General features: G+C 38.8%; 1 protein-coding gene across 1 annotated transcript; it reads left to right on the plus strand.

The window, feature by feature from the left end:
* The first annotated feature begins 39,599 nt into the window (after positions 1-39,599).
* On the plus strand, positions 39,600-55,607 carry LOC149022407 (N2,N2-dimethylguanosine tRNA methyltransferase). The gene is given in 7 exon segments (XM_089150524.1): positions 39,600-39,641; positions 39,643-40,274; positions 53,241-53,441; positions 53,523-53,622; positions 53,899-54,129; positions 54,258-54,320; positions 55,270-55,607. Coding segments are annotated over 7 exon segments (1,374 nt in total). The 3' UTR covers positions 55,375-55,607.
* Positions 55,608-72,089: the final 16,482 nt, after the last annotated feature.

The raw sequence follows: 72,089 nt of genomic DNA on the forward strand, positions 1-72,089 counted from the left end.
TTTACTTTTCCGTACTGACTCGATTGGTCGACTGATTGGTCGATTGGACCACTAACCAAGCACTCGACCAAAGGAGGCAGTAGCTTTGTTTTTCGCCCGAATTGATTCGTTTGCTCTCTGATCTTTTAGGCATCTTTCCTAATGTTGTATCTATGATTGTTAGGAGTTTATTTGCTAAGTTTGGAGTTGCTCTCTTTGATCTTTGGATTATCTTCGGCGATAATCAATGTAAGGACAGTTATTTCATAATAACATAGATCGCATACTCTCTAGTTTCTACTTTATGAAACTATGAGTTTGCTTACTGTTCTTGTACTTTATACTTCTGATATACCATTGTAAGTACAACACTTGTTTATGTATTCTTTTCCATTATTCAAGTATATGAAATGTTTATTACTGCTAGATCGAATTATGCTTTTACATTCTTTTTTATATGATGAATTGTTGGTTGTGTATGTCATGACTGATCTGAGAATGTGTTTAATTAAGTATGGTTTGGGATTGGGAAGTGTCCTTTTGACGCTTCTGTCCTTGGACATCGGAGGGAATAGTATGGGATGTTCTCCAAAGATGCCCATCGACACTATCCCGAATCATTGGTTGTCATACCTAGGGCTGTCTAGCAATGTTTGGCTAGAATGTCCCCATTATATCAGACCCGAATCGGAAGGGTATTGAGACTGAATGACCCGTGGTAGCAATGTGATTCATGGGCGCTCAAGACCGGTAACCAACCCGTGAGAGGACGAGAATCATATTGTGGGGGCCATTTATTGGAGGGTTGCATATGGCTTGACTTGGGCTCATGGGCGCTCAAGACCGGTAACCAACCCGTGAGAGGACATGAGAGCTTCCTGTTTACCATATGTGGATAACCAATAGAGTTGATGAGTCCGTAGTCTGGGACTATTAGGACTCTAGTGCGAAGGATACCAGAAAGGATCGTCAGGGACGAGGAATGGACATATCTGAAACTGAGTTGATGTAACTGAGTAGATGACTTGCATTGGGCTAGGCTTAACTTTGACATGCGCTAGTACATAGACCAAACGGTGATGAGAGAGAGTGGTGACCAAATCCCCTACCATGGTTTGAGAGGACTTTACCCAATTACCCCCGCAGACCCAAGATGCCAGGATGGCTGAGGGGGAGTGACTGACGACCCAAAGATGTACGGTGCTATGACTTAAAGCATGTCTGCCAATAGAGACCAGCATATATAGAGTTTAGATGCATACATACATTATCTGTTTCATACTGCATTGCATCTTGTTATGATTTGCTGCATTTATTTATGTTGTTATGAGTTAACTTGCCTTACTGAGTTTCTTTCAAAACTCATTCCTTTTTGTACAATCTTTTGTTAGACTATTCTACATGTACTGACTACTATGAAGGACAGTACGATGAAGCGCAAGCCGATGAAGCGTACTACACGCAAGGTGTTGGCGACAATCAAGATTACACTAATGATCCCTCGAGCGATCAAGTTGTGTACTACGATTAGAGACAACGTGGAGTTGGAACATCTATGTTGGACTGATGAAGTCCACTATTTTGAAGATGTCATCTATAGGATAGAAAACTCTTAAGTTTAGTTGTCTTTCTTATTTTCTTTTGTTTCAGTTGTAATTCCTTTTAGACTTACATACTACGTTCCGCAGTATCTGTGGAGTGAGTTTCCGCCTCTCTCTACTCTATTTTGATATCTCCTGATATCTGGTATCATTTTTCTGCACTCTGATTATATTAATTATTCATTTCTTGATTTTAAATCTTTTGTTTATAATATCTAAACCTTGATTATTTCCTGTTTATGATTATGTTATTGTATATGTGGGAGGATGATTTTCTCGATACTTGATCTTTGGGGCTGTGGATCACACTCCCAGGTATGCCAATTAGGGTACCGGCCGGGGGGATGTGACAGACTTAGCCTTCGGAGGTGGACCCCCGACCCCATAGTCGGGCCACATCTGACGATTGTTTTGCAGGTCATTCTTCAGTGATCTAAGGGCTGAGCGGGTTTTGGACGCATCACATACATATCACATTATAGTCCAAATCACATTCACAACATTAAATCATCAATTCCAATATGTAAATAACATTATGAACATGCTACTGTAATTACAGAAGTATCATGATGTAAAGAAAACAAAACAATAGTAGCTTGATTATGCATTCATGTCATATCACAAAAAAGGCATGTAAATAGGCATATTGTGAGTTGGAATACTCACCTCGTATTTCGAATCTATAGCCTTCAAGTGAGAGATCAAAGAACAAATCCAAAATCACCTAAACAAGCTTAAACAAACATGTATTGAACATAAGGAACAAATCCAAAAGATTGGAGTCGAAACGGAGCAAAACAGAGCAAAATTGGAGTTATTGACTCTGTGGGTCGATTGGCTGGCAGCTTGGCCCAGTCGACCCAATGAATAGTACAGAACAACAAACCCTAAATTGGTCATAACTTCTTCGTTTGAAGTCCAATTACTCCGAAATTCGATGGGAAACTCCACAAAAACATGCTAAGACTATCTATAAAGGTTTAAACATATAATGAGATCAATAGAATAGAATTCTAACAAAACCCCTATTAGGCTAAAACCATGGATCAACATGGAAAGTCAAGAATGAATGGGGATTTATTCAAAGAGGTAGAAGACAATAAATCAACAATAGAAAACTAATGAGAAACAAGTCTAACACTGATTAGAATAGCAAACTATAGTAATAATAGACCCTGCTATTAAAATCATGAAGAATCACCATATGGCTTCAAGGAAAGCATAAAGTGAATGGGGTAGAATACCAACCTTGAATGAGAGGAATCAAAGTAGAAGCTCTTGGTTGAAAGCTTAGGGATCTTCCTTGGCTTGAGGAGGAGGCTCTAGGGTTATTCCACATTCTCCAGAGGCTTAGGAACATTATGGGGCTGATTACCACGAATTTCCAATAAAAAGAGCACCAAAAACCTAAAAATCCAGATTTGACACAAAAGCCCCTGCCTGTGGTTGATTACTGGGTCTATTGGCCCAATTGACCTACGCTGACAGCAAGCCCAAAAATAGGGATTTCAAGCTCTAAACCTCAAAAGTTTTGATGGGGCTTCTCCCAACTCAACAAGCAACTTACCTAGTATTGAGGGACTTTTTAAAACATGTCCAACTAGGCATCAAGTCCAACAGCCAAACTCTTCAACACTAAGATGCAGTTCAACTCCAAAACAAGTAAGGTTTCCAAGTAGGGAACTCCATCATCAATCTCCATGGGTTTTGATTCAAACACCATGTCTTCCACTGAGATGGCCCACAAGGAATTCTTCCTTCACTTTGGGTCTTCGGATCTACACTATGGGAGAGGTCTAACCTGACTTCCTAGGACCTTCCAAAGGTATCAACACTGTATTCAAGGTCCAAATTCAAGGTCAAACATCAAACAAACTCTTTTACATCCAAAACAATTAGGGTGTCCAGGCTAGGGGTGTAAATTTGGCCTTGGTGGCCCTGACCCGCCCTAAGCCCGCCCTGAGCCCGAATAGGGCTTGGGCTAAAGATTTTGGCCCTAAGGGCGAGTTAGGGCCAAAATATTCTGGCCCTAAACTAGGGCTAAGGGCGGGCCTGGGATTACTCTCTGGCCTGCCGGCCCATCCCGACTCGTCCCTAATTTTTGGCCCTGACCCAGACCCTGATTTTTGCCCTGATCTTGTGTGAAACCCGGCCCTGACCCTAATCCGGAAACTTTGTTAATTGTAGGTCCAGTGACCCGAAGTAAGGCAAGAAGTCATCTTTGGGCCATTTCTGTTGAAGACTTGATGGCTGGATTGGAATCCATGAGTGTTGATGCTAGTGTCCCAATGGTGGAAACTACACCCGGATGAAGATTGGATTAGTTGATGATCTTGGAGTGGTCTCTGTATTGATTCAAAGGCATTTCTAACTCCTAGGTATGTCACTCTAGGTGTGTGCAAAACCCCTTGATGTTTGGACTTGATCTGAGCCTTCAATTCCCTGTTTTGAAGTTGCTGTCTTGATTGGTCGACTCATTGGTCGATTGGACCAATCAACCAATCAATCGACCAATTGATTCTGTTTTTGAAATTTGAATCCTTTGTCTTCTATTTAAGTATAATCTCGGGAATACTCCGCCTCCTCTGCCTCCTAAGCCTCTGGAATGAGTTAGAACCCTAATCTAACCCATTCCCTTGCATTCTTTGGTGATTTCTCGCAAAGACTTGAAGAATTCTTCATCTTCCTACGACAAAGGTATGATTTCACTCACTCTCTCTTCTATCTCCGATTTCTTTCTTTTATTATGTTCTTCATTGAGATCGGAAAGATGATGAAGCATTCTTGTAATCATCATTCGCCCCTTCTTCCCCCCCCCCCCCCCCCGCCCCCCCGGCCCCCCCCCCCCCCCCCTTTTTCCTTTTTTTTCCCCCCCCCCCCCCCCCCCGGCCGGGGTACGTGAATGTATTTCACACATTTATTAAAAGTAGTATAGTATATTTATACAAAACTAACGAACTAACTAACTAACTACTACCTCAACACACCCCCTCAAGCGAAGCGGGAGATACCGTAGCTTGTCCCGAGAGCAAAAAGCGAAGTCGAGGCAATCCCTTGGTAAGCAGATCAGCAAGTTGATCAATAGTGGAAACATATCGAACAACAAATTGACGAGAGGCAACAAGATCACGAACAAAATGAAAGTCAATCTCAACATGCTTTGTCCTAGCATGAAAAATAGGATTTGAAGTCATATAGGTAGCACCAATGTTATCACACCATATCACAGGAGCAGTGGGAAGAAAGGCACCAATTTCTCCTAATAATGATCGAATCCATAGAAGTTCGGTGGCAACAGATGCAACAGCACGGTACTCAGCTTCCGTGGAAGAACGAGAAATAGTTCTCTGCTTGCGAGAACTCCAAGAAATAAGATGATTGCCAAGAAAAACACTAAAGCCAGTAGTAGAGCGGCGATCATCAGGACATCCGGCCCAGTCTGCATCAGAATAGCCGGTAAGAGTCATAGAAGATTGTCCGGAGAAGAAGATACCCATATCAATTGTGCCTCTTAAATAGCGCAAAATTCGCTGACCGCACTCCAATGAGTATCAGTAGGAGAATGCATGAACTGAGCAACACGACTAACTGCATAACCGATATCAGGACGTGTGTTGGCTAAATATTGTAATGCACCAACTACATGACGATATTCGGTTCCATCAGATAAAAGTATGCCATCCAAAAGAGAAAGTGGTGCACCAGAAGCAAAAGGAGTAGCAATTGGCTTAGCATTGCTCATCTTAGCATGATCTAATAGATCGGTGATGTACTTCTTTTGAGACAAAAAGATACCCTCATCAGAACGACTAGCTTCAATACCCAAGAAATAATGAAGATTTCCCAAATCTTTAATAGCAAAAGCAGTGGCAAGAGTTTTAATGAGAGCAGAAATAGCATCCAAGCTATTGCCAGTGATCAGAATATCATCCACATAGATCAACACATACAATGTGACGGAAGAATTTGTATAATAATACAAAGACGATCGGTGCGAGAACCAATAAAACCATGAGCCATGATAAAGGTGGTAAGCTTAGTGTACCAAGCTCTAGGTGCCTGTTTAATCCATATAAAGACTTTCGGAGATGACACACATGAGTAGGAAATGTAGGGTCGACAAAACCAGATGGTTGTTCCATAAAAACATTTTCCTCAAGATCTCCATGTAAGAAGGCATTGGAGACATCTAATTGTCTAATGGGCCAATTGTTGGAAAGAGCAATAGATAATATGATACGAATGGTAGTGTGTTTGACAACGGACTATAAGTATCACCAAAATCAAAACCAGGGCGTTGATGAAACCCTTTGGCTACCAAACGTGCCTTGTAACGCTCTATAGATCCATCAGGTTTCCTTTTAATGCGAAAGACCCATTTAGAGCCAATTACATTTTGATGTTGATGAGAGGGAACTAAGACCGGGTGCCATTCGAATTAAAGCATTAATTTCCTCTTGCATAGCTTTTCTCCAATGTTCAAAACGACAAGCTTGAGTATATGTAGTAGGTACACTTGTATCCTCACAAGAAGCTAGTAGATTTAATGGAAGACGGGATTTTAAGGAACCAGTTTTGGACCGCGTAACCATATGATGATTGTTGGTAACAGCGGAAATCCCGGTATTGTCAAGTAAGGGTGCAGGGATTCGAGTAGATGGAGAATCTCTAGAAGTATGATCCAATAAAGAATCCGGGACTAAAGGAAATGATGTATCCAAATGATTGTGATGAGGCAGCTCAAGACATGTTGTTGGAAATTTATCGATGAACGCCGTAGGAGAGGAAGTTCCACATGAGGTAGAGATGGTTTGAGGCAAAACTAATGAATCCGTGGTATCTCTTGTAGTAGAGGTCCATCCGGAAAGCCCAATTCAGGCCCATCAGCAATAGCTAGCGATCCAAGAGGGGATGGGGTACTTTCATTAAGTGGTGATGGAAAGCCCAATTCGAGCCCATCAGCAATAGCTAGCGATCCAAGAGGGGATGGGGTATTTTCATTAAGTGGGGATGAAGGCCCATTAGAGCCATTACAAGAATGCTTTACAACTGAATTTTCAGCTAAAACTACAGATGGAGTTTCCACAGAGAACCATTGTGTACAAGAAGTTAGTGAAGATGAATTAACAAGACCTTCAAACGGAAATTGAGATTCCGAGAAAATAACATGCCGTGAGATGTAAGATTTTCCGGTGAGAGGATCATAGCACAAGTAGCCTTTGTACGATGCGGGATAGCCAAGAAAGACACAAGGATGAGATCTGGATGAAGCTTGGATCTAGCATATGGCCGCAACCAAGGATAGCAAAGGCAACCAAAAACTCTTAGCAAATCAAATTCGGTGACATCGAAAAAGAACCTCAAAAGGTGATTTTGCACCAAAAGCAGCAAGAGGAACTCGATTCAACAAATAGACCGAGCCACAGCAGCAGTCCAAAATATTTGTGGTAAATGTGCTGAAACATCATTGCAAGAGCGACTCAAGTATGTGACGATGCTAGCCATTCATTTTGAGGTGGCGTATATGGACATGAAATTCTATGAGTAATACCACTATTTGCCAAAAACGATTTAATATGCTAAATTCTGACCTCCATCGTTGCAGCACACAAATCTTAGAAGAGAAATAAGATTCAACTAGACTTTTAAATCTCTTGAAAACATCAAACACATCGACCAACCCATGGATACACCCAGGTATATTTGGTAAATTGATCAACAAAAACCACATAGTAACGAAACCCATCAAAGACCCAAATGGAGCAGTCCCCACAAGTCGAATGAATTATATCCAAGGGTCCCCGGTGTGGTGGAAGAAACAAAGGAAGTCTATGACTTAGAACATTGACAGGCATTACACATAGAAACAAATAAAATCTTCAAACCAAAAGAATGCAAACATCCATAGTCCGAGATGCGGATGACCAAGCCTCTCCAATCAACTAAACACAAAGCAACAGAATCAGCTAAAGAAAACGGAGTCCGCTAATGAAGCCGAACCTTCAGATGAAGAAGAGGAGCACAAAAGATCAACAGAATACAATCCATTAAAATGCGTCCCTGACCAGACTGATGACTCGCCGATCCTTTATCGAAATTCATTGTCAAGAAACATGAAGTAAACATCATTGTCCTCAAGAAAACGAGAAGAAAGAAGATTACAACGAATCTTCGGAACACACAAACATTTGTTAAACGAAACAGAGAGGAATTGGCATGAACAATCAAAGAACCAACATGAGAAATTTATAGCAGATCCATTACCTATAACTAGACTCGTGTACCGTATAAGGCTCTTGCACACTAAGATGAGCCAAATCAGATAATATGACGTAGAACTGAATCAACACCCACATGTAGTAGTACAATACGAAGAGAGGACATAGCAGAACAACAAACCAACTTACCAACATAGGCATGGTTGAAGCGCCAGGACAGGCACACAAGTGTCCTCCCTCACAACCGACATCGAATACGAGGTTCATTAAGAAAAGAATTCGAACTAGTAGAATTCGATCCAAGAATTCGACCCAAGAATCGATCGAAGAATATCATCTTCGAGACCATGTTGATCGTGGAGACTCATGCACAAACCTAGAAACAACCACGACCATAATTACGACGATTCACGGTCGTCAAACCAAAATTGAAGACCGACGACGCCACGCAACCGATTCAATTAAACGGAGTTGCCGAGAACGCCACATCTTGAGAACCCAAGGCAACATTTCCGTCAAAATAGAGGAAGCAGAACGAAGCAGATACACGCAATGGCTTCTTGAGTTATCAATAAGCCTTGGAGTTCAATAAACGAAACCGGACTGCACGAACAAGACGAAGGAGAAATCACGAAACATCTCACCAAGTCCCCAAAGTAGTCGAACCAGATCTCATCGAGATCGGATTATTTCAGCGCTAATTCATCGGAGATGGAAAGAATCTCAAGAATATAATCGAAATTGACGCAGATCCTCTTTGAACTTGAAAGAGACGATTCTTTAGATCAAGAATTCGAGAACGAGAGCTCGTGCAAAGACTCTATTCAAAATCGCCAAGCGAGCAAGGTTCTGCAAAATTATATGTGCAACGCACGCCGGAAATAGAAGAGACATCCACTAAGGATTAGCCGATCTGACGATCCCACGCAACCGCGGTGAAATTGAAGACACAAGATCGAGATGACAAAGATCACCGAAGGCAAAGCGAGTACAAGATCCATCAACATATCCCATAAGAGCATATCCACAACAGAGGAACAAATTGCTCCACAAAAGAAAATTGGTAGAGGTAAGCTGATAGGAAGAACGCAGCAACATTTAACGAGATTAGAGAAGAGCGAGAAAGAAACACCCGCGGGCATGGGAGATTCCTGGAGCCATGACCAAACCCTTCTCAAACCTTGTTTCTCGAAACCCTCTTTGAAACCCTCTTTTTAGAACTCGCGAGAGACAAAAAGGCTCTGATACCATGATAGTGAATGTATTTCACACATTTATTAAAAGTAGTATAGTATATTTATACAAAACTAATCTGGAACTAACTAACTAACTACTACTCTCAACAGAAACCCTAATTTTTCTTGGATCAAACCCAGGAACCCCCTTGTTGATCATGTGAACCCAATTATTATGTTTTCGTTACTAGATCTGAATTCTTTCATATCCTAGTTCATTATCTTTAATTTTTCTATTTTTCCCTCCCAACCTATGTTCAACCTAATTAGGTTAACCTCATGATTTCTAGGTTGTAACTTGAGAACTTGTTTTGAGTTATGATTTGATATCCTCTATACCCTAGAATACTACCATGATAATTCCCCTCTGATTTGTACCCTTTTGAACCATCGAATTTGGTTATGGATTCTCAAAATTCGGATTCTTGCAGGCCACTATCGCATTGGTCCACTCATTGGGTCGACGGGGCAAAGACCAATCAATCGACCAATGAGTACAAAGCAACCTCAATCTTGGTCTGTTTCAATTGATTTATGATCTTTTCCTTTATGCATCTTTCCTAACATGTTGTATGCACTTGTTTAGGACTGTCTTCTCAGGTTTTGTCAAGATCATACTTGATTCTTTAAGATTCCATTCAAGTTAGAAGGTAAGGACAGTTAATTCCTTAACTACATAGATTGCTTGTTCTCTGGTTTCTACTTTATGAAACTATGAGATTACCTACTGTTATTGTATTTTAATTCTGATCTCCTATCGTGGGAACAGTAGCACTTGTTTATATTGTCTTTTTATTATTCATGATATATGAGTTAACGATTATTGCCAAATCTGATTTCTGCTTTTACATTCTCTTTTATATGATGAACTACTGGTTGTGTATGTCATGACTGTTCTGAGAATGTGTTTGCTTAAGTTTGGTTTGGGATTGGGGAGTATCCTTTTGATGCTTCTGTCCTTGGACATCAGAGGGAATAGTATGGGATGTTCTCCGAAGATGCCCATCGACGCTTTCCCGAATCAATGGTTGTCAAACCTAGGGATGTCTAGTAGTGTTTGGCTAGGATATACCCCTGTTATATCAGACCCGATTCGGAAGGGTATTGAGACCGAACGACCCGTGGTAGCAATGGGGATTCACGGGCGCTCAAGACCGATGAAATGATCCGTGAGAGGACGGGAATCACGTTGTGGGGGCCATTTATTGGAGGGTTGCATATGGCTAGACTTGGGCTCATGGGCACTCAAGACCGGTGAAATGATCCATGAGGGGACATGAGAGCTTCCCGTTTACCATATGTGGATAACCAATAGGGTTGATAAGTCCGGTGAGTAATATCCGTGACTCTAGTGGAAAGGATACCGGAAAGGATCGCCCGGGGCGAGGAATGGAAGTATCTGGACCTGAGTTGATGTAACTGAGTAGATGACTTGCATTGGGCTAGGCTTTTCCTTGACATGCGCCAAGACTTATGCCAAATGGTTGTGAGAGAGTGTGTTGACTTAACCCCCTGCCATGGTTTGTCCTGAGGGATGCAGGACCCATTACCAACCGGCTGCCCAAGATACCTTAAATGGTTGAGGGAACCCAAAATATCTTATATGGTTGAGGGTGTGAGCGGACTTTCCTTAAGAGGTACGGTGCTATGACTTAAAGCATGTCTGCCATAGAGACCAGCATACATAGAATTAGATGCATACATACATTACTTGTTTCATACTGCATTGCATCATGTTATATTTTGTCACATGTTATCTATGATGTTATGGATTAACTACCTTACTGAGTTTCTTCGAAACTCATTCCTTTTGTATATTTCTTTTTGTTAGATTATCCTGCAGATATAGATTATCATGACGAGCAGTATAGCGAAGCACAAGTTGATGAAGCGTATTACACGCAAAGTGCTGGCAACGATCAAGATTACTTTGATGATTCCCCGACGGATCAAGCTGCGCACTACTTTTGAGAACTGCATAGAGTTGGAACGGATTCATTGGATTGATGAAGTCCATACTTATGAAGTCGTTATCTATAAACTTGAAGACGCTTGATCTTAGTTTATTTATTAGTACATTTGTTTCAGTTGTAATTCCTTTTGATTTTCATACTACGTTCCACTATTTTTGGTGAAGTGAGTTTCCGCCTCACTTTACTCCTTTTTGATATCATTGGATATCTGGTATCTTTCCGCTCTCTGATTATACTGATTATTCATTATTTGTTTTGAACTTTGTTTATAATATTAAAACTTGATTTATTTCCTGTTTATGATTATGTTATTGTATATGTGGAAGGATGATTTCCTCGATACTTGATCTTCGGGGCTGTGGATCACACTCTCGGGTATGCCAGTTAGGGTACCGGCTGGGAGGATGTGACATCTTGGCCTTGATCCTGGCCCTGATTCTGGCCTTGATTCTGGCCCTGGCCTTGGCTTTGACTTTGACCCTGATCCTGGCCTTGATTTTGGCCCTGATATTGGCCCTGATCTTGGCCCTGATCTTGGCCTTGATATTAGCCCTGATCCTGACCCTAATCCTGGCCCTGATCTTGGCCCTAATCCTGGCCCTGATTTGAGTCTAGGGACTCTGGACCCTCCACCCACATGGAGAGGAATTAATTGTAATACATATGGGTGGATACTTGACACATGTCAAATTTTAGAAACATTATCATGTTTTGTAGAAAATTAATAAAAATAAATTATAACCTCATTACCAATGTAATAAGCATCTATTTGATTTTGGCCCTGATCCTAACCCTAATTTTGGCTCTAATTTTAATATTAATTTGACGATGATCATGTACTACAGTACTAGATTTTTACCCTGATCTTCATACTAACATTGATATAAGTCTTGATTTTGACATTTAGTCACTTTGATCATATTAGACTATAAATTCACTTTTTACATTATTTTTAAGGTATTTTTTATTTTTCCAACAAAGTCATTTTTAGTTCAAAAAAATATTGATTTTTTTTTTGACTAAGGCGAGATAATATATTATAAATAATAAAAACTAGGGTAAATATCACTTACCTCCCCTCTTAGCTGAACAAATAGCACTTACACCCCCTCTTAGTTGGATAATATTACTTACATCCCCTCTTACCAAGCAAATATATCAAATACCTTCCATCTGTTAACTTTTTCCATTAAATTGAACTTTTACCGTTAAATTTTTTTCTAAAACCCCAAACTACCCTTGGCTAAAATATTTTTATTTTAAACCCTAAATTATAGTAATCACCCTAACAGTTAAAATACTAAATTACCCTTAATTAAAATAATTATTAAAATCCAAAACATCATAGTTAAAACCCAAATTATCTTTAATTATTAAAAGCCCAGCATACCCTTTTTTTTTTTTTAATTTTATCAAACAATAAAAAAACACATACTACTATCAAGTAAAATTAAAAATGCGATTAAAAAAAAAAGGGTATGTGATGAGCACATTTATGTGTGAAATCTTAGGGCATAGAGCATGCATTTTACACACTTAGAGTCAAGCTACCTTGGGTTTTATGTTGTTTTTGCAGATTTTAGGACTTTTCAATATTTAAGCAAACATTTGGAATTTTGGGTATGAATCATGCAATTTTACACGTCAAGAGGTCCATTCAAATTCTCAAATGTGAAAATGGGCCTGATCTAGAGCATGATGGGCTACAGATGTGATTATGGGCCAACTCCGAAATATTTAAGAGTTAAAGAAGGAAAATTTGATCTACGGCTGAGATTATAAATTATCAATCAAATCTACAGAGATATCAAATGGAGAAAAGAGTCATTGCAAACCTCAATATCTTATTTCCTATTTGTGATTTGATTGAAGAAAGAAAAAGAGGAAAAAAGAATTATATTTAGATAAGGAAGAAGGAAAAATCCCGCTTTTAAATGTCTCTGTTTAATTTCAATCAAGCCCTTCATCGAACGGTCATCTGGTGTCCGATCGAGCTTATTTTTGTAGGAGAGCTTCAAGACTTCTTGATCCTAAAATCCAACGATGGAATTGTGCATTTGATCTCTCTAAGTCAGTCCGATTAGTACGTCAAAATCCTAATTGGTTGAGTCAGATAGAAACCCTGAGTTTGATTCAAATTTTGTAAAGATTCATATCCCATGTAAACTCTATAAAAGGAAAGCATACTCCATCAAGGGAGAACGTGTTTTAGAGCTTAGTAGAAGCACTCTTTCTTCTCTCTTCAATTTATTTAGGCTTTCTCTAGTTTTCTTTGCTTGCATTTGTGAGATTTAAATTTCTGGATTGAATGTTTAGGTTTAATTTTTCTATGTAATGCAATTCAAGTTCAAGTTTCAAATTTTAAGATTCGTTTTTCTCTGGGTCTAGCAATTGCAAATCTAGATCATTCTAGATCTAGATCTAGTTATTAGGGTTGGTTGAGATTCGAATCGTTTGTCAATTCGCAAGTAAGTAACCTTCTTCAGTAATCTTTTCTCCTCCCTCCATTCCCGCTTCTATCTACCCCACCATATTCTTAATTTAGAATTTACTTTCAGCATTTATTTATTGTTCTCCCTTCCCCTAGGTCCTTGATCAGAGATGCCTACAATCGTGCCTCTCTTTGGTTAAGGTTTCACTTTCCTTTTATTACTTTGTTATTTACTTTCTGCAATTTACTTTCAACATTTATTTATTGATCTCCCTTCCCTTGGGTACTTGATCAGAGATGCCTACAGTCGTGCCTTCTCTTTGGTTAAGGTTTCCCTTTCCTTTTATTGCTTTAATAATTTCTTTTCTGGCAATTTCTTTTTTTCTAATATCCTTTCCCTCGATCGGTGGATTGTAAGCTATGGCAAAGGGTCCACGATCAAAGTCATTATAATTATAATCCCCTTCCTCTAGATCCAAAGTGACACTCAGATCACTTCCTTTTTCTTTTTATTTATTTATTATTCGCATTTTTTCTGCCTTTATTAATTATGCATTGATTATGTTTGCTTTAATTTTCATTTCAATTCGATCGCTTAGTTTAATTAAGTAATTAACAAATTTGAATCATTGCACTCTCGCATTATCATTAAGAAGTTAATTCTAAAGTAGCATATCTCCTTGAGATTGACCCGTTAGTTACACGTTACCGTGCGCTTGCGGTTACTTTTAATTTCACAAACAGTATGTTGATAAAATTAAACACATATTACTATTTTGGGTTTTTTTAATTGTTTGATAATTTTTAAAAAAAAAAGGTATATTGGGCTTTAATAATTAAAAATAATTGGGTTTTAAATGTTTTGGTTTTTAATAATTATTTTAATTGAGGATAATTTAGTATTTTAACTACTAGGGTGATTACCATAATTTAGGGTTTAAAATAAAAACATATTTTTAGTTAAGGGTAGTTTGGGATTTTACAAAAATATTTAACGGTAAAAGTTAAATTTAACTGAGAAAGTTAACAGAGGGGAGGTGTTTGATATATTTTTTAGGTAAGATGGGAAGTAAGTGATATTATCCAACTAAGAGGGGGTGTAAGTGCTATTTGTCCAGCTAAGAAGAGAGGTAAGTGATATTTACCCTAAAAACTATTACATAGAGAATTAACATCTAACAAATCTATATCCCAACTTCTCATCATGAACATTGACATCTTTTTTTGTCTCTACTGTGATATTTCAAAAAAAAATTATTAAAGACATATAGCTATGTTTGTAACTAAAACATCATTTTCTTTAACTATAAAAAAATAGTTTTTTTTTTTTTTTTTGGAATACTAAATTATCGTTGATTTACTTGTTAACTATGATTTTGAATATGATTTTTTTTTTATTGAATAAAGATATCAGTTTATCGAACAGTTGTAAATGAAAACATACTTACCTACGGCTTAAGTTCTTGACTTTGAAGATAAACTTTTCATTTTATCAGATCCTTTTTGAATTCTGAATCTCTGATGTTTCTAAGTTTACAAAAAGAGTTTGTGTAATATTCTCTATAATTGACTTGACTTTCAAATATGCCTAAATTTAATTACAATTCTTCTCTCTACCTGTTCTATTTCATGAATAATTTTAACTCTTTGTTGCCTGAGAAAAACCAAAGGAAAAGGAAAAAGAGAGAGAGAGAGAGAGAGAGAGAGAGAGAGAGAGAGTTGGGGGAAAGACAAATTGAAAATTTGGAATGAAGTTTGACCATTGTCTTAGAAGTTAGAAATTGAGAATTGAGATAAATTTTTTTCTTTTTCCCTTCGAGCTTACATATATAACCATAATTTTCATCAAATAGCAAATTAGAAAACCCTAGAAATTTGAATTTCTCTATTTCTCTAAAATCTAAATGAGTATAAATAGTTAAATACATATTGAATATAAGTTTTGGACTATTTGTTGACATCTTTACTATTTTATTTTCCAGAACTGAGTTTGGAATTTAAGAATTTAATTATTTTAATATTTATTTCAATAGAAAATCCAAAAGAAAAAATCATTTATCTCAAGTGAAAATTTTATTTTAAAAAAATTCAAATAAATAATTTAATTAAATAATAATCAGTCTGAAAAGTATTACCATATCTACATCGGCACATCCTATAAGTAATCAAACGGATTTGGATACTCTTAAACAGATGCCGATGAATATTCAAAAGTAGATTTCAGTTATTTGTTTTATCATTTACACGTTGAGCAACATTCTATATTTTTATTAATAAATTTATAAAATAAATATGAGTTATTTGTAATTAAATTTTTAATTCAATTAAATTATAACTTTTTTAGAATCAAACTTGTAAATAAATGGGGATACATTTTAAAGACCACAAGTCTTTTGTCTTTTGAAAAATATTATGTTGGTAGGGCATAAAAGGGGTAATCCTAATACAGATCGTGATTGTCATTGAAACCGTTCTGAATCAAACCTATATTAGTAAGGCCATTTTAATAATTAATGGTAATAACTAATAGTAATTATGAGAAAAAAGGTTCGCTTTGGATAGAATTTCAAATCGACTTATCTCCCCTAACCTTTTTACTCAGGGTATGAGAGTGGTGGATCTGTAGAAAACATTTGAAAATTAATTTCGGTAGATAGAATCAACTAATTTTATCGGATATAATAAAAAAATGGTACTTTTGATTCGAGGATTGTTGTTGTATCATTTGCATCACCAAACTTGCCTTTCAAGTAGGAGCGCATGGGTTAATGATTATCAAGTATTACATCTACCGAAAAACCTCAAAGAGAGTCTTTCTGGTAGCAAAAAAATATAATTAATCCTCTTAGATCACTAGTAAGTACTTAGTAGTTACATTTTTTTTGTCCTATTTTTTTAATATTTTTGTTATTAGATTTGAATTTTAAATGAGGCATACACTATATTAAATTATTAGAAGATTTCTAAGGAAAAAAAAAAAGATTTTAGCTAAGGAAAAAGTGAGAAAAAAAAAGCCCCCTATTTTTACATATGATCTTACCAAAGCATGATTTAGCCTCCCCTAGAATTTAATACGGTTTATGTTTTTGGCTGTAAGAGCCTAATATACTTAAAAAAGTGAATTCTATATGAACAAATAACCTGGACAGTTAACCATTTATTCCCCACCTTAATTTATTAAAGAAATGGGTAAGTTTTATGTTATCCATTTTAAGAAATCATTATAATAATGTAGTTTAGAAAATTGTCAATTGTTCCTTAAGGCTAGCTTTATTAACTCAAAGTATGATTGAAAAAAGATGGTTTTTTTTATTTCTATAGTTCTGATCATAAGATTCATAACCATCTCAAGTCATTATTTGAACTTGATGTTCTTTTTAAAATATTCAAATTTTAAAAGGACTAAAACTTTCTCTTACCTGCATTTAAGGAGAAAAAGGCATAATTTTTTAAAAATTTAAAAATATAGTCACCTATCAAAGTCAAATCACATTGGAGGAGACCAAGGCATAGGAAATTGGAATAAACAATTAAGAACTAAGAAGTGTGTTTAACAAGTAACCAAGTAAGGGTGAGTGAGAAGACGTCCTTACTCGGTTACTCCTTACCAAACAAGATTTAAAAAAACTAAAAAGAAGCCCAAAAGCCACCAGCCCACTACCCACCATCTTCTTCACCCGTATGGTGTATACAATACTAATTTTCATTTCTTCTGTTCTCCTTCTAAACTCTAAACTCTCATCTCTCATCTCTCATCTCTCATCTACTAGTTTGAAGCTTTAATTAATTCAAGATTTCAAGGCCTGCAGTTCAAGGTGTCTTCCCATTCGCTGAATTTTTTTCCTTTTATAAGCTGTGATTTTCATTTTTTTGATAGTAGCATTGGTAGGTTCAGGCGTTCAGCTGTAAGTTTTATTTTAGATTTTGTGCTGCTTCTGAAAATACCTTGATTAACATGTATGGAATCATTTAATCGAATAACTCATAGGCAAATGGTGTACAATAGAAGCATACAAGGGGCTTTCAAGAACATGGAATAAGCCAAGCAACTTTGTGGAAGAAGCTAAGAAACGAACGATTTATTCTGACCTACATCACCCATTTGCCAAAATCTTCTGGTTTAATTTTCCATAGCCAAAGATCAGCGTTGGAACACACAGGAAAGCTTCTTAAGTTAATCGGGTTAACCCAGTTTGGACTTTGATTTAAATGGTTCCATATCCACACATGTTAGGGCAATGTAATTTAAGTTTTGCATGAGAAACCATCAAGATCATCCCCACCTCCATCAAACTTAGAACTAACCCTCAAGTACATCACGCTAAGCAAGCCTGTCACACCCCACCCAGCCGGATCCGGTAATACCCGAATACCCGTGGGGGTGATACACCGCAAGATCTAGGTTCAGTGACAAATCCATACAAAACATGATATAGCATAATTAAATGGACAAGAATAAATTAAGTTCAAGAAATAAATTATCAAATCTTAAATAATGATTACAATCATCCATTATTTCAAATCAAAACTAAACATCAGAGTCTTAGAAGAGAAAGAATATTTAAAGTTGCAGCGGAAAATCATTTAAGGAAGCTCTAAGGAAAAGAAACTCCATAAGAGTAGTCTTGGCATGAACATGAAGCATCATGAGCTTTCACTTCTTCTCCGACAACGCCCTCCTGGTAGCCATTCATCAAAAGATCCTCAGCGTAGGAGGGGTCCTTAAAACCTGTAGAGCAGTCTAAAGAAACAAACAAAATAAAGGAATGAGTTCATAGAACTCAGTGAGGTAACTAACATTCATGTCAATACATTCATCCATACTCCGTATCATAATTCATAAAACAATCATGTATTTAATAATATAAACAACAAATGCATGGTGATGATATGATGTTCCTAACTCTATAATGTAGTCTCTAAAGTAGACACGCATTAAGTCACACACCAGTCTTCTTTGGGCAGTCTCATCACTCTTCCCTCACGGCACTCAAGCACGTCTGTTGGGTTCTCCGCGGCAATTGGGTCAAGTCACATCAATCCGTGGCTGGGGTATAAGTCACCATTCTCTCACATCACCATTGGTATAAGATCTGGCGCGTGTCAAGGATTACTCTAAGCCCAATGCAAAGTCATACAGTCTCGTACTACATATGGTCCGGATACTTCCCCTATGGCACCAACCAACTCGGTTCAGTGTCTTTTCCCACCTAGAGTCAACATATCTTATGGCACCAACCAACTCGGACTACGTTGACCCCTAACCCTATGATCATCCACATATAATGGACAGGATGTTCTCCATGTCCTCTCACGGGTCATTTCACCGGTCTTGAGCGCCCATGAGCCATTGTCTATTATATGCAACCCTACCATCTCATGATGACAGTGGGCCTGCTTGATGCTCACAGGACCCAGCCACTGACATCACGGGTTAACTGGTTTCAATACCCTTACCGGAAGGGTAGTAGTACTCATGAGGTCACCTAGCCAAACACTTCTAGACATGCCCTACATATGTCAATCAGTAATTAGAGAAAGCACCATAGGAATGCGGCCCATACCGCCTCCTCTGGTATCCTATGGCAGAAATGCCAAAAGGGCATTCCCCATTCCCCAATGTTACCTAGACAATCACATAAGATCACTAGGGCAATGGGCAAACCCATGACCCTAGTAGAAAATACAAGGTAGAGGGAATAATAATATTCCTCCTCTTTCATCTCATACAATATCATACCATATTCATATCAATAACATAGGATTCAATAGCAAAGTGAAATACTTAAGCAATAAATCTTACATTCCATTCGTGCAAACTCATACACATGCATATCATGGTAAATATAAATTTACAACAATTTATATCAATAAAAGAAATTAAAATAATAACAATTAATTATGTATAACAAGGTTAGTTATTCCTCACCTTTTACTTTGTTCTTTTCTCCAATGATCAGTAATTCCTTCTCACAAATTAGTGACTAAAGATATATTAACCTATTCATGCAAAAGAAATAATTATCACAAATTATAGCCAATTTGGGTTTCCAAGAATATCTTAAAACCTTCCCACAAAAACCCAAATCTGAAAACTAGGTTAAAAAGGGTCACTAGTGAATGGTCACTAATTCGCCACCAATTCGAAGTTTAAATGAAACAAAACTTTGGGGAAAACTAATTGGCAGCAAAAGGATCCTAACGGTACCTTCAATTTGATTAAATTTGACCCATTTCAAAAAGCCCCAAATTAGGCTCTCATAAATCACCTGTGGGTGACCCAGAGAGTCAAAATGCATAAACCTTAGCATGGGATCTTACCATTACTCCCATACTCAAGGAAAACATTAATATAAGAAAAGATAAGCTTGTATGATACCTATCATTATTCCCTTTCATAGATCCCCATGAAAGATGATAAGAGAAACTTTCACCAACTATGATTAAAGAGAAGGGTTAAAGAAAACTAACATTTCCTAATAATTTTGCGAATATTCGGATCACAGACCCTTCGGAAGAATGGAAATCGCTCCTCTCTTTTGTTTCTCCTTTTCTCCAAAGCCTCCGCCTCTTTCTAGCCTCCATAATGCGTTTACGGATGAAATAAAACATAAATAGGATTTAAAAATCCGAATTTCCATTTTTGCCCCTAAACAGAAAATTGGGTGGGGGGTTGGTTCACCCAAACGGCCCAATCTTCCGGCCCATGGTTGGACTCCCAAACGGACTCTGATTTTAGTGATTTTTGGCTCATTGGAAAGGTCTTTCGATGACCTTCGATTTGATACCTTATGCGCATCAATCAGATTCTCCGACATCAATCTATGGTCATTCAAATATTACCCTATTTACATCATTGTGATTAATCTTCTCTCTTCATTTAAACTCTAGGAGAGTTGTTGAGTCATTACGAGGGTCATCCACCAACACTGGGTCTATTTTCAAACCTTAGGGCTTGACTTATATGGTCCACGATTGTCACCAACTCGAGGCCTGGGTTCTCGGTCTTGAAACCGCGGTTTAAAGGGGTAGAAATCCGGGGGATTTCACAAAGCCAGCATATTAATACTATCAATTAGACATTTGTCATTATCTCATTTCTCCTTGTGCCTGTGTGAACCCAAAAGAACATACAAATGAATTGTGCAAATCAAAAATAAAGCTCTTTAGTTACTCTAGGAAAAATCTTTCAATATAAAGATTAACCACTTGGTTGGCATTATAATGAAGCAATTCTTTATCAATTGTACTAGTGAGGCATCACTCAACAATGGATGACAAGAAAGAATTGTTACTTACAAGTCTTACATTACATTTTATCTAGTCAAACACCAAGAAATCACAAATAGTAACGGAAACAAATCAATGCAACAAAAAGATATAGCATGGTTCACAAACCAACACTGTGGTACATTCTTTTTTTTTCTTCCGTAGAACACTATACTATATTCATGGGCAAGGAACTTTAGGTCTAAAATAACTTATAATAACAAATATAATTATTTAAGTTCATATGTTTCAATACCTTTCTTATAATGTTTTATTTTTTAATAGTATTCTTAGTATGTAAAATTATGCAAATGTAAGATGTATTCTTATGCAAATGAATTTTACATTTGCAGATATTAACAATGCAAAGAAATATCAATTCAAGTGCAGAAGATAAGTCAAGCAGTTCTACCCATGAAAATGTTGCTTCAAGTGATGTATCTTCTGGTAGTAAAATAGTAGGACCAAGTAGTGTTTGGAATCATTTTACCAAAATTGTACCTCCTAGTGGTTCAAAAATCACAAAATGCAAATGCAACTATTGCAATGGAGAATTTTCATATCTTAGTTCAAGTGGGACTAGTGGATTAAAAAGACACTTAGAAAAATGTTACAAATATCCTGCTAGTCAAAAATATAAGAAGCAAAAGTTGTTACATTTTTCAATGGAGGAGAGTGATGGTAAGGTTGTTGCTTCTTTGTTAAGTTGGAAATTTGTAGAAAGGAGCTTGCCACGTACCACTATGACAAAAGATTGTTTTGTACTATGGTCATTATGGATGAGCTACCTTTTACATTTGTTGAACGGGAAGGTTTTAGAAAATTCCTTAGGGTATTACAGGGTATTACAACCTAGGTTTAATCTTTTGTCACGTACCACTATGACAAAAGATTGTTTTGTATGATACTTGGAAGAAAAAAAGAAATTGAAGGATGTGTTTAAGAAAAATGGTTATCTGGTGTGTGTTACTATAGATATGTGGACTTTAATCCAAAACCTTAGTTATATGTGCGTAACAGCACATTATATTGATTTGGATTGGAATTTACAAAAAAGGATTATTAATTTTTCCACTGTCCCATCACCACACACCGGTGAAATGATTAGTAATGTTCTTGAGTTATGCTTATTGGATTGGGGTTTAGAGAAATTGTGTACCATTACTATAGATAATGCATCTAAAAATGATGTGGTTGTTCGAAATTTGAAGAGGAGGTTGATATAAAAAAAAAAAAAAAAAAAAAATTGTTGTTGAATGGTGAATATTTTCATGTTAGATGTTGTGCTCTTATTTTGAATTTGATTGTTAAAAGTGGTCTTGAAGTTTGTGGGAACTCAATTGCAAAAATTCGTGCCGTAGTGAGATATGTAAGAAGCTTACCTGCAAGGTCCCAACAATTCAAGCTATGTTATAAACAAGAAAAAATTCAATGTAAAAAGACTTTGTGTCTTGATGTTGCCACACGTTGGAATTTTATACATATCTCATGTTAAGAAAAGTGTTAGAATTCCAAAAAGCTTTTGAATGCTTAGAAGATAGGGACTTAAGCTTTGCAATGGATTGTAAGAATAGGGTCCCAAATGAACAAGATTGGGAAAAGACAAAAATATTATGTAATTTTTTGAAATTGTTTTGAAGTACTTCAAATTCTTATTTTTCTGAAGTCTATGGAATTGAACCATTTTTGATAGAATGGTCAAGAAGTGAAGATCCTATATGTCATGATATGGCATTAGTAATGATGGACAAATTTAAGAGGTATTGGGATAGTACAGAAAAAGTTAATATCTTTTTGATTCTTGTTATGGTTCTTGATCCCCGCTTCAAATTAGCATTTGTGGAGACTTGCTATTTGGAAGGTATTCTCAATGTGATGTGGAAATGAAAATTGGAGAAATTAAAAATGTCATGAATCAACTTTATAACTTCTACCAATCATTTGAAATACCTCCTAATGCAATTGAAGCTGCTTTAACTTCTAAATCTGGTGATCTTCTAAAGAATTCTGCAATGGATATTCAACACAGGATTCTTTATAAATGAAAAATAAGGTGAATTTACAAGTGGGAAATGAGTTGGATCATTATTTATTGGAGACTATTGTAGATACTGGGGATAATGGAGATGATTTTGACATCTTGAACTAGTGGAAGATTTATAGTTCAAGATTTTCCATTCTAAGTAAAATGGTTCGAGACATTTTACCAATTCCTGTTAGCATTGTAGCTTCAGAATCAGCTTTTAGCACTGTCGGTATAATTCTAGACCAATTCCACAGCTCATTAACACCATGGCTTGTAGAAGCTTTGGTGTGCACACAAGATTGGTTACGGCAAACACCATTATCTTGCAATATTGAAAAAACCTAGATGATCTTGAGAAGATTATACCAGGTAATGCATTTTTAATTATTGAATTACTCTATTTATATGTACTATGCATTATAAATTGAATTACTTACTAATTAATATTTGTACATTGTTAATATCTTTAGACTTCAATGAAGACAATGTAGCTGCAAGTTTGAATTGAAGCATGGTATTGCATAGTTTCCTATTTTTCATTGAAGGTGAGGATTATAGTAAGGATGCAATAAATATTTTATTCATTTTAATAGTAACACCAATACTTTTTGATGATTTCTTTTATTTATCGTTGACTAAAAATTCAAAACTTTGTGTGGGATTTTCAATTTCCATCATTAAAACAATGGGGGCAGGTTTTCAATTTTCATCACCAAAGCAATTGGAGACTTTCAAAGCTCAACATAAACTTTCAAAGCAATTGGAGACTTTCAACTCTCAAGTTTACTTGTGATACTTTTATATTTTTTTTTTTTTTTTTTTAATTTTTTTTTAATAAATTTACAATCTTGGGTTCATTTATGTTTTTTTCTTTGGGGTGAGAGGGGTGTTGTATGGCCCGGATTGGTAATAGTACTTGGACCTAATGATAGAGTTTTGATTTAAGTGCAAATGAATACTTTTAGTAATGCCTCAAGCTTTGATTGAATGCATAATTGTGTCTTGACGGATGCTGTAACCAATATCATGCTATATGCTCTGTTTAACTCAACATTTGCTTCAGCAAGTATTCAGAATTTAATTTGTTGTTGTGTTGTTCTATCCCCAGTTTTTAGTATTTCTTATTTCATGTTCAGAAGTATACTTTCTTGCATTAGTGACTCAATTTTGAGTATCATGCCAGTAACCTATGCATTCAAGAGAAACTTAGTATTCATACTTTCTTTTGTTGGTCTGATCCTTGAGAAATGTCTACTTCCGTTCCCAAATCATGGGCATGTTATTTTAGCAGATGCTTCTCTCATATTGTTCTATCCCATTAATAGTTTAGAGGTTCGATGTTTGGTTGATGTACTTTGACAAAAGGTGCCTTCTCTTGGTAATGGTGAAATGGCCAAGTATTTGAAGACTGTAGTGGCTTCTCAGGTATCGATAATTTGCAATATGCAATATGATGATGTGTATCTATGTTTAGATAGATGCATGAACCTAGAAGTTTGGTTGTTATTTTGTCTTTATGTATTTGTAATAAACATCAGCTAAGTTATTCAAGATTCTCACTTTCTGCTTTAATATGTACAAATAACTACCTGATGTATGTTTCAGATCCCCTTTGAGCTGTGTGATGCCTTTATAGCTGCAATTGACAAAGGAAGCGTCAAAACAATGCCAAACAGAAGTATGCCAGCTGCTCCTATTCCTACTCCTAGGGCTCTATTAATGGGTGATGCATTCAACATGCGTCATCCATTAGCCGGTGGTGGAATGACCGTTGCATTGTCTGACATTGTTGTGGTAATGAATCTTCTTATGCCTCTGCAAAATCTCAATGATTCATCTTCACTGTGCAAACATTCTTCTGGAATGGGTTTTTTCTTAATGTGTTATATTTTGGTTTTAGCTTAGGCTAACCTCATTTAGTTGGGTTAAGCCTATGTTGATGGTGTTGATAATTTTAGTTATTGTCTTAGCTTGACTTTACGATGTATCCAATATGTTACTGATATTATACATTTTGTCCTAGGTTGGTGGAGATTTGGATGGAAAACTGGATGAAGGGTCTGCTAACTTGATACTTGATTCAAAGCCTTCAAAAGTTGTTTCAAATGAATTGACTGTAAGTCAAACCACAAATTTAGTTGTTTCGTGATAATAGGCATTAACTTCATGTTTGGTTAGAGTTCAAAGTGAAATGAATGATTAAATGAATAGTTGTGTCTGGTAGAGTGCAATTAAACCAATCCTGGTAATTATTGATTTGGGGGGGGGGGGTCAAGGTTCTTCTTGCATTATACATTGAATATGTCATGAACATTCTGATTCCTGTTCATAAGATCTACTTCATGCATTAGAACATCAGTACACTATGATCATTCTGATTCATGTTTCATAAGATCTACTTTATTCATTACTCATTAGGCATTGGATTTACCATGATCATGTATAATAAGTCTTTTGTTCTTTTATCTTTGTTGATGTCCTCGTTTCTGTGAGATACGTTGTTGTCCTAATGACTTGAACTCACTTGTGATATCTTTCAATAAGTGGCCCTGATCACATGTTGCTGCTTTGTTTTGGGAAATTTATGCAACAAGCACTAGTCATTTTTAATCTGTCATCATTTCATAATTTGCCTGCCAAATTGCATATGTTGGCAGACATGGGTGGGCCCATGTGATGGATCGACACCCCTCTCACTGGTCAACTTTCAGCACAAAAATAAGCTTAATTTGGAAGTGGTTTTAGTGTCTAAAATTTCACAAGTACAACAGTGCCATTTCATGATTTTCTGAATTTATGATTTTTGTGTAAATTCCGTCTTTTGTCACATGAGCACATGAGCTATATGGTGGAATCTATAGAGTGGTAATTGTGGTTACATGTACCAAAACTGTCAATCCTCAAGTTGAGGTACCTACTTGTCACATCCCCCCAGCCGGTACCTTAACTGGCATACCCGGGAGTGTGATCCACAGCCCCGAAGATCAAGTATCGAGGAAATCATCCTCCCACATATACAATAACATAATCATAAACAGGAAATAATCAAGGTTTAAATATTATAAACAAAGATTCAAATAAAGAAATGAATAAACAATATAATCAGAGTGTAGAAAATGATACCAGATATCCAAAGATATCAAAATAGAGTAGAGAGAGAGAGGCGGAAACTCACTCCACAAATACAGCAGGAACGTAGTATGTAAGTCTAAAAAGAATTACAACTAAATCAAAGGAACTAAGAAAGATAAACTAAACTTAAGAGTCTTCTATCCTATAGATGACATTTTCAAAATAGTGGACTTCATCAATCCAACGGAGATGCTCCAACACCACGTTGCCTTTAATCGTACTACGCATCTTGATTGCCTGAGGGATCATCAGAGTAATCTTGATTGTCGCCAACACCTTGCTTGTAATACGCTTCATCGGCTTGCACTTCGTTGTATTGTCCTTCATAGTAGTCAATACCTATAGAATAATCTAACAAAACATTTGTACAAAAAGGAATGAGTTTTGAAGAAACTCAGTAAGGTAGTTAATCCATAACAACATAAATAACATGTGGTAGAACATAACAAGATGCAATGCAATATGAAACATATAATGTATGTATGCATCTAAACTCTATGTATGCTGGTTCTATTGGTAGACATGCTTTAAGTCATAGCACCGTACTTCTTTAGGAAGGTCACACACACGGCTCCGGTTGGTAGTGGGTCCGGCATCCCTCGGGACAATCCATGGCTGGGGGTTAAGTCACCGCTCTCTCACATCACCATTGGTCTAAGTACCGGCGCATGTCAAGGTCAAAGCCTAGCCAAATGCAAGTCTCCACTCAGTTACATCAACTCAGGTCCAGATACTTCCATTCCTCGCCCCGGGCGATCCTTTCCGGTATCCTTTCCACTAGAGTCCTAATAGTCTCGGACTACGGACTCATCAACCCTGTTGGTTATCCACATATGGTAAAGGGGAAGCTCTCATGTCCTCTCACGGGTTGGTTACCGGTCTTAAGTGCCCATGAGCCCAAGTCTAGCCATATGCAACCCTCCAATAAATGGCCCCCACAACATGATTCCCGTCCTCTCACGGGTTGGTTACCGGTCTTGAGCGCCCGTGAATCATATTGCTACCACGGGTCGTTCGGTCTCAATACCCTTCCGATTCGGGTCTGACATAACGGGGACATCCTAGCCAAACACTACTAGACAGCCTTAGGTATGACATCCAATGATTCGGGAAAGCGTCGATGGGCATCTTCGGAAACATCCCATACTATTCCCGTAGTTGTCCAAGGACAGAAGTGTCAAAAGGACACCTCCCAATCCCAAACCATACTTAATCAAACACATTCTCAGATCAGTCATGACATACACAACCAACAATTCATCATATAAAAGAGAATGTAAAAGCATAATCCGATCAAGCAATAATAAACAATTCATATAAGCATGAATAATGAAAAAGAATACATAAACAAGTGCTACTGTACTTACAGTAGTATATCAGAAGTATAAAGTACAACAACAATAAACAAACTCATAGTTTCATAAAGTAGAAACCAGAGAGTATGCGATCTATGTAATTAAGGAAATAACTGTCCTTACCTTATATAACTCGCAACGGAATCTTAGGGAATCAAGTAAGACCTTGACTAAACCTGAGAAGAAAGTCCTAAACAAGTGTATACAACATATTAGGAAAGATACCTAGAAGGAGAGATATCAAAACAATCAAAACAGACAAAAAATGAGGTTACTGTACTCATTGGTCGATTGGATTGGTCTACTGCCCCAGTTGACAAATGAGTCGACCAACCGAGACAGTGGTCTTCAAGAATCAAAATTTTGGGAAAATAGAACCAAATTTGGTGGTTCAAAAGGGTACAAAATCAGGGGGAAACTACAATGGCAGCATACTAGTATATAGAGGACATCAAAACACTAATCGAAACAAGTTTTCAAGTTACAAATAAGGAACCAAAAAGTTACCCTAATTAGGTTAATCATGGATTATGAAGAAAGTAATGGTATGATCAAGGATAAAGAACTAGAGGATGATAGGATACAAATCTTGTAAAGAAAACACATTGATTGGATATTAACATGATCAAAATATGGGTTCTTGATTTGACCCAAGAAACTAGGATTTCAACCTTTATGGCTCTCATGAAAAGGTAGTGATCACGGAATGAAAGGGAATAAATTGTTTGGTCAAAAACAACAAGAAAATCATAGAAAGATCAAATTTAGATTAACATAAATATTACCCATGAGGTTTCCCTCACATGGGAGGTTACCAAAGGTTTCCAGAAAGATCATTCAAGGGTTAGGGTTTCAAGAAAATCATCGGCTAGGGTTAGGATCATGACGATGATCATTGATCTCAAAGAATAGAATGAGATCATGGAATAGATGGTTGCAAGAATGCAGCATCTCCTTCCTGATCTCAATCAAGAACAATATTAAATAAAATAAATTCAGAGATGTAGAAGAAAAGAGAGTGTAGACATACCTTTGATGCAGGAGGAAGGAAATTACTTGAGTTCTTGCGAGATATCAACCAAGGATGCAAGGAAATTGATTAGAATGGAGTTCTAACTCGTTCCAAAGGCTTAGGAGGCAGATGAGGTGGAGTAATCCCGAGATTTAGACTTAAATAGAGTAGCCATGACCTAATTAGCAAAACAGAACCAATTGGTCGATTGATTGGTCGACTGGTCCAGTCGACCAATGAGTAGACCAATCAGGACAGCAAGTTCAAACAGTGGATTTGAAGGCTCAGATCAAGTCCAAACATAAAGGGGTTTTGCACACACTTAAAGTGACTTACCTAGTAGGTAGAAATGCCTTCGAACCAATACAGAGAGCACTCCAAGTCCATCAACTAATCCGATCTTCAACAGGATGCAGTTTCCATAAATGGAACACTGACATCAACACTCATGGATTTCAATCCAGCCACCAAGTCTTCTACTGAAATGGCCCAAAGCTAACGTCTTGCCTTACTTCGGGTTGTCGAACCTACAAACAACAGGGTTTCTGTGTAACAACCCCAGTATTTCTAACCCGAGATCCGTATTTCAGGTCCGAGAACCCGAAGGTCTAGTCGGGTGAATTTGTGGAGTGTCCAGATTGAAGTCCATGATCCATACCCTGAACCCATGGATCTGTATCCTTTGTCTGAAGAGCCTGCCTTGCTTGGTTGTTGGAATTCTGGAAGTCAAGTGTTGTTCGGAGATGTCCGGAATGAAGGTAAGATCTCCCCCATCTCTTCTTTAGGGCTAGGTTGGCCTTGGGTATCAACCCCCCTAGCAAAAGCACCCTTGTATGGCAAATTACATGGGGGCGGTTGCTAGTGGCGGTCGATTAAACCAAGTGACCGCCTGGAGCGACCGCCCAGTCTGTTTTTGGGAATTTTACCCTATATTTGCCCCCTGACTTCTATAAAAGGCAACCCTCGTCTAAGTAACAAATATTTTATTCGTGATTGCTAAAATTGGAGGTTAGATGGCTGCGGGGAAGTTCCGAAAGAGACTCTGGAGTGCTGGCAGTGACTAGGAGATCAGTCTTTCCCTTTTTCTGGCTTTCTGACGTGAGGTAATGAATTAATCCCTTGTTCTTTACTCTCTTTGTCTGTTAATTTAGTGTTAACCCATCCCCTCATCTTTGTGGTTACCCCCTTTGATCATTGTGACTCTCTTTCCAATCTACTTGAGATGAATTACCCGTAAACGAAACCCTGTTTTCGTGAGAAGGATAATCCAGTCAAGGGGAGAGTTCTGGGTAACCCAATGGTGGTATTTAGTAGGATTTCCTTCACCCTTTGGCTTAGGGAGTATTAGATTTGAGACTTAGGTCATGATTACTCGAAATCCGGATTGAAAACGAGTAATCAGAAGCCTGAGTTTCGGATTGAAACTCACTGTTTTTGGGGCGGTCACTAGTGGCGGTCGCTCAACCTAAGCGACCGGCCCAAGGGACCGGCCGGTAAACAAAGACCAAATGACTTTTGGTTCTGATTCAAATTGATTCATTTAACTTATATAATATTGTAACACTGTGTATAGGTATTCACTATTTGAAAGAAAAGTCATATAATAGTTAACGGATTTCATTTTACAGACAGTTTTACTTATATGCAGGTAAGGACAATTCATCCTATCTCTTGAATAGACTTGTAATATGTTAATCTAGTGTATATTTGAAATCATGTTTCTTTATATATGCTGTTGTTCTTATGTCTTAAATATAAATCATATTACTTTACTGTTGTTTGTCTTACTTACATACATACTGTGTTGATTATGAATGTTATGAATTGATGATAGTTGGGATATGGTTCTGATGGATGAGGTATCTATTTTTGGGATATCTTAGCTAGGGATATCAAAGGCTGTGGAATGGGACACATGCCTGCTGATGTCTCCAGCACTGTCTTTACTATTTGATGGCATTATTTAGGTAGAGTCTAGAATTGCATGGTTAGGTACCCCACATGCTACTACCCTTTCGGTAGGGGGATTGAAACCGAGTGACCCGTGATGACAGTGATGTGACATTGTGGTCCACTGTTAGTCATATAAATGGTAGGGTTGCATATGTTAGGGTTGGGTTCATGGATGTCCAAGGATTGGACTGGGTGTCGTGAGGAATCATGAGAGCATTTGCCCCCAATAAGATGTGGATGACCATAGGGTTAAGGAGTGGAGTCCAACAACGGTAGTCAGTCCGTGAGGATTCTCTCTCCTAGGTTGCGAAGGATACTGAACCGAGTTGGTTGGTGCCATAGGGGATGTATCTGGACTTCATATAGACATGTAACCAGTATGACCTTGCATTGGATTAGAAACCCTGACATGAGCCAGTATTCATTATCAATGGTCATGGTGAGAGAGTGCTGACTTAACCCCAGCCATGGAAATGAGAGCCAGTGTGGACTTTCCCTTTTTCCCAGGATCTCCACGGAGGTAGCCAGTCTTTGCCGGATCAGAGTGATGAGACTTACCCAGAGGAGGGCTAGTGTATAACTTAAAGCATGTCAACTATTAGAAACCTGCATAGTTAGAAATCATAGTATCATTCATATTTTGCATTCATTCTTATTATTTGTACATTCTGACATTGTTGGATAATTGATGGGATTTGATTGTTTCTTATTGAGTTCTTTAGAACTCACGTCTTTATTTTGTATATGTTTATTAGCCTGCACAGAAGAAGGAATTATACAGGAAGATGGACTAGTTTCCTATGAAGGAACCATCCCGTATGAAGAAGATGTGGCACTATCAGTGGGAGATGGAAATAGCATGTGCGGGAGCTCCTGCAGCTGCATGGAGTGCGCTTATCGCACCTATTGATGGTAAGAGACGGAAGGTGGTCAGAAAGTTTGCTCGGCGAATAGAGTTGAATTGGAGAACACCTTACCTTGAGATTCATGAGAAACACTTTTTAGATTTAGAAAAGGAATCTGGAAAAAATTGATATAACTCTTTTGTTTACTTCCGCTGAACCCTTATTCATTTTTATTCATTATTTCTTTCCTTTATTATTTTTATTGGAGTATTTTGGACTCTTGTAATTCATTTAATTCAGTTGTTGAATAGTCTTTGCTCTTAATTATCTTTATTTGTCTTAAATATTGTTGATAGACTAAAACCTTGGATCTTGTGACGGATCGCACCCACGGGTTGTCGGGCGGGTAACCGAGACCGACGGGTGGGGTGTGACATTCCGGGTCAAGGTTAGGGCTAGGTTTCACACTACTTGCAAGAGGATAACTCAACAGGGACAAATGATACTTTTCTGTGTCATATGCTAAATCTGAGAGCTGGCTTTGTTGTACATTATTCCCAAACCACAGTAGCGTAAGATAGGGGTGCAAATCAAGCTAGCCCACATTTGGGGTAATATTTTAAGCACATTGAGCCTGGACTGAGCCTTGTGCCTATTTTAAAATTTATTGATTGCCCAATCCAATGTGTGCTAAGTTCCTTCCCTTCCCACCGCCTTGCCCTTGCACCTCTTCTCAACACAAAGGTATAAGAATGGCTTCTATAGGCTGCATACCTCTACAATAGTAGAGGCACACCAACAAGGTATCAGGGGCCAAGGTAACTAATGCAAGAGCCTGATCATAACCATTGGATGTGGTTTGCTCTTTTATTTTAGCTCTGTTATGATGGTGTATGGTTATGGGCCTTCTGTTTCAAGTGCTTTTATTTGTAAATTGGCTCAATTATAAGGCCTAAAATTTAGGTCCAAAGTGGGTGCACAAAATTAGTATTTTATTTAGGGAGTTAAATTAGTACTGGGAACCTATTAGCTATTAGTTATTAAGTTATGTTGTGAACAAATATCCTTTTTGCAAGGGCTTTAGTTTGGAGAAAATAAGGTTCATTTTGAGTTAAGACTTTTTACATACATGAGGAGTTATATATCCATTTAAGTTGTTTATTTTATTACTACTTTTATGAGTCAAGGGAAAAGTTAGGTTAGTTGGACTTCTATTTTGTCCTTTTTCTTTTCTGTTTTATAAACAGATGTACGACATTAGAATTCATGCATTATTTGGAATTATAGAATGGTGTTGTTTTAGTTTCTGAAAAGCGAGTTGTCTGCTCTCTCTTCCCCCACCCCCTTTCCGTGCTTTTCCCCATGATTTCTTGATTATTGTATTGCTACTTGTCTTACATTTGATATTTAGGACCAAAGATATGGCCAATTAAGACTAGGGACAAGGCCAATTAGGGCCAAGGCCAATCAGGGCCAGGGCAGGGACCAATCAGGGCCAATCAGGGTTAGGGCCAATCAGGGCCAACCCATCCCGACCCGACCCAATTAGGGCCAATTAGGGCGGGAATGGGCTTGGCTTGGCCCTGTAGGGCTTAGGGCCAGGGACAATAATCATTGGCCCTGAACTAGGGCCAATGCCGGAATGGGCTCAAATTAGAACAAATAGGGCTGGGCTTGGGATTGCAAAAGCCCGGCCCAGTTGCAGCCCTAGTCCAAGCTAGGGTTTGGGCTGGATTTCACACATAAAGTCTTTTTGAAGATCTCCACATTGTCCTTCACCTTCGCGAAGCACTCTTTGACATGTTCTAATGTCCTCTGATGGCTATGGATCATAATGACACATTTTAGGATGAAAACACATTATATAGGGCCTTAAAAATCTCATTTTTCAATTGTGTCCTTTTTCTCCCGGAACCAGGCTAGTCACCTAGGGAGACCAAGCCAATTGACCCACCTCTAGAACATAGTTCCAAGAGCAAACTCAAGGCTTCGACAACCCTTGGCCTTGCCCTAGCTCCTATACCATACTCAAGAATGGTCTTACCTAATCTTGGGACCTTTTACATGTGTCATCAAGGAACACTTGATCCATCTACCAAGCTCGTCAATGTCCGAGTCAGATCTCCTTCAAAATTCCAACAATACTTTCAACTCAACATCATTATCATCCACTTCCATTGGTTCGGACTCCAATCCAATGGTCTCAATCTGGATGGCCTACAGTTGCCTTTTACCTGCATCCCGGGTTTTTCGGTCCTACAATATGGATTTCCGGGTTTGGATCATGGGGATTTCACATCTTTCTTTTTTCCTTTTTGAATCGTAGGATGACAACATTTTTTTCTACTTGAACACAATATTGCAACAACATCCATTTCTTCGTCCTCTTTTTTCAACCATAGAGCAGCAACATACCTTTTCTTCTTCCTCCTTTTTTGCCCCCCTTCAATCACAGAATAGTAGCATGCCCTTTTTGATTTCTTCTTCTTAAAACATAGGTTGCCAACATCTTTTTTATTCTTCTTAAAAGTGCAAGCTACAACATCTTGTTCTCCTTCTTTTTTTTTTCATCTCTCTGTTCTCTCTCAAATTTTCAGCAATGGAAAGTTTTGAAGAAACGACTACAAATTTCTTGAAGTAGCATCTTCTTCTTCTTCTTTTCTTTTTTACTCTCTCCTTTGTTCAGTAGTAGAAGACCCAATCTCTGAATCCTCAATAGAAGAATCTTCTTCTTCCTCTTTTTTCTTCAGAACGCAGATTTCGAGCAGCTTGTTCCCATTTTCTCCTTCTTTCTCTCTCACTCTCTCTGCTTTAGCAAATGAAGAGAACTATTTCAAAATCTTGCAGCTGCATTTTCCTTTTCTCTCTCTGTTTTTCTGCAATAGAACACAACCATTGAACCTTTCTTTTCTTTTTAGAAGAACGATTTCGAATCCCTAAAATCCTCCCAACTTAGTTCCATGTGTTGTTGCTATACAATATCAAAGCCAATAAGAGATAAATCATGGTTTGAACCAGTTTCAATATTAGGCTTTCATTTGAACCCATTGTTATACTTGATTTGAATTTCTTATATCATCTCAATCATCCCACTTAAACTGCCAACAATGACGACACCTTCATTTTCAGCCAATCAATCTACAATAGGAAATCGATCTGAATCTGAACCAACATTCTCACTCACATTCGAAAACCTAGAAGGCTACCTAATCTCTCTTTTGACCTTATCTTTAGCCAACATATAGTTGTCTAGGGGACCTTCATCAGCAGCTCTTGTTTGACTTTTAAGGATTCACTAGATGGCTCTAAATAGTAAGGCCAACTCTATAGGATTAGTCAAGACTAGGCCTATCCTCAAACTCCACCTCAATGCAACTATCATAAAGGTCTTAGATAATGGGTTCCCTATTTGAGAACCTAGACTTAACAAACTCAAGCTCATTAAACTTAACATCGCTACTATAATTACCTTCTTATCCTCAAGACACCATAATTTATACTCTTTTAAATCTTAGAGGATAATCAAAGAAAAATCACTTCCTACCCCTTGGCTTTAATTTACCTTTACTTTAATGGACATAGGGAACACACCCAAAGGGTCTCAATGTACTATAATCACACTCACCCCGTAGACCACCTACTACTTTGGGTGTTTCAAAGCTTATAGTTGAATTAGAGGATCATTAATTATATAGTGAGTTGTACAAGCAACTTTAGCCTAAAACCTCCTCCCTAAGCTAGACTTAATCAACATACACCTAATTCTATCCATAATGGTCCTATTCAACTTTTCAGCCACCACATTTTGTTTGGGGGTGTAAGCGCATGTCCTATGCGTAGTAATCATATAATCCTTACAAAAGTTCAAGAAATTTATCACTACAAAATTCAAGTCCATTATTAGTCCTAATTTTTTTTATTCATCTTAGTTTGATTCTCAATCATCACTTTCCATTCTAGAAACTTATCCCCAAGAAAATACAACCATGTTTTCCTAGAGTAATCATCTATTATAGACAGAAAATATTGGACACCCAAGGGGGATGGGGGCACATTTGGTGAGCCCCACAAATCTGAATATATATATTTAAATGTGTGTGATGCCTTATAAGTGGAATATATAAATTTTGGTTTACGAAGTTTATCCATGGCACATATATCACATAAATTTAAAGGCAAATCTCTTAACATCTAAATGACCACTTTTACATAAATGCCCTAGGCCCTTGCTACTTATATGACCTAGTCTCCTATACCATAACTCCACCTTACTTAGGCCATCACTAACAACGGGAACAACACTCCCATTGAAGGAAAAAAAATATCATTTTTCAACTCAGTAGTTAAAATGACATTATTTCATGACTCTAAAATGCCCCTCTTTAGAATGGAAATAGAAACCTCTTGAATCCAATTGACTCAAGGACAACGGGTTTCTCCTTAACCAAGGCACACGTTTAATTTGCTACAAATCCCTAGCATTCCTATCATCTAATCTAAGCTTAGTGGACCCTAGACCTTCAACCTCATATGCATGTTCATTCCTCATCACACCTTAATACCCTTAATGGGTTTAAAGGACATAAATCACACTCTCCTAAGGGTCATATAGAAGGTACAACCTAAATCTAGGATCCAATTATTTAGGTCACTTAGTGAGGAAATCATTAGTGCATCACTTCAGCCACATTTGTAGCCTCACTTCTCTCATCACTATTGTCCTTTTATTTCTTTTGTGTCTCCCAACAGTTCTTCCTACTATGCCCTTCTTTTTTACAATAATAACAAATTTTGGTTTTGGTTTTATTGTTATTATTATTCTAATTATTTATAATTGTTTGTGCTATTGTTGTTGTTGTTATTTCTTACAAATTTCTTCATTTTCTTATTACTAAATTTCCTTTTATTATCAAAGTTTTTATTTTCAAAATTCCCATAAAGCCCCTCACCTATAGTTTTAGTTTTTTTTTTTTTCAAAATTTACTTCTATATCCCTAATTTTAAGAGCCTCCATTACATCATCAAGAGTCATTAATTTGGTACCATATTTAATAACATTCTTTACACTAGCATGCATTTCAAGTAAGGAATTTAACAAGAGGACAATAAGTATATTGTTAGAGAGTTCTTCATCTAAGTCAGCGAAATCACAAGACAACTTAGAGAAATCTTCTACATTATTAGACGGGGATTTAGAAGGATTCATTTTAAAATTAAATAATAGTTCTTTTAGCAAATTAACATTTGGTAGGGAGGGGTCATGTATAATTGTTCAAGTTTAAGCCAAACATTTATAGCTATATTACAATTCCTTATTCTCCTCATCACACTATCACCTAAGTGCATAATTAGTCTTGTGTAGCATGAATCCATCACATCTTCATTTACTTCATCAATCATGTCAGAGGGTAGTGCATTTGTACCATTCAAGGCCTTGTAACAATGATTATGCACAAGGATGTCATGCATCCTATTTTTCTAGACCATAAAATGATTCTTACCATTAAACTTTTTAAGCTCATACCAAGTGAGGGCCATGACTTAGAAATAAAGAGGAAATCAAAGTATACTCAATATTCAATTTAATGTTATGAATGAGTAAGAATAGATTAACCAATCAGTCAATAATTAACAACCAAACACAAGATTGAACAACAACAGGACTACTTATAATATCATAAACAAATTATAAAGCTAATCAGACAATCAATTTCACTCTCAGGTCTCATTAGAAACAAAAGCCCTATATTATAGAACAATTTCATATAATAGAAGAAGAGTAATCAAGAAACAATTTAGGGTTTTATAAAACCAAACCTTGAAATCATTAATTAATGTAATACTCAACAAATAGAAGCCAAATAGTTAGGTTTTACTTTCAAAACCCAAGAGGAATCATCAATTGAATAAACCCTAATTGAATCGGGTCTCAAAAATTGGTGCTTTTCACAACTGGAAAGAGAGAGAGAGAGAGAGAGCCGGAAACTCCAAGAATATGCAACAAACAATCTTAGAAACACTCGACAGAAAGAATCAAAGGTATATAATAAGCATTCATACCAGATATGTGAAAGATAAACAAGCTTGATATCAATAGGTTAAGATTAATTCAAAGAATGTAGTGGATATATCACTCACAACACATAGACAAGAGATTTACTTGGTTTAGTCAAATGACCTACGTCCAATGATGAGCCTTCTGGACTCAAGGCACCATACACTAACCAAATTAGTGAGAAGAAGAGTTACAAGACTATAATACTGCTCACACACTCTTAAAAACAACAACACACCAAGGCCGAAACCAAACCCTAGGTATTACAACCAAGAATACCCTGTGGAGGAACGATCTCACCTAGGTTGATAAAAACCTGAAGAACCATGCTGCATCCATGCTAGATCCAATAGCAAACCACCATTGAACAAGAGTGCAACAAGGGTTTGAGAACCCTAGAACCAGAGTAGTAGCAGAGAACCACCGTAACCCAAAACAAGAAATGAGAAAATAAAGCTGATTGCATAAACCCTAAACTTGAACATGGGGTTTATATACGAACCAAAGAAATGACAAAAATACCTTACAACAACTACATAAGACATATGAATACATAACATATAAAAGGTCTAAACTGCCCTTGACTTGAGCACCTACATACCTACAATATGCATTTCACATTAAAGACCACGGGCAAATATGATTTTTGGCAACAATTTTTTGTAACTGTAGGGAAAAAAGGGTCGCCGATAATACCTTTTTCATTCTGAGGTGATTTACTCTCCATTAGTGGAGAATGGACAAGGCTATTGATTCTCCCTTTTGAGAGGGAGGTGGGTTAATACAATTCAATGGTCCAATTCATTATCACATGGACTCATGGGGTACAAGGTGTGGTTGGCCTATATAAACCCAACCTCATCCTTGCATGCTACACAACACAACACACACTTGCCTTTTTATTTACTTACTTTCTTGCAAAGTTTCTTGTCTCTCTTGAGTTTATTTTGGTTTATAACTTTTGACTCCTTTGATAGGGATTAGAAGGACTGCTACATTTTTCAGTTGGAAATTAATTTATCTTGAAGGTGGTAGTGCGGAAGAATCCTTGGTAGCAAAGTGCATCAATTACCTTAAAAGGAGTACTCAAATTGTGATTTGTTAAGATGTTGATATCGTATGTGAATTAGGAGAACATGAGAGAGAGAGGACGGCTAGAAAAAAAAAGAGAGAGAGAGTGACACTTGAGGTTTTATGTGGTTTGGTTGATGTTTCCAACCTACGTCCATGGTAAAAAATGTTGTTATATTTTTCTATATTTCTATAACCGAGTTATACATGGCTTTATATGGAGAAGCTATAAGAATTTTACTAAGTTATAACTCTTGAATATTCAAACGCCTTATTATAAGAGTTTATATTTATGATGGAAACCAATTGTTGAGGCATTGAGGTTGAGATAAAACTTTGGGGAGGATCTTTGAGTTTGATTGGGTTGCCTTGGTGTGAGTTACTTGATGCGCAAGTCTTCTTGGGGACTTCTTGCTATTTTTTTATGGTAGAGTTTGTGTGGAATTCTTGAGAGTTCCATAATATGATTCAACCTCATTCGTTGGTGGTTCGTTCAATTGCAACATTGAGTTCTCTATTTCAACCAAGAATCTTCAAACCTCAATTGTAGTACAATTTCATTTCTTATAATTTTAATAAAAATCTTGTTGGATAATTGTGAAGTGTTCATGTTAGGAATTCTAACCATTACGCAGCGGATAACACCAAGAACAGTAAAGAAGAAAGAATTAAAATACAACACACGGTACGGCGGACCACATCCAAGAAGAGATGAGCTCTCACCAAGCTCATGCAATCTTCAAATCACAGAGAATGATTACAGCCTTAGAGCAGTGACAATAACCTATACAAAGGACAAGAAAGATAAAACCAAGACCAGGAACAATCACACCTGAAACCACAGATGAAACCAGCTTCTATCTTCCTTCGAGCGCCCAACCGAAAGCATACACAAGAGTACTTCCACGCTCCAACAGCAGCAGCTGATGCACCGCAGAGCAACGAGCAGCCAAGAGCCCAAGGAACAACAATCAATCCAAGCTTCTTGCATACAGAATCAACAAGAACTCCAGAGAACCGAAAATGAGAGAGAGTGAGGAGAGAGAGAGGTTTGATCGTGAATGAGAATGAAATCCCTAAACCCCAATACATACATGAGATAACCAAGTGCAATTACCGTCCTACCCTTAAAACAAAATAATAAGACATAACTATCCTATTACATGTAAAATGGCCATACTGCCCCTGTTTACATATTACAGTTAATAATAAGTCCAACGGTTTGGTACAGTTGATGATGACTAATACTTCTTTTATATGTAGCAGGCCTTCCTGGTAAGTACATGTCAAAATTTCATTTTGAAAAAAAAAAAAAAAAAAAAAAAAAATTCTCCATACGATTAACTGGGCCGGGTCGGGTCAGAGGTAGTAACCGACGAATCCGAGACACACCAAAATCATCAAATAGCAAAACTACCCCCTCAAGAAAACGCTCTCTCCCGCCATGATATCACCATGTTCGGTTGCAGCAGCGTTATCCCTGCCATCCCTTCTACTCCTGCACTCCTCAAGTTCCACCTCAATCCAATAATCTTGTTAACCCTGGAAAATCCTCCTTTCGATTCCTTTCCCTTCAAAATTCGAGTTCACAAGTTTTGGAATCTGAAACCAATGGAGATTCCAAACCCAAGTGTCAAGCGGAAAGGGGTCTCGAATTTGAACCTGGCGGTTCTTTCTTCCGCCATGAGAGTGCAATTGGCCGTGACCTCGGAATCCTCGCAGCTTCTGTTTACAAGAAATCAAAAGGTAGTCTTCGAGTTCTTGATGCGATGTGTGGATGTGGAATCCGGTCTCTGCGATATCTTGTTCAAGCTGAAGCTGATTTTGTGTGGGCAAACGATGCAAATGAAGAGTACCGTGGGACCATCTTTTCGAATTTATCTCGAGAAGTTGGGGTCTTAGAAAGGGATCAGAGGAGATGGGTGGTGACTCATTTCGATGCAAATCGAGTTATGGCGGAGTGCTTTCTTCAGAGGGATTTCTTTGACCTCATTGATATTGACTCGTTTGGAAGTGATTCTTGTTTCTTCCGGTCAGCTTTCAATTGCTTGAAGATCGATGGTTTGCTTTATGTTACTTCGACGGATGGATACTCTTCAGGTGGTCATCAGCCCTACAAGTAATTGTTTGTTGCTCTTTAAGCCCTTCCATTTTCTGTTTTTGTTTGGTTAGCTTTGTATGCGTTTTGTTACTTAATTCCATGAATGATGGCATTGATTCGGATTTCAAATCCATGGAATCTTTATCTATAGAATCATAGTTCATTAAAGTTAACCGTTTGGGTATCCTGATCCTGTGAAGTGATTCATCCTGAAAAGCTGTTTGGTTATCCTGAATTTGTAAAATGTTTCCATCCTGAACTAGTTCAGAAAACTGTTTGGATACCTTATGTTAATGAATTCCATTACTTTGAGCCTGTTTATTTTGTATGTTTTTTTTTTTTTCAGTTGAAAGACTAATATCTCCATGTTAGCAACAAGTAAAGTTTGAATAGGGATTTGAGTCTAAAAGGGTTATGGTTAAACTATATCACAAATTATACTTAAAGCTTACGCATTTTTAAATAAATTAAAAGCTAATGGTAGTTTATTATATGAGTGAGTATAAATCTCCACCTAGATGTAGCTACTTAATGGCATCAAGAACGTCCTTCTCCCACTTTGGTTGATTCAGTGCTCTAATTCTTAATCTCCAAACTTGATAATTATTTTTAGAATATAGCAGTTCAAAATTTTCTCTAAACCTATGGTTTATCATACTTGCAGTATCACTCCATTGGTATGTTGACCTACCATACTCTTTCTTCCTTCAGAAATGACTAACTTATTGATTAGCTTCAAACTGATTAGAACTAGAACTCCAGCAACACACCGATGAAATCAAAGGAAATCATTCTAGCAAATAACAACAAGTTCGGCAACTGACGAAATACAAAAAGGAGGGTTCAAATGAGATTTTGAAGGATGAAGGAAGAAAGAGCATAGTAGATTGACATGCAATGGACTAATTGATGCAGAATTAAAGACATATTTAAGAAAGAAAAAACCCATTGGGTTAGGCCCATCACTAAAGCTATCACCTGAATCAGCCCATGGCTTTCATAGGCTAGGATTGCTTTAGTGGGTTAAAGTTAACCCACATATGTTGAACTTCATAGTCCAGACCTAAGCCCAAGTCTAGTTTTTGAAAAGTCAATAAAAGGGGCTGTGGTTTGAAAATAAAAAAACTTATTGTCAAAGGAGTTATCTTTTGTCAAGAGTTAGGTAGTAGTTGAGTTATTATTCGGTAGGTGCTATTAGTTAGTGGTTGGATGTTACCATTAATGTTTATGTCTTTTTAGAATGCTATATAAAGAGACTTATGTAAGAGGTGAAAAGACAACTCATCAATTGAAATCAAATTGCTTTCTTAGCATTTATTTTCTATGGAGAATCCTCGTGTTTGATCAAGGTAGGTTGGTGTTCGATCCAATCAATCCACCTTGCGGTGTGAAGCCCGGGTGTTACATTGTTATTCTCAATTCCCTCATATTGTCCTTTCGATTTCTTCATCATAGTTCTACCCTTGTTTTGAAGCTCTAGTCAACATGTATTGTTATGCTATTATCCTTATAATACCACTCTAGTTTCAGCCCTCTTTCACATCTAAATTCTGTATCATCTTAAGTCTATCAAATCTGAACTTGATTCCCTGTGAAAGGTCCTATTTGGCCACTGTTTTGATCAATCAAATACAATATTACATTATTTGGTATCAGAGCCATGACATGGAGTGAAAATTTTGGACCATCCAGTCCAACTAATCCTATGGCGGCAATGATGGAGATGGTTTAACAACTGAGCAACCAAATCATTGGGAACCAGAAGCAAATGGACGAGAGGTTCTCAAAAATGGAGGCCAAAGTTGTTGCCTCTACTCATGCTCCTCATCCTTCACTTGGTGAAGAATCCCATTTAGTTCATTCTGTAGCTAATTTTTCTACTTTGAGAAATATGGGGAGAGGACCCCAAAGGATTCCAATTGTGCAACCAACTTTTGAGGAACACCTACAAAGTTATTTCGCTGGAGAACAACCTATATTCAATAGGCATATTGGTGACTCTCACAGGGTTAATCTTGAACTCAAAGAATACTCGGGTAAGCATGACCCTCAAGTCTTTTTTGATTGGTTGGCAGCGTTGGATGACTATTTTGATTGGTATGAACTATCGGAGGTACAAAAGATGAAGTTAGCACGTACCAAGCTAGTTGGAGCTACATGTGAATGGTGGAGATCTCATGAATATGAATTGGAAGATCGTGGTAGGGCTCCTACTACATGGGAGGAAATAAAGGAAGAACTGAGAGAAAAGTACTTGTCATCTACTTTTCGATTGCGACTACAAGACAAGTTAAATTCTCTTCGTTAAGGGAACTTGTTAGTTGTAGAATATATGGAACAATTAACTCTCTTTCTTCTCGTACAGGAATTCGAGAGAGGGAGATCCAAATCTTGTCACGTTTTAGATTGGGTTTACGGTCTGAAATCAATAGGGCCATTGGCGTTGTGGATGTAGAGAACGTGCGAGATTGTTTAAAAAGGCCCTACGCGCAGAAGAATTATTGGCATCCAACAACAAAAGGTTTGGATACCAAGCCAGGGAGGTGAGGCGAAATTTTCCAGCACCAAAACCTACAACAAAAACCCCTACTCAACCCACATTTCCTTCCGACAAAATAAGAGCAAGGCTCCTATGACTAGTGGCAGCCAAGCACAATGTTTTCACTATCAAGAGGTTGGACATTATGCTAAATATTGCCCACACTGTCAAAAGATTAATGTTGTTGCTGAGATAGAAAAGTCGGCAGAGGAAGAAGATTCTGATCTACTCCCATACCTGCTCGATGATGGCGATTATAAGGGAGCTGCATATGATGAGGATGATGCTAATAGAGGTGATGTTTTGGCATTCATATAGTAAGCTGCATCCTGGTGGCTGAAACCAAAGGAGAGGATTGGCGGCGCAATTTTATCTTCTATAGCCGTATAAAGTCCGAAGATAATACCACTTTGGTGATAGTTGACAATGGGAGCTGCGTCAACGTTACTTCAGATACCTTTGCGAAGAAAGCAAACTTGAAGGTGGAGAAGCACCTTCAACCATATCGGGTATTCTTGCTGAATGGGAATACTCTGGAGGTAAATCAACAGTGTTCTGTAACACTAAAGCTCCATCGATATGAGGAAGAGGTATGGTGTAATGTAATCCCTATGCATCTTACTGATGTTTTGTTTGGTCGACAATGGATGTATGATAATGATGTTATGGTCGAGGGGAAGAAAAACCAGTGTGTATTCAAGTTCAAAGGACTTCACACTAGACTCCACCTAGTCAATTTCCCAGTTGAAATGTGTCAGGGGAGGTCCTTAAGGACCAACCAAAGGGGACCAATGAAGCACAAAAGTTGTTGTCCATACCGCAAAAGAAGTTGTTGGTTGTTCCTCATAAGGAGTTCATTCACACTAGCCATGATATAGGGCTGGTATTGGCTATTGTTACAAGGGAAGTCATGCCTCCACCTAAGGTGGCATTCTCTCCACCCATCAAAGAGTTACTTTATGATTTTTCTGATGTGGTTCTTGATGACTTGCCTAATGAGCTACCTCTTATGCGCGATATTCAACATGCCATTGATTTGGTACCGGGTTCGGTGTTACCAAACCTACCGGCTTATCACCTTAGCCCAATAGAGCACAATCAACTCAAAAGACAGGTAAATGAGTTGCTACATAAAGGATTCATTTAGGAGAGCTTAAGTCCATGTGATGTATCAGCATTACTGACTCCAAAGAAGGATGGCTTAGGGCGCATGTGTGTGGAAAGTAGAGCAATCAACAAGATTACAGTCAAGTATAGGTTTCCTATACCACGGCTTGATGACATGTTAGACATGCTATTCGGAGCTAAGATCTTTTTTTAAATTGGATCTTAGAAGTGGCCATCATCATATTCGTATTCGGCCTGGAGATGAGTGGAAGATTGCCTTAAAGACCAAGGATGGACTATTCGAATGGAAAGTCATGCCTTTTGGTCTAACAAATGCACCTAGTACATTCATAAGGGTGATGACACAAGTACTCCGTCCTTTTATTGGTTGATTTTTGGTCTTATACTTTGATGATATATTAATCTACAACAAGCATCCAGACGATCACATCGATCATCTACGGCAAGTCTTGAGAGTGCTTTGCCATGAGAAGCTATACATCAATCTCAAGAAATGCTCCTTTATGCTGCCAAAGGTTGTGTTCCTTGGTTTTATTGTCTCATCACAAGGGGTTGAAGCTGATTCAGAGAAGATAAAAAGTATAACAGATTGGGCTACACCAAACAATCACTAAGGTTCGTAGTTTTCATGGACTTGCATCGTTTTACAGGAGATTCATTTGGAACTTTAGTGCAGCCATGGCACCTATTACGAAGTGTTTGAAGCAAGGCAAATGTGAGTTCAAGTGGATAGCAGCGGCAACCAAAGCCTTTCATCTTATCAAGCAAAAGATGACAGAGGCTCCAATACTTCACCTGTTAGATTTTGACCGTATATTTAAGGTAGCAACGGAGGCCTCACATATTGGTCTAGGAGGTGTATTGATGCAAGGAGGGCACCCTATCGCTTTTTGTAGCAAGAAACTCAATGATGCCAAGTGACGCTATTCGACATATAATCTAAAGCTCTATGTTGTTGTCCAGGTGTTATGCCATTGTAGACATTATCTCATAGGCAAAGAGTTCATTCTCTATACTGATCGTAAGGCCCTCAAGTATTTACATTCACAAAAGTCAATTAGCAACTGGCACGCTAAATGGGTTGCTTATCTATAAGAGTTTGTGTTCGTAATGAAGTATAAAGCAGGAAAGGAGAATACAGTGGTTGATGCATTGAGCCGAAAAGTACTTACTTTTAGCACATTCTCAGCACATGCAGTTAGCATTGATCAGATATGTGATGAGTACGCATCTGACGAAGATTTCAACATGCCATACAAGGAGTTACAGCAAGGCAGGTAGCATCATAAATACTCACTTTATGATTAGCATTTGTTTTTGGGAACTTGGTTATGCATTCCAAATTCCTCCTTATGACATCACATCATACGGGAGTTGCATGGCAAAGGTTTGGGAGGTCATTTCGGCAGGGATAAGACTATCATACAAATTATCGATCGGTATTATTGGACTCATATTGTAAAGGATGTTGATCATGTAATCAAGAGATGCATAGTCTGTCAGCTAGCCAAGGGAACCAAGCAAAATACAGGTCTGTACTCACCATTACCAGTTCCTTATGCACCTTGGATTGATATTAGTATGGATTTTGTACTTGGGCTACCCTCAACAAAAGAGCGATACGACTCCATCATGGTTGTGGTTGACCGATTCTCAAAGATGGCTCACTTTATACCATGTTGCAAGACCTTTGATGCATCTCACATTGCAAAAATATTCTTTAAGGAGGTTGTATGACTATATGGGCTACCAATTAGCATTGTCTCAGATCATGACGTCAAGTTCATGAGCTACTTTTGGAAGACATTGTGGCTGAAAACTAACACAAAGTTACAATTTTCAAGCGCATTCCATCCACAAACTGATGGGCAGACAGAGGTGGTTAATCGAAGCTTGGGAAACTTACTGAGGTGTTTGGTTCGTGACTATGAGAAGACATGGCCGTCCATACTTGACATAGCTGAGTTTGCTTACAATAGCTCAGTTAATTGTATGACAGGTCGTACTCCTTTTGAGATCCTACTTGGAGTTCAACCCCGACAGCCTATAGACCTCATTCCACTACCACCATATGCACGCGTGAGTATTGAGGTTGACGAGTTTCTGCGCCATATCACAGAGATACATGCTGATGTTCGCCGAAGAATAGTTCTCAGCAATGATGTCTAGAAGGCTATAGTAGATCGTCATCGACGATATGTGGAGTTTCAACTGGGAGACATGGTGATGGTTTGTGTCAACCGAGAAAGGTTCCAACATGGGGTCAACAACAAACTCCATCCAAAGAAGAGGGGTCCATATAAGGTGCTGAAATGCATTGGACCAAATGCTTATGTACTCGAGCTACTAGAGGAAATGAACATAAGCAATGTCTTCAACGAGGCTGACTTACATCTTTATGTAGGACACCACTCTGATGATGGAGACATTGAACAAATGTTAAGGCTGCCCCAACTCAAGCCACCAATCATTGACATCATTGAAGAGGTTTTGGACGACTCTTACAAAACCACTCGTCGTGGCACTGGATACCATGCTTTCCTCGTCAAATGGAAGGATTGTCCATGACATGATAGTGCTTGGATTCATGCTGATGATTTCAAGAAACTCAATCCCGATTTGTATGAATGTTACATGTCATTCATTTCTTCGTCGGAGACGAATGTTTTCAAGCCGGGGAGAGTTGATGTAGAATTAAAGCCATATTTAAGAAAGAAAAAGCCCATTGGGTTAGGCCTATTAAAGGCTTAAAGCTATCACCTGAATCAGCCCATGGCTTTCATAGGCTAGGATTGTTTTAGTGGGTTATAGTTAGCCCACATATGTTGAACTTCATAGTCCAGACCTAAGCCCAAGTCTAGTTTTTGAAAAGTCAATAAAGGGGTTGTGGTTTGAAAATAAAAGAACTCATTGTCAAAGGAGTTTTCTTTTGTCAAAAGTTAGGTAGTACTTGAGTTATTAATAGGTAGGTGGTGTTAGATAGTGGTTGGATGTTACCATTAATGTTTATGTCTCTTTAGAAAATGCTATATAAAGAGACTTATGTAAGAGGTGAATAGACAACTCATCAATTGAAATCAAATTTGTTAGCATTCCTTCTCTATGGAGAATCCTTGTGTTTGATCAAGGTAGGTTGGTGTTTGATCCAATCGATCCACCTTGCGGTGTGAAGCTCGGGTGTTACATTGTTATTCTCAATTCTCTCATATTGTCTTTTCAATTTCTTCATCATAGTTTTGCCCCTGTTTTGAAGATCTATTCAGCCTGTATTGTATTGCTATTATCCTTATAATACCACTCTAGTTTTAGCCCTCTTTCACATCTAAATTCTGTTTCATCTTAAATCTATCAAATCTGAACTTGATTCCCTGTGAAAGGTTTTATTTGGCCATTGTTTTGATCGATCAAATACAGTACTACATTACTGATATTGTGAGTAAGATGAATGCCAAGTTTGGAACAAACTATGAACCATGACAATGTAAAAATCATTATTGAGTTTGGAGACTAAAACTTAAAGCACTGAATGATTTGCGAAAGTGTAGTGGCATAGGATGGAACACTATTGAATCGAGATATGATGGAGCCCACCATTTTGATTTTCACTTAAGGTATTGACCATATGAAGTTTATTCAATTAGAGAGAGAGAGAGAGAGGGGGAGAGAGAGATTGGCTGGGATGTCGTGTCCTTCCGATTCATTTTGAGGTTGTATGGTTTGGCAATGATATTGCAACAGGTAATCGTGCTTCTCACCCAACTGACATAGCCATAGAAGATGCGGTGATGAAACCCGAGGAGTAGGGTTAGGGTTTCTAGGTAATCCCCCTAAATTAGGGTTAGCCCAGGAAAGCCCAGCAAAGGAGTTTGATCAAGCCAAAGGGTTTTGGGTGGTTTTGGGATGCAAACGAAGGCTGGGAAAGGGGTTTAGGTCTGAACTAGGTTGAGCTAGGGTTTGGTAAAAATTCTGCAGAACTCGATTGGGGAGAGGAGTTGCAGAATTTTCAGAAAACTGTGAAATTAAGGCTGATTGGGCAGTAGCTGTTAGGGATGTTCTGTAGGGTTAGGGCTACACTAGGGAAGGGTAAACAAGATCCAAAGGGGCTGGGTATTGAGGGGAACTAGGGGAGGCAAGCTTGCTGTGTTGCAGGGAAGGGGAAGGGGAAGGGAAAGGGACAGGCTGCAGTGGTGGGGGAAATTGTAGGGATGGGCTGAAACTGCAGGGGAAGGGGTTGGGGCTTCTTAACTTACTTGTGGATGAAGAAACTTGCTGAGATCTGAGGTTGAATGCTTGGAGAATAAGATGGCAGCCTTGAGTTGAAGAAACAAAAGCACTATTCCAGCCGCAGGGTACCCAAGGGGATCCCGTGAGTTTACCAAAGCCAATTTCTCAAATCAATTCATTCAATATTCAAAATTGAAAAGTTACATGAAAGACTAGGCTATTATAGCCTCCACAAACCATCCTAGATTCAGTTAATGAATCCCTACCAAATTGGTATCCAAATACTTACTAAAATAGGACTTGATTAAAAATAGAACTACTTTAAGATAAGGTTCCTAAAATTAAGGAACCCTATCCTAATAATTTAACACTGACTTAAAAGGATTGTAACTTTTAAACTACTGGTTAAAGCAGAAAAATAAAGGTAATTCTCTAACCCTTTGATCAAGGGGATTCTATCAAGACCCATATTCAGCCCCAAGAGGGGGCTTGGAATGACCAAAATACCCCTGGGATATTCGGCCAGCTTGAAGTGCCTTTTTTTGGGTCTGGTTTTTGGGCCCAATTTTAAGGGGCCCAACCTTGGTTACTTAAGCTCTCCCCTTCTTGAAATCATTCATCTTCTGATGAATGTGCTTGTCATGGGCTTTTGGGTCAACTCTCTGGAGGGCTTGCAAGTGGACTTGTCCTCTCATCTTGCAGTGAGGAGGAAGTAATAGATGCATGGCTGCTTGCATCTTTCTTTGACAGTACCTCGGTGGACTTGGACTAATGGTAATGTAATCTTCAATTATAGGGGCCTGAGTGTTAGGAGCTTTAGAAGGAAGGATGGAGGTGATTGCCTTGCTTTAGGAACCTTTCTTTGTAAACATCTTTATCTTGACTGTAGCTATCGCCACGAGAGAGTGTGTAGCATCTTCACCAAGGAATAAGAGACTCAAGGGAGGTCCCATTCCATGTGGGGGAGGTGCTTGTATGGTCCTGGTGTCTGTCACCCTTGGTGGAGTGGGTGCCTTAACTTCTTTGGTTGCTAGGATCTTAGCATTATGGGCTAGGTCCTCCTCTGTTTGGGCTTTGTCTGGAACCTCTTCTTTAAGAACTAGTGGCTTATTGTTGAGGTCAACAACTCCCCTCCTTTGAGTGCACTTACTGACTTGTTCAAGGTTTGTAACCCTGGTGTTCATATCAGTCATTTGTGCAACCAGATCTTGATGGGTCTTCCAAATCTGCTCTAGGTGTTGAATTATTTCTATCCCCCTCATATGGTCAGTACTCTGACTGTTGTGGCTGATGTGGTCATCCCTATTGTGTGCTCTTCTGTACCAATCCTCTTGGCTTCTTCCATTAGATTTAGTGAGCTTCTGTTGCCTAGTTTGATGTTCTTGAGGGAAGAATAATTGGCTCAAAGCTTCTGACATCGTTCTTGAAGTGTTTGGTTCAGTACCTTCATACCATAGTTGCTCCCTTTTGTGATTCCATCGTTCACGAGCATATTCCACTAGGTGTCTTTGTGCAAACCTCATCTTATAATTCTTTGAATAATAATCTCTCTCAAAGTACTTGTCTTGATCATGTAACCACTCATAGAAGACTTGGAGGTCTTTGATGCCATCATATGTCTATAGTTTGTACATTTCTGGAAGTCTCTGTGACTGCCGTATCCCTCTATGGATGCGATGATGGGACTGGTAGTAGTCTTTAGTCAAGTCTTTCATGCTTACTGCTAGTCTGCTTCATCTACAAGGATTATAGGCTGTTGGAAACCTTCGCTTTGATACCACTGATGAAACCTGAGGGCTAAGGTTACGGTTTCTAGGTAATCCCCCTAAATTAGGGTTAGCCCAGGAAAGTCCAACAAGGGAATTTGATCAAGCTGTAGGGTTTTGGGGTGGTTTTTGGATCCAAACAATGGCTGGGGAATGGGGTTTAGGTCTGAACTATGTTGAGCTACAGTTGGGTAAAAATTCTGCAGAACTCGACTGGGGAAGATGAGTTGCAGAATTTTCAGGAAACTGTAAAATTAGGGTTGATTGGGCAGTAGCTGTTAGGTATATCTCTAGGGGTTAGGGTGACACTAGGGAAGGGTAAATGGGATCCAAAGGGGCTGGGGATTAAAGGGAACTAGGGGAGGGAAGCCTGCTGTGTCGCAGGGAAGGGGAAGGGAAATAGAAAGGCCATGGTGGTGGGGGAAGGGGTAGAAATGGGCTGAAACTGCAGGGAAGGGGTTCATGCTTCTTAACTTACTTGTGGATGAAGAAACTTGCTGAGATCTAAGCTTGAATGCTTGGAGAAGAAGATGGCAGCCTTGAGATGATGAAACAAAAGCACCATTCCAACTGCAGGGTACCCAAGTGGTCCCATGAGTGTACCAAAGCCAATTTCTCAAATAAATTCATTCAATAATCAAAATTGAAAAATTACATGAAAGACTAGGCTATTTATAGCCTCCACAAACCATCCTAGACTCAACTAATGTATCCCTTCCAAATTGGGATCCAAGTACTTACTAAAATAGGATTTGATTGAAAATAAAACTACTTTAGGATAAGGTTCCTAAAATTAGGAAACCCTACCCTGACAACTCAACACTAACTTAAAAGGACTATAACTCTTAAGTTACTCACTCAAACAGAAAAATAAAGGTAGATCCTTGACCCTTAAATTGAGGGATTTCTATCAAGACCCATATTCAGCCCCAAGAAGGGGGCTTGGAAAATGACCAAAAAATACCCCTAGGATATTTGGCCAGCTTGAAGTGCTCTTGTTTTGGGTTCTGGTTTTTGGGCCCAATTTTAGGGGGCCCAACCCTGTTGCGTCATGCATATATTATAAACATGAAATTGAATGATGAGATGGGAATTAAAATGAACTCCTGATCAACAAAGGTCTAGTCATTGAGGTGGGCCACAATCTAGTGCTACAAGTGAAAGTTCCAACAAGAAGAAGGGAGCAGCTGAGAAAGTCTCAAGTCTATTGAAATCAATAGCCAAATCATTAAGTGAGCTAGTTACTGCAGACCTGCTTGTTCAAGCTCTTTCAAAATAAGTGGTAGCAACCATTGTTGTGATACCTGGTCTTGATTTCCAAAGGAGATGGGATGTAAAATAATTCTTAATGGAAAAGAGACATTTAGCAGCGATATTCTTAGCAAGCAGTGATGAAGACAAGAAGAATGTACTGGACAAATATGTTCAGTGGTGGATGAAAGGTATTAGGGTGTGCGGAAGGAGTGGTGTAGGACATTTCAGTTTAAGATGTAATCATCCCTTAAAACATCTCTTTCTTCATCATTTTAACTACATAGATCAAGTATCCACTGATCTCAATGTAATTGCCTTTTGGGCCTTCTCAATGAATGCAGTTTATCCCCCCCCCCCCCCAAGCAAAAAAAAAGAAGAAGAAGAAGAAGAAGAAGAAGAAGAAGAAGAAGAAGAAGAAAAAGGTTCATCACTTTAATTATAAACATATGACTAAGATTCGTACTCACCTTGCATTAATTAAATTAAATCTCAACATTCATGATTCTTGGGTAGCAATATTGAATCCTTGATTTTAATTTGATTAAAATCCACCAATATCTAATATATTTGTCAACTTTGCTCCATATTATTTGTAATAACCAAAATCACCTTATTCTTGAAAAAGGCACTAAGATAGTCAATTAGCTATCTTCTAATTAACTGAGTATGGGAAAATAAATCAAATAAATAATAAAAAAATGCATGCTTATCACATACTTAGTGAATTTCTTTTGCGGATTTCAATTGGATTTTCGCTTATAACTGCTCTTATTATATGTTGTATAACCTTGCATTCCCTAATCCTACGACATTTCGGTTTCACACTATGGGTAGACTTAGAAATCATATTTAGGGTTGTTTTCTAACAAATCCAAAGCCACCAATGTGTTCAAAAGGCCTTAAATAGGTTAAATACCAAGTTCTAGACCAATTGGGACCTTAAAACCCACTAAGATGGGCCACCGAGTTGATGCCAAAAAATTGCATATCTTGACCGAGATCTCGCTTGAGTGCAAGATCTTCTACCATGGTCTCACATATATTATGTTGAAGCCCATATATCATATATACATATGTATTTTTTTTTAAAAATACATAATTTAGAAAATAATTATTAAAATCATAAAATAAGAAAAAGGGTAGCAAATATTAAAAAAAAAAAAAGTTTTAACAAAACACAATAATAGATCATAGACCTAGGGAAGTTTGAAATTGTTGGGTATGGCTCATGCTTTACATTCTATTGGTGTTGGATTTTCTTTTGTAGCTATTGTGGCTTAAGAGGTGTTTGGAGGCAAAAGATGAGCAAAAGAGGTGCTTGAAGGCAAAGGGGTCGTGGAAATAAGGTGAAAATGGGATATAAATCAACAAAAATTTAGGAAAAACAAATTGGAATGTTGAAATGGTTGAAATTTTGGTCGAGATGGTCGAAGTCTCGGAAATTTCGGTCGAAAACTGTAACTTTTCCGAAATAATTGGAATTTTGTTTCGGTTTTCAAAAATACAGGCATTTCGGTCGAAATTGTCAAAATTTCCTTCTAAGATTGGGAAGAAGGAATAGGGTTTAGTCCTTCCTTTTGACTATGAATTTAGGATCACTCACCCGATCATTCAATAAGAAAATACTAGATGGGGAAGATGTTCTCTGGCCTAGTTTATGTCTTGCTTCTTCACGGGGTTTAGTCATTCCTATTGAGTATGGATTTAAGATCAATTACCTGATCCTACAATAAGCATACACTAGATGGGGAAGAGGCAACAATTAGCAGCACAGAATTTGAATGTGATAGCTTTGACATACTGTAGTAACCAAAACACCTCACTGTCTTTGGACAGACTTTTTTTTTTTTTTTTTTTTTGGGGGGGGGGGGGGCGGTGTGTGTGAATATCAGACAGAGACATTACTAAACCCAAAAACAGAAAAAAGAAAGGAAGAAGGTAACCACTGGTCAAAAGGCAGAGAAATGTCAAGGATAAAAGAATTCTCATTTGGAAAATTTCCCTTGTGGCCTTTGAAATTTGTTTTTTCTTTGAACTTCGTACTGAGGTATTTGTAATTTTTTCACCTTCTAGTTCACTGACTTCGTATGGAGCATACGTTCGCCCTATGCCATATTCGAACGAGGTTGGTTTACGAATGCTTATAGGTGGGGTACTACGGGATGCTGCTGTCTTGGGGTACCATGTTTCTCCACTTTTCTCTTACTATTCCTACCATGGACCTGTTTTCAGAGTCATGCTCCATGTAACCCGTGAAAGGCTTCCAGAAAACAGGTAAGATTTGTTGTACATCTGGGTCTCTGCAGATGTTTATATTTCTGGAATTGTGAAATGATGCTTTTCTGCTTTTGACAGGCATTATGGTTTCATCAGCTACTGCACTCAATGTGGTAATTCAAAATCGTGTTCATGGGATGAACTTGGGCATATTTCTTGTCCATGCAATAATGGAAAGGTTTGGTTTCTGCCTTTTTTTGTCTTGTGAAGTATTTAAGCATAATGACTTAGCAGAGAAAAATTATGTCTGATCAATGGGGATCATATTTGGGGAATCAGGGACAAGGTGTTATATACATTCAAAATCTTATTTTTATATATTCTTTTGGTGTTATAATTTTTCCATTTTCTGGGATTAGCCAATTGGTTCATGAGATATTTTGAAGCAGATCTTGTTCCTCTTAAAACATCATGTTCTGCTTTGATGTTTATCTAAGTTGTTGGACATCTTCAGGCTTCTCCTTCTGTGGTTGTATCTGGCCCACTTTGGACCGGACCTCTTCATAATGGTGACTATGTGACTGAAATGTTAAATTTAGCTGCAAAATGGAAATGGACAAGTGATAAGGGCACAACTTTCACTACCAAGAAAAAAGACAGAGACACAGATTTGGAGAAGCTTTTGAAACAGATGATCAATGAAAGTGATCCCAAATTACCATTTGGGTTCATCAAACTTGATGAGGTATGTTTATCATTTCATCCTTGTTTTATAACATGCATATAGCTAATTTTTTTCTGTTACTGTTTTACGCGGTTGTTAGATTATATGATCTGTTTGATGTACGTACTTTCTTATCCTCAATCTTGTAGATAGGACGTCGTGGTAAAATGGACACTCCATCTATCAGCACCTTGATGAGTGCACTGCAGAAGGTATCTTTTGAACCCCTTGGAAAATATAAGAACAGCTTTGTGTTGTTTAAGGGCATTGAAAATTTGATACTGTCATTAAAATAATTAATTCATTCATTGATTCAAAAGACAATATTTTTCAGAATGTTTGTCTCTTTAGTTTCCCAAAGAATTAATATAGGATGGATGAAGTGGAGAGGTGCGTTTGGGGTCTTGTGTAATTGACGTGTTACTTTAAAACTCAAAGAAAATTTTTATAGGACGGTTGTACGACCAGTTGTGATGTATGGTGCAGAGTGTTGAACTATTAAGCAACATCATTTAGATAAACTCATGTAGTAGAAATCAGGATGCTAAGATGGATGGGTAGCAAAACTAGGAAGGATAAGATAATGAATGATTATATTAGACTTGGTGCGGGAGTGCCTCCAATAATTGATAAGCTAAAGTTGTTTGAGGTGGCATGTTCATGTTCAATGGAGGCATATAAATGCCCTTATATGGAGAAGCCATTTAATCCAGATTGAAAGAATTAGGGTGGACCTAAGATAACCTTAAGAGAAGTGGTGATAAAGGATATGCATAGCTTAGGCCTTGTATCTAGTATGACCTCAAAGCTGATTGGAAGGCTGGAATCCATGTTGGCGACTCCATTTGTTTGGACAAGGCTTCTTCTTCTTCTTTCTTGTTTCTTCAGTTCTTAGGTTGACACTATGGCAAAACTGGGTTTGACGCGACTAAGGAAGGCTGATCAACATTTGCTGCTCTTAGCATGCAGATGCCAGATCAAATTTGCTAGTTTGGGCATTTGTTACACCTCTAGCTACACACACACAGGAAAAAGAAAAAAAAAAACCCTCAAATGCATTTATTTTATTCATTTTCATTGCTGAGCGACACCGAACATTCCAGAGTCAATACTGCAGATATACAACTCATATGACTTTTTGTGCCTTTTATTTTGTTGCAGGAGGGATATGCTGTTAGTAGGTCACACATTGCCCCCAGTTCTATCAAAACTAATTGTCCCTTGACAACGTGCATTCAAATAGCGAGAGAACTTCAAAATGGATAATGTGCATGTCAATTGTTGACTGAAGCAAAACAGTTCCAGTCTCTGCTGACTGCCAAATGCGTTTGTTGCTGAACAATCACCTTGTGTAAAGCCACCATGAAACAAAATGTGGTGCCAAGGAGAATGGTTTGGCTTGACAGATTCAGAGGATTGGAGATCCAAAGCTTGAGATAGGTTGCACATTTGAGCTTTCCATTATCTCTCATTTACAAGACAAACTAACATCCATTCATTGCTGCCCCCCCCCCCCCCCCCCCAAAGGGTATGTGTGTGCGTGCTTCTTTTTTTTTTTTGGGGTGTTTTTTGTGGGGGAAAAGTGGGGGGGGGGGGGGGTGGAGAATCATTTCATACCTCTACTTAATTGGAGATTACATGTTTGTTGCATCTTCTAACATGGTCTACGTGTTTTGGGTAGTGCAAAAATGATCCATAGCACTTAGGAGTGGCAATAACCAAGTCAAATCGACATCAACACAACTTGGGAGTTAAGCATTCGGATTTAAATGAATTTGAATAGCAGTGTCTCAAGAAAACTTGGAAGTCAATAGATTGGATTCCCATACGTATATATGCCTGATTAGTTTTGGGATCAACCAGCGATTATGATCGTGTGTTGGTCAGTAATGATCTTTTAGGTTTAGTGATATGTTGGTCGTTGTTGCTTCCGACTGAGTAGTCAACGCACTGGCTATTGAGGGTATGGGATGGGAGTAGGTCTTTGTTTTTTTCCCAACAACTTCACATGAGCATAATCACAATTAACTTTGACCACTTGAGCCAGGGCAGTCCTGGTTGAAAGTTGGGCTGGGCGTGAAATGACTGAGCTTGAGGCGGGATAAACTGGAGTACTGGACCCTCCATTGTATTCCAATTATTCACTGTGGGCTTGCCTTGCTTTACTGAACACCAATGTGTTACCATTGCAAATGATGTCATTGCGAGCTACCCAAAGCATCTTCTGCGATCTTCTTATCAGAAACCGAAGCTTACTCCAAACATTTATGATCTACGCAAGGTATGAGGCTTGAATGGAGGCGAAGATAGGAGATAGGTCACAGCTGAACCATGCGCCCTAGTGTGCTCGCATTCAAAAAATATATGATCATATCCATTCCCTGGCCACATCTTCTACACTCAGCGTCCACCTCAATTTGCCGTTTATGGAGCCATCGCCAGTAGATAAACCCTCATTCAAGGCCTTCCAAATACAGGTCTTAATTTTAGGTAAGCGTTTAGCCCTCCAGACCTTGTTCCAGGCATGAGATAAACTACATTCTCCCATTCATGCCTCCTTGAAGTAGAGCCCCTTCGATTGCATAGCAGGTGGTAAGCGCTCTTCATGGAAAAGCTCCCATCTTTGGCTACACCTCAAAGGATAGAGTCTTCACTCTGAGTACATCTCACTTGAATTTTAAGAATGACAACTTTTTCATCTTGACTGAACGACTGCTCAAGTAAGGCAACCTTCCAAGTATGACTGTACGGAATGAGGTTAGGAGCCATGCCTACATTGGGCTTTTGAGAGGTAATTTGCAATAATGGTCTCCAAGACACTTTGGCTAAAAGGGCTTTATTATGAAGAATGGCTCCCTGAAGGCTAGCCCTCCCACAAGACAAGGGATCTGATTAAGAGGCCTGAAGGAAGTTCGAAGTTGAGAACTAGCATATGCAGCCATGACTGAACCCATTTGGATATAAGGGCCTGTTTGGTTATATGAACCAGAGATTTGAAATCTTTGGATTCACAAATGGGAGATTTATACCCGTTTGGTTGTGTGAATTTCTGAATTCATGAAATCTAGAGATTCACCTTTTACACTAAAAATGTGAATCTATAGATTTATGGGTATAAAGTGAAATCCTGAGATTTCATCCCTACTATAAAAGTGTTAAACATTTGAACCATGACTCCATAAATTTTTTTAGGAAAAATCTATAGATTTCATTCCAAAGATCAGACTAACCAAACAGTTAATTTTATGAACCATGACTCCATAGATTTGAAATCTTTGGATTTTTTAAATCTTCAGACTCAAGTAACCAAACAGGCCCTAAAGTTTCCTAGTCTACTTGAGTCAATAGTCTCGAGCTTGTTAGACACTCTATTCCAATTTCTTTGAAGAGCTGAGACTTAGAGATACCAAAATTCGTGGGGAGGCCCAAGTACTTGGAGGGACCCTCACCACCTATGTCAACCATCTCTGAAACCAAATTGGGCTATTGGGGCTATAAGTAATGGTGGATTTGTGCAGATTAATTGCTTTTGATCAGTTGATTGACAATTCAACTCTAGGCACACTTTAAGTTGATGGATTTGTTGTAGCTTCACCGTAGAGAATAGCAGGCAGTCGTCTGCAAGTGGGAGATGTGGGGGGTTCGGTTTCCCTCATTAGTTGTGTCAATTCTGCTTCTTCAATAATTAAACTTAATGACTACGAGTACAAAAGAAAAATAAAGGAAGAAAATGGGTCACCCTGTCTAATAGCCTTGGATGGGATAAAAGAATGTTTCTCCATTCCATTAAATAGGAAAGAATATGAGATTGAAGCAACACACTTCATAACCATGCCCACCCATCAAATAGAAAATCCCAAAAAAAGGAGAGAGACTATGAAAAGCCACTCCAACTTATCGTAGGCCTTCTTCATGTCTAAAAAGGGCCATGAATTTTTCTTCCCCCCTTTTATTATGTCTCACATAATGAAAAAAAAAAACTCTTGAGCAGTATATATAGAAATTAGGCATTCTAGAACAAAAGCAAGCTGCTGGGGGGAAATAATACCTACTAGTACAACCTTGAGGCAATCAACAAAACTTCTAGATATGGTTTTGACTACTACTCACCATAAGATGGTCGGACAAAAGTCATCTCGAGGCTTTGGATTTTCCACCTTCTGGATCAAGCATATGAAGGTCTGGTTTAGGTCAAGGTGGAAGGCTCCATTAGTGAAGAAATCATAAACAAATGGAGACACATCTGCCTTTGTGATGTTCTAGTATTTTTGGTAGAACACGGATGGGTAGCCATTAGGCCCAGGGGCTTGTAAAGGGCTTATGGCATTAAGGGCTGAGAGGATTTCTTGCTCAGATGGGCTTCAGCCCAATTCTTCATTGACCTCCATGGGGAACAATGGGCTCATAATAGCTAAAGCCTGATTCAGGGATTGATGCTCGACACCTTCAACCGTAACTGCATCACAAAAATGGTTCAACAACTAGGAATTTTGTTGTTCTTTAAAAGGATGTCCAACCACTCTGTTTCAGGTTAAGAATCTGATAATGTGTTGTCTTTGAACCGTTAACATGTGGAAAAAAGATGAATTCCTATCTTCCTAACGGATCCAATCCACCTCTAGATTTTTGGCACCAAAAGATTTCCTCGCTCAACGACTTCTCTTCCAAAATATGCACTAAGTATAAAATTAGATGTTGGGTGGGGGGCCAAAAACGGGGGTTCACTCAAAAAAAAATTGGGGGGGGGGGGTTTTGTTTATAAAAAAAAATAAATGTTTTTTGTAAATCGTCGTCTCCCCCCCCCCCCCCAAAAACTCTCTTTTTTTTTTTTTTTTTGGTATTGTTTTTTTTTTTTTTTTTTTTAAAAAAAACAAAAAAAATATTTTTTTTATGAATGGAAAAATTGAAAATTTTGATTTTTTTTAAAAAAAAAAAACAATAAATCATTTTCGTCTTGATCAAACTCTGAGGCCCCCTTTACTTTGAATGGCTTCCAAAGACTGTTAGTGTCTATAATTTTCAATTGAAGATGTCCCAACTCATCTCGGTTCCATCTCTATAGGACCACCTAGCAATTTTCAGCTTTCTGAATGAGAGGTTGAGTATCCAAATCACTTCTCGAAGAAGAGCAGGCTTGTTGCACCACCTCCATACACCTCAGGTCCCTAGTCCATTAAAAGGGGGATAATGGTCTGAACAAATAGATGCCTTAATGAACACTGAAGCACTCTCAAACACAACCCGCCATGCAGCATTGGCCAAGGCTCGTCTTGATCTTGATGTTGGCAGCCCCTTTTCTTTTGTAATTATAAGTAAAACAAGGCCCATTAGATCCAAGGTCAAGTAGTCCACATTGAGAGATCATATCCTTGAATATATGATTGTCCCTTTCACCTCTACAAATCACGTAGTCCACATTGAGAGATCAAGCAGTCCACATGGTTCTTACCTAATGACTGAGAGGCGAGACAAGTGTAGGTGGATCTAAGGAGTTTTTTTGTTATCAAGGGTTGGAATATCAGATGAATCCAATCTTGAGATCTAGATTACATGTAGCCCAAATCCTTAACGAGAAATGATATGACCACAATATAACAAGTTTGTTTCTTATTCTGATTTGCATATCAGACACTAAGTATCAAGAGGGAGAAATACGAGCTTGGAATATATCTCTAACCCTCCATAGTTTTCCATAGAAGTGTTTCAATGCAAGATGGATTATAATTTCAGGATTAATTTCCAAGTCATTGTAGTAGGACTGAGGGAGAAGTTATCACAAGCAAGATGAGCAACAATGATATAATGATATTGAGGATGTGAGATTTGAAAATATAGGTGAAAAGTAGGGTTCGGCTCTTCTCCTTGGAGGAAATCCCCCAAGAAATGCCAAATGAGTCGTGAAAATTTGCCATGTGTATCATACCAATCCCACGTTTAGGGTAAACTTATTTTTCCGTAAGGCCTATTTCTTATGAAAACCCAAGTTCAAACTTGAATTGAAATCCTATTCACCTCTTTCTTTCCCCGATTGGAAGGCGTCGAAGTCTTCTTTTTAACAAATTATGCCTTCCAATGAATCCCATCACATCACCTTATGCTTCTCTTTATCGCCATCAGAATTTGCACAATCCCCAATTCCAGCACCATTTTTTGTGCTACTCTTACAAACAACTGAAACAGAAATGATACCTAGAGCTAGGCCTCAGAAAAGAGACAAAAAATAAGGAGGCAACATATTAGAAGAAATGATTTCTGGCAGCAAGAAAACCATCTTTGGTGAGGGTAGAAGAACTCTAGAGATGAAGGCATGTCTGATAGCCTTCTGTTCATAAAACTAGAAAAGTTATTGTAAGTTGTCGTTCTTAAAGCAAGAAAACAATAGCTTTGCAAATGAAGAAACTAGTGAAAAACAACAGTTGCTGGGTTAGTAGAGAAGATTGAAAAATTAGCAAAGTTAGTTTCCCGATTATGAACAAAGATTGCAAAGGCCGGCATGAGAATTCTTTCATGTGTTTTACTTGACCTTTGTCCTTTTTAAAAGATAAGCCCAAAATTTCCCCACACTTCAAACATCTCATGTTTGGTTCACTCTTTTTTGGGGTGAAGAAAATTGGGAAAAACAAATGTAATCCTGAGAAACCATAAAAAAAATCTTCATTAAAGAAAATTGCAGAGTTTGAGATTTGTAAAAATCCTAGTTTATATTGCATTGCAGGGTATTCATGGAGATGAAGAGACAAAAAGGTGTGACCAAAAGCTAATAGTTTTCTTAGCAGGAGGAGCTTTCTTTAATTAAATCCATCTTGTATTCCCTTTCTTTTTACCAAAAAAGTTGTTTTAAAATTCCTCTATCCATTCACTCCAAATTGGACTCGTTAACTTATAGACTTTAGAATGCACTTTTAAGAAAACCCCACTGATAAAGAAAGAAGATTTATTCAAGCCTGTGGTTTTTGGAGATATTGGGTTTAGAGATGCTAGAACTCACAATCTAGCCTTACTACATGATCTTGCTTGGAGTCTTATTAATGATAACTCTTCTCTTTGGGCTGTCACATCCCCTCAACCGGTACCCATTTATCTGAATACTCTAAGGTGTGATCCACAGCCCAAAGATCAGGTCTTAGATAATCACCAACCATTCAACACAATAGTCTAATCATGACCAAGAATAAATCAACCCATTAATATTAATAAAGAATAAAATCAAGTGTTAAGGATCTCAGAAGGATCTCAAAACAGAATCAGAGTGTGGAAGTGATGTCAAATAATCATAGTATGGAAGTAATGTCGAATCTAAAGTATACAACTGAAAAGGAATAACAAAAACTTCAAAATTATCCGAAGTGTTCTAGTGTTTCACCTTCTTCTCCAATTGCTTGTACACTTGCAGCTTAGAATCAATCTCCAACTAGTAGTCCCATCGGTGAATGAAGCGTCTCCTATCATTGTTGATCAGGGCCATAATAGTGCTCCATACTAGTATAAGGATTGTACCACGAGCTACAGTCATCTCTCATTGTTTCCTCAGCTATACAATATAAGGGAAGTGTCTCCGAACCAGAGCTCGAGATCTCTTCTTCAACTGCATAATCATTTAAAACAACATTGTCCCCGAAGAGTGAGCTCAAAAGAACTTAGCGAGTAGTTCACAAACAAATAACCAATATCACAGTCCAAATCCATACATTACATGATGCAATATGATATGAGACAAAATGCAAGTATGCAACTATACTCTAACAGATGCTAGTCTCTAATGGTAGACACGCATTAAGATAGAACACCAGCCTCCTCTAGGTAGGTCTCGTCACTCCAATCTCTCATGGGTTAGTTACCAATCTTGAGATCCCAGGTAAAGGGTTAAGGCATCCCTCTCGGGCTATCACCATGGTTGGGGTTTAGGCCACCGCTCTCTCACCACCATTGGTATGAGTACTGGCATGTGTTAAGGTTATATCTTAGCCCAATGCAAGTCAACTACTTAGTGTGAAACCCAGCCCTAACCTTGACCCGGAAACCTTGTTATTTGTAGGTCCGATGACTCGAAGTAAAGTAAGAAGTCAGCTTTGGGCCATCCCAGTAGAGGACTTGGTGTCTGGCTTTGAATCCATGAAGGTTGATGATGAGGTTCTATTTATGGAAACAGAATCCTGATGAAGATCTAATTAGTTGATGGACTTGGAGTGCTCTCTATCTTGGTTTGAAGGCATTTCTACCTACTAGGTAAGTCACTTGACTTGTGTGCAAAACCCCTTTAGGATTGGATTTGATCTGGACCTTCAATTCCCTGTTTTGGCCTTGCTGTCAGCATTGGTCGATGGGCGTCGACCAATCCACTCGACCAATGGGTGTTGTCTTTGGCAATTAGGTTGATTCTTGCTCTATTTAAGTCTAACCTCGAGTCCACTTCGTATTTGCTGCCTCCAAACCCTCCGGAGCGGACCAAAGACCTCGCAAGTCATCTCTCTTGCATCCTTGGAGTTTTCTTGGCGGATCTTCGTCGGAACTCTTCTTTTGCATCAAAAGGTATGTCTACTCTCTCTTCTTCTCCTCCATCTTTGTTTTTCTTTCCTTTTTGAGTTGAGACAGTAGAAGAGATGCTGCATTCTCTGTTGCAAACATCTCTGAACATGTTCTCATGATCATCCTAAGGATTTAAGGCTAGAACAATGATCTTAACCATGATCATTGCAAGCTTTTGAAGGATTCATGATCAAACCATGATTTAATCTCTGTTAATCTTCTAATCTGAATTCGATCTCTTTGGATCTTCTTTCATTGATCATGTTAGTGGTTAATGGTTGTGTTTTCTTTCCATGATCCATAATCCATAGAATTCTAGTTGTTCTCTTCTACCTTACTATGTGTTCTTCATGATGCATGATAGTTACATATATGGTAGGTTTTATTTCCTTATTTAGATTTATGCTTCTAAGCCTTATTCCATGAAGACCTATGTATGTTTTCATGTTTTCATTACCGAAAGCAATGATCCATCCTCCTATAGTTCTTGTCCTTGTTTTCTATTTCAAAATTCATCAAGATCCATGTTTGATTTATTTATGGTAACTTTTTGTTTCCTAATTTGGATCTTGATACCTTGATTTGATTAGTGTTTTGAGGTCCCCTTTATGTTAGAATACTACTGATATAGTCTACCCCTTGATTAGTACCCTTTTGAACCACCAAATTCGGATTTCATATCTTAAAACTCTGATTTTATAAGCTCATCTGCATTGGTCGACTGATTGGTCGTTGGACCACTCGACCAATCCACTCGACCAATGAGTACAGCAACTCCAGAATTGGTCTGTTTCGGATATTTTGATATATATTCTGCTAGGGATCTTTCCTAATATGTTGTATATACTTGTTTAGGACCTTCTTCTCAAGTTTGCCAAGATCTTACTTGATTTCTTAAGATTCTTTGCGAGTTATAAAAGGTAAGGATGGTTATTTCCTTAATTACATAGATAGCATGAATCTAGTTTCTATATTTGAATATCATTAATATGTTTCCTAAATTAGATTCTTACAATGATATACTACTGTTGCATAACTTTGATTACAGTAGCATTACTTATTCATATTGAATTGATTCATGTATGATTTACTTACCAATGTTATACGAGTGATTGTAAATATTGATTTCTTTCCATATATGGAGTTACCATATATGTGATGATATGAATTGATGCATGTGTATGCTTACGTATGGTTTGGAAAGGAGAGGTGTCCTTTTGACACTTCGTCCTTGGACTACTACGGGAATATTATGGGATGTTTCCGGAGATGCCCTCTGGACACCTTCCTAAAGCTGTTGGATGACATATATAGGATTGTCTAGTAGTGTTTGGCTAGGATGTCCTGTTATGTGGGACCCTAATCGGAGGGGTATTGAGACCGAACGACCCGTGGTAGCAATGGGGATTCATGGGCGCTCAAGACCGGTAACCAACCCGTGAGAGGACGGGAATCACATTGTGGGGGCCATTTATTGGTAGGGTTGCATATGGTTAGACTTGGGCTCACGGGCGCTTAAGACCGGTAACCAACCGAGAGGAGGAGAGTAAGGGATGATCAAAGGGGGAGGAGGAATGAGGAAGGGAGGATAAAAGGGGGAGAGAATGGAAGGGATGAGAGAACAAGTAGAAGAGCAGGAGGAGAAAAAAAGGGGAGAGGTGGGACAAAGGTTGTAGGATGAAGGACAAACAGGAAAGAGGAGAGAAAAGATATCTTAAATGGTGAGGATGTGAGTGGACTTTCCTAAAGAAGGGGAAAAGAGAAGAGAAAAGAGTAGATCAAATGGTAAAGCAAGAGGGAAGAGGAATGGAAAGAGTGAAAATCAGAAAGGAGACAGGGAGACAGGGAGAGAGAAGGGAAGAGACAATCTAAGGTGATGGGAAAAAGAAGAAGGGGAGGGATGAGAATGAGTGGAAGGGAAGAGATCAACCAAAGGATGGACAAAGTGGAGAAAAAGACCAAGAGGGTAGCATCAGATCAGAGACAGGATGAAAGTGGGATTGACAAGGAACGAGCAAGATGTAGAATCCAAGGAAGATTATCTACCATGTTATGATGTCAGATATGTTATGTTTATGTGGGAGGGATCACGAGAGGGGGGACACACCGGGAGGGAAGGGAGGGGAGGGGGAGGAGAGCCAGGAGAGACAAAAAAGAAATGAACAGAGTAAGAAGTTCTACAAAGTGAAAAAGAAAGAAAGAAATGAAGGGCAAGAAGAAAAAAAAAAAGAAAAAGAAAGAAGGAAAAGAAAAGGAAAAACAAAAAAAGAGAAAAAAAGAACAAAAAAAGTAAAGAAAGAAAGAAAAGGAAAAAAGGAGCGGGAGAGAAAGAGGGAGAACGGGAGGAGAGAAGAAGAGAGAGAAGAAGTGGAGAAGGAAGGAGGAGAAGAAAAGGAGAACCAGATCGAACCGATAAACCCACGGAGGAGACTCGGTGAGTCAGGAATGGGAGTCCAATGGGGAGGATAGGAGGAGTATCCGAAAAAAAGGAAGAAAAGGAAGCCAAGAAGGGATGCGGGGGAACAAGAGAGAGGAATGATGTAGGAGAGAGAAAGAGAGATGGGTAAAGAAAGGCCTCAGGACGATGGGAGGGGGAGAGGGGAAGAGAAAAGGGAAGTCATGCGAGTAGGGGAAGCATGATAAGGAGAGCATATCGGAAGGAGGATGGATGGGGGAGGGGATCAAGGGGATAGTAAGGGAGAAGAGGGGGGGAGAGAAGGAAAGGGGAAAGAAAGTGGGGAGGAGCAAGAAGGGGAAGAAAACCAAGCGGAGGAAATCCGGTGAAGAGGTGAGTCAAAAAGGGAAGAAAAGCGAGGGGAAGGAAGAGAGCCATGAAAAGGAAGTAGGCCTAGAACGGGAGGTGTGAAAAGGGGCTCAACCCTAGGGAAAGGAAGAGCCAAGAGACGGAACCACCCGTCCTGATGATGTATCGTGGAAGAGACAAGAGACATTTCCAATTATTGCTATTTCAAGATTTGAGCCAAAAGGGTATTTTCGTAATTTTTCGGAAAATTTCAAATTTGGGGGAAGTTTGATTTGAACATACTAGCATGTGCAAAATACTTGGAATTTCATGTCTATGAAGTTGTTTTGATGAAAATCGATCGAAAACTTGGATTAAAGCGAAAAATTCAGCAAGAAGGAAATTTGGGGATTTTGCAATTTAGGTCAAAATTGGATTTTTGAAAAGTTGAAATTGGTTAAATCAAATCGTATGGACCTATCTACAATGTCATCTTGAGCATGTAGCATTTGATCTCGTGCGAAAATTTCAAGCGGTTTGAGAGAAAACGAAATTTTTCTAAAGATATCGATTTCGGTATAAAACTTTGCGAGATGAGCACCAAATGTGTTAAAACTTGTTGTCTATGCATGTCATTGTGTTTAAAACCTAGGGAATATGTTTCTAAGCATTCCTAAGCATGATTTCTAGCATTGGATACAAGTAAAGCATGGTTTTATTGAAATGCAAGCATGAGAAGATGAAAATGGAAGAAAGAATGAGAGATTTACCTTGTTTATGAAGATGGTGTGTTGTGGTGTTGTTGTTGAAGCACTAAATCACCTCAAGAACACTTGTGGGAACTCTTGGATATTTTCCCTAGAGCTCTCTCACCTTTGGAAGAAGTTAGAATGAGGTTGGAATGTGGAAATGAGGCTTATAATGCGAATTGCATACATCTTCATTGGTCGACGATTGGTCGGGGGTCACTGACCAACCACTCGACCAATGGTCACGGTGACCTCATTTGCTGTTGAATTTTGGAAAATGTGATTTTTGCCTTATGGAATATTGTTTGATGACTATATGGATATTTTTGAGCATGATTTAAGTTTTCAAATCATTTGGACTTGTGGTTTATGTTGAATCTTGAAATTCGGTATTTTGATGTTCTCGGTTTTGCGAATGGTTACTCGAGAAGTGGGCGTGGTGAATCCGGTGGTCATGGAGGTGGTGAAATACCTCGGGGAGGTGGTGAAGTACCTCATGGAGGTGGTGAGATACCAAATGCTGATCGGGGTACTCATGAGATCCCTGGTGCCCCGAATGTTGGAAGTTTCGGAGATATTGCCAATATTATGGGCAATATGATGCAGCGACAAGCAGCTCAATTCAACCGAGATGTTGGTGGGTTTCATGACTCGCATAATGAGACCCGGGCTGGTGCTAATGTGAATCCTCATGCCGCGATCTGAATGCGGGAGGTTTAGCTGGAACTCCTCATACTACTTTGATGGAGAGTTTTACGAAGATGCAAGTACCCACTTTTCGGAGTTACCAAGGACCCCTTGTTTCCTAACAAGTGGCTTCGTGAGTTGGAGAAGGCTTTCCGGCATCCGCAATGCTCGGAAGCTCGGAAGATTTTGTTTCTGAGCGAAGTTGCAACAAGAAGCCGATGCATGGTGGATTTCCACTCGTCTGTTTTGGAAGGTTTGCATGCGGGAGTTGTAACTTGGGAGTTATTCAAAGAGGCTTTTTGTATGAACTACTTTCCCGAGGCGGTGAAGGATGCAAAGGAAGCTGAGTTTATGATTTTGACTCAAGGAACTTTGTCCGTGTTGGAGTACCAACGAAGTTCGAGGAGCTTCATTTCTTTGCTCAGATTCTTTGAAGGAAGACCTCGCCAAAGCAAAGAAGTTCTTCAAAGGACTGCGCCACTGCCATTAAAGCTTATCTCACAGTCCAGCCTATAGTGAGCTATGCTCAAGTGGTGCGAGAACTCGAAGAAGTTGGAAGAAACGAGAGAAGGAAAGTGCTCGTGTGCAAAAGCCTTGGCGAGTCAAGGAATTCTGGTTTGGTGGATCGCAATGACCGTGTTATGTGAGACCTACACCCTACCCCACTCCTACCTTTCGGGCTAAGAGTGTAGGTCGAACACGGGTTTTAGCAGCCCGGCCGGTTTAAACAGTATGAAAACAAGAAAGAAGGAAGGAAGGGAGAAGGGGGAAGGGGAGGGAGAAGGGAAGAAGGGAGGGGGAGGGGAGGGGGGGAAGAGGGGGAGAGGGAGGAGGGGACAAGAGAGGAAGGGAAGTAGTGCAGCATTGTCTAGAAGGGGCATCAGAGAGAACAAGAAGACTAACAAGAGAAGTGTCTAGTGAGAAGACACCAGGGGGAAACTAGATAAGGGGTACAAAGGGTGATGGGAGAAGAACTGGAAGCAAGGACGACATGAAGGACTGATGTATGGGAAGATTGGGAAGCCCACAAGGGTGTTCCGTTCCCAAAGAAGATAGTAAGGGAAGTCGGGAACAAGGGAAAAGAGAAGGGGAAGAAGGGGAGATGCAAGTCAGCCCTAGTGGAGAGAGAAGGCAAGGGAAGGGAGAAAAGAGGGAAGGAGGTGGACTGGAGTCTGAGACCAGGAGGGGAGAGAGGAAAGAGGGGGGACAAAGGAAGGATGGCGAGTGAAAGAGTGCAAAAAGGAAGAGCAGATAGAGGTGAAGCCTAGTGTGCACCTGGGGAGCGGGGAAGAAGAAAAGGAGATGGCGGAGACAGGAGTGAATAAGGACTACAAGAAAGAAGGAGAAGAGATCTGATAGGAAGGGGGGGTCGAAGATGACTAAGGTCCGGATATCACCAAGAAAGGAAGAGGATATCTAAGAGGCGAAGGGATGGTCAAGAGTTTAGAGTCAGCCCGGAGACCAATGCGGGTCAGGACCAGAACGAGACAGATGGCGATAAGTTGTGATGTTATGATGATATCTGATCTAGAAGAGGAAGAAGAGCAGGAGTCACAAGTTCACGAAAGGGGGGAAAAGAAGTTGTTGCTAAGTTAGCAAGTGTGATTGGCTAAGAGAGTGGTTTTCCTGGTCAGTAGTCAGCGAAGGTAGGGACGAAAAGGCCAAGGGGGATGGGAGAGACGAAGGAAAGGAAATAAGAAGTTTCGGATTGGCGGGACAGAAGGTTAGAGAACTGGGGGCTCCATGACTAAGTTGACCAGGAAAGAAGAGAAGTGGGGGGGAGAAGAATTTCCAAGAGTGAAAGATAGATGACAAGTGGGGACTATACGATAGTTCGGGGAGAGGATACCGAGGCAAAGATTGGTTGGGTGTGACGATGCAACAGGAAGGGTAGCCTATGCTCTGGAAGAAGGATAGAGGGAATACCCACACGATCAGAATGGCGTGTCTGCTTGAAGATGGAGACATTATCTACGGGAGAAGATGCCATTCACGGATCATAAGAGTGAAATATTTCTTTACCCAAAAGGAGTTGAACATGAGACAAAGGAGATGGTGGAACGCTCGAAGATGGATATGGACAGGGAAAGAAATGTGGCGATGCTCAGTAGGAAGAAAGAAGAAGACGGATTGAATGCTGAGTTACCATGGGCAGAGAGTTTGATTGGAAAGCGAGAATGATACTGCCAGAGGCAAGACGGTCTAGAGATAAGATGGCGAGAGTGATCAAGAGTTTTGACCAAAGTTGAGAAGATTTGAAATGAGGGACCCCGACTGGTATATCCAGGATGGGCGATGTTAGAGGAAGAGGGGCGCAAAGAAGAAGTTAAGAAGGAAATATGAAGGAAGCACAGGGGCTGAAGGAAGCACCAAGATGTACAAGGACTGAAGGAACATTTGGTGGATTGGTCTAAAGGGGATGTGATGATTGTTGCCAAGTGGAGACTGAGGGGAAAGGGACAACCTCCAGGATTACTCAACCCTTCCTATTCCTAGTTGGAAGTGGGAAGATATCTCCAGGACGGACTAGCTGGGACAAGAAAGGAAGACACGGTGGGGATTGTGATAGGTGACCAAATCAGCCCATCATCCAGAAGATACAACGGAAAGCTAGCGGGCATGTGGATAAGTGGGGCATGGTGGCCATGAGTATTGTCGGATCGGATCTAGGTTACCTCAAGGTTTTGGAATAGTTTGAGAAGGCCTGGGAACAAGAACGAGTACAGCTCATCATCCAAGCGATGGACAAGAGCGGACAAAGAAGGAAGACATGCTGGATCTTGTGGATGGATATGGGTGGAAGGGAGAACACTAGCTGGTGAGTTTGCCTATAAAACGGTTATCAAGCAACAATAGGCAGGCTCCATCAAGGCTGTATGGTAGTACTGTAGGACACCTGCCGGATGAGACAGGGAAAGAAAAGTCTAGGTGAGATGATTGAAGCTACAAGTGCTATGGTAGATATGATAAGAGAAAGGATTAAGGACGAGAGAACTAGAAAGAGAAGGACGATGGAATCAAGTTGGAGAGAAAGTCTTCGAAGGTCTCACCAATGAAGGGTGTGATGAGATTAATGTTAAGGGAAAGCAGCCCTCGTACATGGACCTTGAGATTTTGGAAAAGGTTGGACCTGGCGTATGATAGCATTACCTCCGTCTCGGGTGTGCACAATGTGTTATATGATGCTGAAAATACATAGAGAACGAACACATTTGCAGCAAGCAGAAGGACAGGCGATTGACCTAGATGAAGAACGGCGAAATCGGATAGGAAGGACAAGCAGGCGGAATGCGCCATCCTTGGTGAAGATTGGGGAAGAACCATACCCCGAAGAAGCTCTGGGAGAAGGAAGAAGACATGAAGGAGAAGTTTCCTACCTCTTGGAAGCAAGACGCTCAATTTGGGACGAAATTTCTTAAGGGGGAGAAGGAAACCCAGCCCTAACCGACCCGGAAACCTGTTATTTGTAGGTCCGATGACGAAGTAAAGTAAGAAGTCAGCGGGCCATCCAGAGAGGACGGGGGCGAATCCATGAAGGTTGATGATGAGGTTCATATGGAAAAGAATCCGATGAAGATCTAATTAGTTGATGGACTGGAGTGCTCTCTATCTTGGTTTGAAGGCATTTCTACCTACTAGGTAAGTCACTTGACTTGTGTGCAAAACCCTAGGATTGGATGACGGACCTAACCGTTGGCCGGAGGGGAGGGAGGGCGAGACCAATCCATGACCAATGGGGTTTGGCAATTAGGTTGATTCTGCTCTATTTAAGTCTAACTCGAGTCCATGTATTGCTGCCTCCAAACCCGGAAGAACAAAGACCTGCAAGTCATCTCTCTGCATCCTGGAGTTTTGGGGATCTGGGAACTCTTTTTTGCATCAAAAGGTATGTCTACTCTCTCTTCTTCTCCTCCATCTTTGTTTTTCTTTCCTTTTTGAGTTGAGACAGTAGAAGAGATGCGCATCTCGTGCAAACATCTCTGAACATGTTCTCATGATCATCCTAAGGATTTAAGGCTAGAACAATGATCTTAACCATGATCATTGCAAGCTTTTGAAGGATTCATGATCAAACATGATTTAATCTGTTAATCTCTAATCTGAATTCGATCTCTTGGATCTTCTTCATTGATCATGTTAGTGGTTAATGGTGTGTTTTTTTCCATGATCCATAATCCATAGAATTCTAGTTGTTCTCTCTACCTTACTATGTGTTCTTCATGATGCATGATAGTTACATATATGGTAGGTTTTATTTCCTTATTAGATTTATGCTTCTAAGCCTTATTCCAGAAGACCTATGTATGTTTCATGTTTAACGAAAGCAATGATCCATCCTCTATAGTTTGTCCTGTTTTATCAAAATCATCAAGATCCATGTTGATTTATTATGGTAATTTGTTTCCTAATTTGGATCTGATACCTGAGATTAGTGTTGAGGTCCCTATGTTAGAATACTACGATATAGTCTACCCCTTGATTAGTACCCTTTGAACCACCAAATGGATTTCATATCTTAAAACTGATTTTATAAGCTAGCATGGGAGATGGTGATGGAAGAAATCCATGAAATGAGTACAAGAACTGAATGGGTGGATATTTGATATATATCTGTAGGGATCTTCCTAATATGTTGTATATACTTGTTTAGGACCTTTTCAAGTTGCAAGATTACTGATTCTTAAGATTCTTGAGTTATAAAAGGTAAGGATGGTTATTTCCTAATTACATAGATAGATGAATCTAGTTTCTATATTGAATATCATTAATATGTTTCCTAAATTAGATTCTACAATGATATACTACTATGCATAACTGATTACAGAGCATTACTTATCATATGAATTGATTCATGTATGATTTACTTACCAATGTTATACGAGTGATTGTAAATATGATTTTCCATATATGGAGTTACCATATATGTGATGATATGAATGATGCAGTGTATGCTACGTATGGTTTGGAAAGGAGAGGTGTCCTTGACACTCGTCCGGACTACTACGGGAATATATGGGATGTTTGGAGATGCCCTCGGACACCTCCTAAAGTTGGATGACATATATAGGATTGTCTAGTAGTGTTGGCTAGGATGTCTGTTATGTGACCCTAATCGGAGGGGTATTGAGACCGAACGACCGTGGAGCAATGGGGACATGGGCGCCAAGACCGGTAACCAACCCGTGAGAGGACAGGAATCACAGTGGGGGCCATATGGTAGGGTTGCAATGGTTAGACTTGGGCTCACGGGCGCAAGACCGGAACCAACCCGTGAG

This window comes from Hakea prostrata, chromosome 3, assembly GCF_041222555.1.
Source record: "Hakea prostrata isolate BN-2017 chromosome 3, UWA_Hpros_2, whole genome shotgun sequence".
NCBI classification, from domain to species: Eukaryota; Viridiplantae; Streptophyta; class Magnoliopsida; order Proteales; family Proteaceae; genus Hakea; species Hakea prostrata.